Source organism: Cnephaeus nilssonii, assembly GCF_951640355.1.
Source record: "Cnephaeus nilssonii genome assembly, chromosome: 2".
Classification (NCBI taxonomy): Eukaryota; Metazoa; Chordata; class Mammalia; order Chiroptera; family Vespertilionidae; genus Cnephaeus; species Cnephaeus nilssonii.
The window spans coordinates 22,645,995-22,717,468 of NC_137073.1; the positions used below are offsets into that span (position 1 = coordinate 22,645,995).

The window sequence follows — 71,474 nt, forward strand, 5'->3', positions numbered from 1 at the left end:
TACCCTGCTGCCTCCTGCTTGCTGGTGACCTTCCCCCAACTCATTGTGCCCCCCATTCTACTCCCATTTTTGTAAGTAATATATTGTGTGACTTTACTTCCCCTTGGTTAGTGTATTGAAACTGCACTTTCTTTTAAAAAATTTTATTGATTGATTGATTTCAGAGAGAGGAAGGGAGAGGGAGAGCAAGATAGAAGCATCAATGCTGAGAGAGAATCACTGATCAGCTGCCTCCTACACACCCTCCACTGGGGATCAAGCCCCAAACCCAGGCATGTGCCCTGACCAGGAATTGAACCGTAACCTCCTGGTTCATGGGACAGTGCTCAACCACTAGGCCACACGGGCTGGGCTGCAGATTCATTTTTTTATCTTTTAAATTTTTAAAAATTTTTTTGAATCACAGTTGATGTGTACTCTATCAGTTCCAGGCGTACATCCTAGTGGTCAGATATTTATATAACTTACCCAGTGATCCCCCAATAAGTCTAGCGCCCACCTGACACCACACATAGAGCATATTCTTAATTTAACACACAACTACAGGCCCCCAGTACAGACGCCGTTTCACAACCAAAGCCGTTGAGGGGAGCTCAGCGCAGGCTGGGAGAGCTGGGCTGCGGGCGGAGCAGCGGGGTAAAGCAGCTAGGACGGGGCGGGGTCTTCTCACTGCAGAGGCAGCCCCGAAACAAGGCCCCGGAGTTTTATAGGCTCTGGGCTCCGGGGGGTTGAGGCAGGCAAAGCGCTGAGTCCTGAGTGGGAAGCAGTGTCTTAGAGGTTCCCCTTGTCCCCGCCCGCCATAGGAGGCCTCGGCAGAGGCACCTGGAGAGCTCTAGGGATGCAGGCCTGCGAAAGCCCAGCCGCAGGAGGGGGTGGGGAGTGTGAGCCCTGGACTGTAAGTCCCCTCAGACACCAGGCAGCTTTCGGGGGGGTGGGGGGGGCTGTGAAGTAGCACCTTGGCTTCGTAGGCCCAGGGGTCAGGCCTGAAAACCACACCTGGGTTTTCCCCTGGGAGCTGGACTCCTCAGGGGTCTCACCAGGGCCTGGACCAGACAGTTCATTGGCGTCACCTGGCCTGGAGGGAGCGTCCACACCTGGGGTCCGCCTAGGACAGTCACCACGCATGTCTGTTGTCTAGCGTGGCCCTAAGTAGCAGCCCTCTCATCCTCTGAAGTTTCTACCTGGATTAGCCACAACAACCTAAGATTTTAAATGAATACGGGGGGGGGGGGGGGGGTGAGAATACAAAAGAAAGCTAACAGTATTTTTACTGACAAATGGCACACAGCTCATCCTTTTTTTTTGAACAGTCGATATAATGTAGCTATTTTAGAACCATAAATTTAGAAAAAGGTCGCTGTCAACAGATGAATGGATAAACAAACCGTGGTCTATCCGTACAATGGAGAGACTATCTCCATAAAAACAAACCAACTACACCCTACGAGGCTGAACCTTGAAAACACTGTGCCGGGTGAAAAAAGCCAGACACGAAAAACCACATAATATATGATTCCATTTATATGAAATGTCCGGAACAGGCAAAGCCAGAGAGACAGAAAGTAGATTAGTGGCCGCCTGGGGCTGGAGGCGGAGGGGGGGAAGGGGGGGGGAGAGATGAGGGGATGACGGCTAATAGGGAAGGTGTTTCTTTTTGGGGGGGGCGTTGAAACTGTTGTAAAATTGTGCTGATAATTGCAAGATCCTGTGAATATCCTAAAAAACACTGAATTGTACGCTTGAAACAAGTGACTTGTCTGGTATGTGAATTTTATCTAAATAAAGCTATTACCAACAACAACAACAAGCAGTCCTTACCTTAAAGCCTTGTCAGTGGCTGTCTACAGAGGCGAGGCTGCAGTGGAGTCTGAATGCAGCTCCGGGTTCGGCTCGGAGGCCTGACCCTCCAGCACCTTCTCCCCCGCTTCTCAGCTACTCAGAGACCCAGCAGCCACCTCTCCCGCCCTCAGCCCTATAACCCACACCTGCTTCCACCCCACCTCCTCCACCGACATGCACCTGCCTGACATTCCACTCACACCAGCTGTGGGGGAGGCCGGGGAAGCTGCGCAACCACGCCAGGACACCCCCACCACACGGAGCGCCCTCCCGCGAGGCCTGGAACCCAGGCCCCAGCACTTCCCTGCTCCTGATTTCAGGGAGTGGAGCATTCTTCCTGACCCCGGGAAGAAACACCTCTGCCCGGGTTCGGGTCCGGGGCCCTGAATGGAGCAGTCGCTCCGTTGGTGGCATGCCCAGGCCAGGCAGAGGCGGGCGCACCCTGTGGCCCACTGTGAAGTGTGTGGGGACTTGCGAATGGCACTGGCTCCCAGGGGCCAAGCCTTCTCTTAAGAGGTTTCCCAGCCCTAACCGGTGTGGCTCAGTGGATAGAGCGTCGGCCTGCGGCCTGAAGGGCCCCGGTAGGGGGTGTGCAGGAGGCAGCTGACTGATGTTTCTCTTTCATCCGATGTATCTAACTCTCTATCCCTCTCCTTTCCTCTCTGTAAAAAAATCAATAAAATATATTTTTTTTAAAAAAAGAGGTTTTCCAGCTCATCCAGGAGCCTGGCCCTGAATGTTCCAGCGTGTTCTAGCATGTTTCAGAGCTTCCCCCTGCATCTGCCCATTTCCCAGCACAGACTTTTGGAGTTGGGAGGATCAGCCTGCCCCTTTCTAGAGAGGAGAGGAACTCAGCGCAGGATGTTTAAACGACCCGCCTCACCCGGCCGGTGGTTCAGTGGTTAGCGTCGACCTGTGAACCAGGAGGTCAGGGTTTGATTCCTGGTCAGGACACATGCCTGGTTTGGGGCTGCATCCCTAATAGGGGGCGCGTGCAGGAGGCAGCCACAAAAATCACTGGTGTTTCTATCTCTCTCTCCTTCCCTCTCTGAAATCAAGAAAGACAGATTAAAAATAAAAAATAAACGACCTGCCTCAGGCATTCTGCAGGCAGCAGGTGGCTCAGCTCCGTTCCTGATGGCACTGCCTTCAGGCCTTTCTCGTCTCAAACCCAGCAAGCAGGCCTGCACGTGCACTCGATCCCAGCACCGCACCGGTTCCTGCACGGCAGCACGGGGTCCCTCCCGCCCACAAGATCCACCCCTGCTCACAATGTCACCTGATTGCACGGTGCACCCTTATTACACTGGCCAAGGGTCACAGCCTCGTTCAGATACCCACTCAGCCTCCCACGGCCCCCACAGCTCACTCTGCCCCCACCTCGCTGTCACCGTAAATCACACAAATTGGCGCATGTTTTTATGGAGGTGAAACTCACCCAACATAAAGGAACCGTTTTAACGTAAACAGCTCGGTAGCATTGCGAACATTCACAGTGCTGCGTAACCGGCTTTGTCTAGATCCAAACCGTTCTCTCCCCAAAGGAGACTCTGTGCCCAGGAAGCAGTCACTCCCCGTTCTCTCCTCCCCCAGCCCTGGCCACCACCAATCTGCTCCGTCTCTTTGGGTGTCTCTAGTCTAGACATTTCCTCTAAATGGAATCTGGCCACATGTGGCCTGGGTCTGGCTTCTCTCACTGAGCACCGTGACTTCAAGGTTCATCCACGCTGTCCTAAGTATCAGCGCTTCGTTCCTGTCCGTGGAAATGAGCCAATGTTACGTTTTAACCACATGAGAAGTGTCTGCTTCGGCCCATGAGCTGAGCCCAGGGGTTCTCAAACGGGGAGCACGTTTAGCAATGTCTGAAGACATGTTTGGGTTGTCACAGCGGAGGTGTGTGTGTGGCACGTGGTGTGTAGAGGCCAAGAACGCTGCTCAGCAACGCACAGCCTCCCCCACCCCCCACCCCCCGCCCCAGGAGTGACTGGACCAGGTGCCAATTGTGTGAAGTCGGGGTTCGGCCTGGCCTGGCCATCAGCTCCTTCTCTCTGGCTGATCTGGTCCCAGGCTGCATGGAGCAGCATTTCTAGCCCTGCCTGCCCTTAGGAAGCACCAAACAAACAAAACCATGTTCCCGGCCCCTCCCAGGCCTCTGCATGGGATGCTCCAGGGGAGGTGCCCGAGTCTGTGTTTTAACTGGTCCACGGTGTGCGTTAGGACCAGAAGGCGTCCTCTGCTATGGGCTGCTCAGGAGGCCCCGGTACATCACGCTTATTTTGTGTCTGCGTTACTTCAGCTGCAAACCGGTGACGTTTTTCTTTTCCACCTGGAAACGTTCTTGGCAGGACTGGTGAAGACGGTATTCGAGGAAGCATTCGCATGCAAGATATAACCTTATCATAACGTGCAAGGCCATCCTAAAATGACGAAGTTCCTGTCTAAATTCCCCAGAGCCAGGGGCCTGTCTCTATCTGTTGCCGATGTGGTCGGATACAGTCACAACGGATCCGACCACATCGATAGAGCCTTTCAACGGAAAGCAAACCTCAGAGTCGACACCCCGGGGACGAGCCAGAGCCACGAGCTGACGTCCCTGGGCCCCTCCCTCCAGAAATATATTTTCAAAAGTGTGTTTTAACACTGTGTTGATAGCCCTGGCTGGTGTTGCTCAGGGTTAGAGGGTCAGCCCACACACCAGAGCGTCCTGGGTTTGATTCCTGGTCAAGGGCACATACCCTCCGTTTCAGACGTGAACGAGAAATGCAGACAATCCCTTAGAAAACTCTCCTGAAGGGCTGCGTGTGTTCCTGCCTCTGCTCCCTTCCTGCTCCTCTCAGCGGGGACTCCTGAGAACGAGGCAACAGAAACCCGCCCACCAAGCGCTGAAAGTGATAGTCAGGTGTTGCCCACTTTCCCTTTCTCCACAGTGTCCTTCCTGGGGGGGCAGGTCTGGCCAGGTGAGCCCAGGCTCAAGAGGGGGTGCCCATCTCGGGGCAGACACCTGGGAGAACTCAGGCCCTCTGGGCAGGGGGGGCAGTTCTACCGATCAGGGGCAGGGCAGCCACACCCACGGAATCCACCCGCTTACTGGAAGCCAGCCGGGCCCTTCCTGCTTACCAACAGGAAATCAGAAGACCTCGCGCTGGAGAACGATTCTGTTTCAAGGGCGGTCACTCTTCCAGAGAACACGGAAAGGCTCTGGTGATCCCGCCCAGAGAGGGAGCCGCTGCACATGAAATCACAGGGCGACACGGACCAGGGGAACCTGCCTCCGACAGCGGGCAGGCTCCGCGGCTCGGACTCCCACGTGCTGCCTCCTCGGCAGGAGAAAACAGCAGGATGATAATTTTAAAGGCTGAGGGACCCCTCCCCTCCCACCCCTCCACCTACCATCCCCACAATGGGCTGTTCTCCTGTACTTCTCCTCCCCGGTTTGCACCAGTTTGTAATGGTAGGCTTTCTGGTTTAATGTTCCCACCCCCCACCCCCCCCCCCACCAATTCCACAGGGAGGGGCAGCGTCCCCTCCTCGCTGCTGTAGGCAGCGCTGTGCGCACAAGTAAACAGGACCGACAGGACATCTGAGGACTCTGTTTTTGAGCTCACAGCACCTTCTCCGAAGAGGGTCCGCGCAGAGGGGCCGGACGCGGCCACCACCCCTGCTCGTTTTCCAGGCTCAGCGGGAGCCCCAGGAGGGTCGAGTCGGGTCCAGAGGAGCTGAGTGGAGGCAGGCCGCCCGAGGCGCAGGCCTTGCTCTGAATCCAGCTCTGTTGCCACTCGGGATAGAAGATGACAAAGTTCTCTGTACCAGGGCGGTTCCAAACGGGCAGCCGTGCCAGATGTGGCTGTGCAATAGGGAACATTTAAGACGTCACTGGGCAGTTCCTCAACAAGTTAAACCGGATTTCCAGGACTCGGCAATTCCACATCCAAGAGAATGAAAACATACGTCCACACAAAGACCTGGGAGCCCACGGTCACAGCAGCGTTACCTGTGCTGGCCCAAAGGTGGGCATGGCCAAATATTCATCAGTGGATGAGGCATCAACAAAATACGGTATAAACACAGTTATTCTTCCACTGAAAGGAACAGAAGCACACGCCTGGCGGGTGTGGCTCAGTGGGTGGAGCGACGTCCCGAGCACTGAAAGGCTGCCGGTTCTATTGCCGGTTCTCTCACGTGCCCGGGTTGCAGGCTTGATCCCGGATAGGGGATGTGCAGGAGGCAGCCGATCAACGTTCTGCTCTCACATCGATGTTTCTCTTTCTCTCTCTCCCTTCCTCCACCTCTAAAATCAATAAAAATATTAAAGGGGGGCGGGTGAGGGGGGAGTGGTGGAGGAACAAAGCAGTGACACCTGCTGTGTTGGATGAACCTTAAAAACATGATGCTAAGTGAAAGGAGCCAGACACAGCAGGGCACATATTATATGATTCCATTTATAGGAAATAGCTAGAGTAAGCAAATCCAAGGAACAAGAGGGTAAGTGGTGGCTGCCAGGTGCTGAGGGTTGGGAGGGATGAGGTGTGGAGTTTCAGGTGGGCTGGTGAAAATGTTTTGGTGATGGTTGTACACTGTGAATGTACTAAATGTCATTGAATCACACACGTTAATGTTAGGCGAATTTTAGTGGGGTTTTTTTAGCTTGTTTGTTTTAAAGAAGCCACCAGGAAAGTTGGCAGGGCAGTGCTGAGCCCACTGCTCACTCTCCCCAGGCGGGGCTGAGTTTGGTACCCGGGCCATCCAACACCTCGAATGCAGACAGTCAGTCAGCGAGAAACATGAGAACCACAGCTGTCTGAAGCACCAGATCAGAGGCTACCAGATGTTGCCCTGGGCGCTGCCTTCGCCCTGTGACCCCCCCACACACACAGCTATAGAACCACAGGTTTCAAAACTCTACCGTACGCTATGATGACACGTGGTATTGACACACTACGTTGATTTTGCCCATTTGGGAAACCCAGTACAAGATCACTTGAGACACTACAGTGTTAAGAACTTTAAAAGTACTTAAATGTGCCCTAGCCAGATTGCTCAGTGGTTAGAGCGTTGGCCCTCAGACTGAAGGGTCCCAGTTCAATTCCCATCAAGAGCACGTACCTTGGTCGCAGGCAACCGATCGATGTGTCTCTCTCACATCGATGTTCCTCTCTCTCTGTCTCTTCCCTCTCCCTTCTACTCTCTCCAAAAATCAATGGGAAAATATCCCTGGGTGAAGATGAACAACAACAACAACAAAAGTAATGAAATGTGTGGTTTACCCAGACAATGGAACGTTATTCAGCGCTAGAAAGAAAGGAACCGAGAAGACTTAAATGCATGAGTGAAAGCAGCCAGGATGAAAAGGATACAAACCCTGGTCCCACTGGATGACATTCGGGAAAAGGCAAAACTGTGGAGACAATAAACAGATCAGTGGTTGCCCGGGGTTGGGGGTTGGGAGGATGAACAGGTGGAAGAGAGGACTTTCAGAGCATTGGAGCTACTCTCTGTGACACTGTAATGACGGACACGTCCTTATACATTTGTCCAAACCCACTGCACATGCACCAGAGTGAGCTGCAATGCAAACTATGGACTTTGGGGGATGGTGTATCAATGTAGGTTGTCAGTTGTACCGGCTGGGCCAGTCAGGTGAGGATTTGTTAATGGGGGAATCTGGGCATGTGTGGGGTATATGGGAACTCTGTTCTTTCTTCTCAATTTGCCATAAACCTAAAATTGCTCTATGAAAAGTTTATTTTTAGGGGCAAAGGGTACTTAAACATGTGAACATTTTCCTAATACTACAGAGAACAGTCGCAAAACAGTTAAGTAAATGCACCAGACTCTATACTAGGCCATGAAGTGTTTTTGTGTTGTTGTTTTTTTAATCTTTCTGAGCCTCAGAATCATGTTTCTTTAAAATTCTAGGACTGAAAATCTCCTTTCTCTTTCATCACCCTTACTGGGTCTATTTTCAATTCCCTCATATGTCTCTGAAAAACAGATGACTCATTGTAAACATGTGAGTCATAAATGCAGGAGATAACTTTAAAAGGCTTCAAAATGCAAATGGGAACTTTGTAAGTCAAAGTACAAGCTCTATATATACTTACTCCTAACGGAGATCTTTGACCCCAGAAAGTCAGAAGGATTTTAGCATCCCAAACACAAGAGGCTGTCATGGGAAGAAAACCGAGGCCACATGGCGTATGACGCCACATCTAGAAATAGTTTAGTGCCTATTCAAAGTGTTCTCAATAGCCACTGGGAAGCCAGTTGTCCCAGAAAAAAACATTTTCATGGGCAGTGCTGTGATCTGCCAGGAATCGGTCATGTGCTTCAAGTTGGCTTAGCTAGATGCAATAACTGAATAGATTTTGTTAACAAGACACAAACCAACTCTTACATACAAGGTCACCTCACCTCGATGGACTAACGGTATAGACGAAACACAGCCATTTGGGGTTCAGAAATGGGTAAAATTCTTCGCTGAAGTCCAGATAGATACAAAGTACTTTTATTAATTGAATGTGACTCAGTCTTTGCAGCAAACGAACGCCAACATCCCTAACAAACAGCAGCAGAACAAAAGAGCCTTTAATTGGTACAAATACAGGAGTGAGCCTGTACATCGGACAATAAAATGGTATGTCCAATAAATGCCCCGGGGAGCCCAGGCTCAGGAGGGAGTCTCCAGGCCGCTGACATTAAAAGTCCCACCGGATAAGTTATGGCCCTTGATGCAGGGCTCTTGTTTTGAAGACTTTGCATATGTAATTAATAGCAGCTTGAAAACCCTTACTGTACCACCATCTGAACAAAACTGCTAAATATGCATGGCTCTCCATTTTGTCAAATGAAAAGAAAAACGCAGGACCCAAACTGAGTGAGGGGCACTTTTCCAAGACCCTAAGATGAGTTTAAATGACGACGTGTGCCACACCGAGAGGACATTCTTTTCCTGCATCTGCCAAAACGAAGCTGTGTCGCCAGGTAGGGAAGGGAGGATGACACTCCCATTCCCTGCGAGTGACAAAGCTCTCCTTTTAGCGTCCACAGCCACCCTGACCAGTGAACAAAGCATGTGTTGTTCGGAGAATGAATGGGGACAGCTCTCTTCTGTGCATTTTATTAAAACTTGAAAGCTGTGGCTGGCTGCCACCGATGATGCCTATTGAGTCCCAATAGCCTAACATTCAATTCGGACTCACCAGCAACCCACCCAACTCAACATCGGCATCTTGACATCGAGGGCTACGCAGTAGGTCTGAATTCTACTGCGATGGGGCAGATAAAGGTCCTTGGTCACGAGGGCTAGAAGCACGAGACCTTCCTTTGCACGGTTAAGAATCGATAAATAGTTCACCAAGTGAACCAAAGACTTTATTTTTTAAAAGCAGATATAAACACCAAAGTACAATGTAGTATCCATATTCGTTGAGCAAATAATTACTGAAACTTTCAAAACATCAAATGAATACGCTGAATCAATGATTATGACTAATTCTCAGCCGATACACAGATTTTCATTCAAGGATGAGGCTGGATTTCTAAATGGTATTATTCACATGCACTCCGTGGCCCTATTTATTATCAAAATGGGGACTCTGGGAAGTCTTGATTTCAGAGATGACACAGCAGCCACCCGAGAACCCTGGCTTGCTGCTTGAATCCTAGAAATCATGTCTCCCGAGGCTATACAACAAATTCTATTTCTGAAAACTAAAATCAGACTTTAGATTCCTTTGAAATCACTCAGGTCCCAAGCTTTTCAGCACCAAGGTACCCGACGTGCTCACACATGCTTTTCCTTGTCTTTCCAAACACACCCCCAGGAACCCAAAAGGGGCCCTGCTCTGAATTCCCTGATAGAGGTTCGTAAGGACCACACTAAAACCCAAGGAAAGGCCGGGGATGCAATTACCCATTACTTTTTCTATTAAGGAAAAAAAAAACATATATATATGAGAGTGCCCTGGCAAAAGGGAAAATGACACCAATTATATGGTCACAGAAAATGGTTCTATAAATCCCTTCTGTCAAAATTATGTTCCAAGGCGTTTAAGGCCAAAGGGTCATAAAAACTGTTAATACAAATAATTTCTCCACAAGAAAAAGCCCTTCATGAAAAGTGGCTGAAGGTCTGGCACCCAGAACGGAGGGAAGCCGACCAGTGACGAGAGCCAGCTCTGTATCCCTCGCACGCATCTATGGGTCTGGGGGCTGTGAGTGGTCCCTCCAGGTCGTTAAAAATGAAGTAAAAAATGAAAGTGAATTTTTGTGCTAGCAGAAAGCCTGCAGTTACAGAATCTGAGCGCCAAGGCCTTAAGGCAAGATTTCTGCCACCAGACGTGCGACCAGAGGGGTGCGATGGCAGCACTACAGGCTGGCTGAGTCCTATTCAGGCCAGAACGGCCTCAAAAAGAAGGCCCCCGGTGACTTCTCGGTCTGAGCCGCCACCGGAAAGGCCCACTGAGGTGAGAAAAGAAGCTGGCAAGGCAAATCACCAGAAGATATTCAGGCAGGGCAACGATCACAGTTAGATGGACGGCTTGGGTCGTGGGCGGCCGGAAACCCTTGACCCAGTCCTCAAGGTCAACGTCTTTGCATGTCCTGTGCACGACTCCAAGCAGCAGTTTCTGGGGCTGGGAAGTGGGTTGCTTTTGCGATCTTTCCCCCCCAAAAGAAGACACGAAGAGATGGAGAGACGAGACCACCGAGGTGGACCCTCCATCCGGGGTGGAGCGGGTGAGAGTCGGGAAGGACTTCCTGCCACGCACGGCTCCCTCCGGGTCTGGCCGAGTCCTACAGACGCTTGTAGGTGCCGAGGAGAGCTTTGCAGTTGGGACAGTAATGGTCCACGTCCTGCAGGGCGTCCACGCAGAAAGGGATGAAGCAGCAGCCGGCGATGCACCTGGGAGACAAACACAGCCCCCGTGGAGCAGGTTAGCGGCTGGAGCCGTTTGGACGGTGGAGGCCAAAGAGATACGTCAGGCAGCCCAGTCCCCCCGGAACCTGCGCATGGGACCGTATTTGGAGAAAGGGTCTTTGCAGATATGATTAATCTCAAGATGAAGTCACGACGGAGTGTTCAGGTGGCCCCCTAAACCCAGTGACTGGTATCCTCATAAGAACAGGACACACAGAGACACAGGGGGGCGAAGGCCACGTGAAGACAGTGGCAGTGATACAGCCACAAGCCAAGGACACGGGGCCTCCGGAAGCCGGAAGAGGCGGGAAGGACTCGCCCCTTAAGCCTCAGGGGGCGCGTGGCACCTTGATTTTGGACTTCAAGCCTCCAAAATTGAGAGAGAATAAATTCTTATTGTTCTGAACCAACGGGTTTGAGGTCATTGGTTACGGCAGCGCTAGGAAACAAATACGCCAACCACTGCCAAGGCTGCCCCCAACGACGACTGTGCCGAGTGTGTTTTCAAGTCCTGGGCTATCTGGGCACCTTCCAGAGCCTCAGACTGAGGTTGGCGGGCCTCTCTGGTACAGGGCCAGGGAGCACCTCTGTTATCCGCGCTGTCGTGTGAAAGCAGCCAGAGACGACCCGTAGACAGAGGGGATGTGTTCCAGCCCAACTCACAGCGGGCTGGAGTGTGCTGACCTCTGTCTCCGACTGATCCCCTTTCCACATGGAGAGGCTGCTTCTTACAGCAACCGCCACACAAAGTCCCCCCAATCCCGTCTCTAACCCACGTCACCAGCAAACCCAGGCAGGACCTTCACCAGGCCTGCAGCACAGGGAGAAATGGCCAGTCGTACAAGAGGCAGGGGCTCCTGAAAAGAAGCGCACGAACACCGCTTCCTCCGGGGAAGAAAACAGAGCCCCATGGTTTTCTGAGAGAGTCCACGGCCAGGAACCAGGAGGCTGCCTTTATCTGTTTGCGGTGGGGGGTGTTAAATTGTGTATCTTCAAGTTTCTCTCAGAACAGAAACTATTGTCTCTTTCAATAAAATGCCCTTGGTGCAGACATAAATATTTACACATCCCCTTGTGGAGGCAATGGGAAAAATACTTGGGCTCATAAAAGGATAAGGCATTTTAAAGAGATGACTATCAAGTATTTTAATGTGCAGATGTTTAAAGCTTCTCTCGGAGTGAGGCAAACATTATGATTTAGATCACGGAATCCTAGAAGAAAAAGAGATCCCTAAGGTATCACGCTATACAGATGCAAGTGGATGCTCTCCTGGTCACTACATATACTATATGTCCTATAGGGAGTGGTGTGAGCAGACGAGCAAGAGGAAATTATGGGCCTTGGCCGGTATAACTCAGGGGTTAGTTAGACCCCTCGCACCGAAGGGTCTCAGGTTCGATTCCCAATCAAGGGCACATACCTGGATAGCAGGTTCGATCCCCATCCCTGGTTGGGGTGCATGCAGGAGGCAACCAATTGATGTGTCTCTCTCCCTCCCTCTCTCTCTTTCCTTCTCTCTCTCTCTACCTCTCTCTCTCTCTCTCTCTCTCTCTCTCTCTCTCTCTCTCTCTCTTCCACTCTCTCTAAAAGTCAATGGGAAAATATCCTCGGGTGAGGATTAACAAACGAACAAGAAAGAAGAAATGATGGGACAGCAGCTCCCAAGCTTTGAGATGCTTAAGAGCAGTGGTTCTCAACGGGAGACGATTTCTATTTATTACGATTTGGGGAGGAGCTACTGGCACACAGTGGGTAGAGGCCAGGGATGCTGTGCAACATCCTACATGCGTAGGACGGCACTTCATGAGACAGAAGTAAGTGCTACAGCTGAGAAATCCTGCAAGAGAGGAATGAGGGAGAGCCCGGAGTGCCGAGTGGACTGACTTACCCGAGCAGGCACAGGCTCCCGCAGGAGAGCCAGGTGAGGGCACCGGCGTTGTAGGACAGCTGGGTCACGATCATCTTGTTGCAGGAAGGGCAACACATCTGGACCGGGCGGTCGAAAAAGGAGACTGGCTGCTGCACGTAGACTGTCTGCACGGTAACTGATGGAAGGGAAGAGGAGAGAGCCGATGAGTAAACGAGGAAACATCTGTTAGAAGACAAGGTGGAGGCAGGGTCTTTACAGTTATTTGCACACCCCTGTTCACAGCAGCACTATTTCAAGAGCCAAATGTCCTTCGAATGGTGAACAGATAAGCAAAATGTGGTCCATCCATACAATGGAGTATGACTCAGCCTCAACATATGCAACATGGATGGACCTTGAGGATGTTACGCTTGGTGAAATAAGCCAGACACAAAAAGACAAGTGCTGCCGGATCCCTCATCTAGGAGGCACCTAGAGCAGTCAAATTCATAGAGACAGAAAGTAGACGGTGGTTGTCAGGAGCTGAGGGAGGGGGCTGGGGAGTTAATGGAGACAGAGTTTCAGTTTTGCAAGATGGAAAAGTTCTGGAAATGGGTGGTGGTGGCACAACGATATGAATGTACTTAGTGCCACTGAACTTATACTTGGAAATGCTTAAGATGGTAGATTTTATGTTGTATACTAGAGGCCCGGTGCACAAAATTCGTGCACGGGGGGGGGGGGGGTATCCCTCAGCCCAGCCTGTACCCTCTCCAATCTGGGAACCCTCGGGGTATGTCCCACTGCCGGTTTAGGCCCCATCCTGGCCTGGTCCCCCCCCCCCCCCCCGCTAACTAGCCCCCTGCTGGCCTGGTCTTCCCCCTAACTGCCCCCCTGCCGGCCTGGTCGCCCCCTAACTGTCTGGAAGTCAGATGGCCAGAAGATGTCCGGTCGACCTGGTCTAATTAGCATATTACCTTTTTATTAGTATAGATTTTACCATAATTTAAAAAATGAGGTGGGGAGGCCCGAGGCTGCAGAAATTGGGCAGCCACCACCAGGAAGCCGCTGCCAGGGGCCAGAGCACCTTCACCGCGGATTCCTCTCTCGAGGTGGCACTGCACAACTAAAGCAGGTGCACTTTTATTTTTCACAAGCTCCCCCCCGCAAATGACCTGTAGTTGTATGTGCAGCACTTTGCTCTGACATGTGCTATTAAAAAACACACAAGTCTAATATTAAAAAAAACACAAATCTAATATTAAAAACATGGGGGGGGTGATAAAAAGAGATAAAGAGGAAAGTGGCAGATTTCCAGAAATATCCTTTGAGGGGCTCTCAGAACCCCACAGGCGAGCAGAGCAAGGCCTGTGCTCAGCGGGCCAGGCTTCCAAAGGCAACTGGCCATGGAGCCATGTGAGGAGTTGAGAATGCAGGTCCCCGGGCCCCGCCCCCAGCACAGCCTGATCCAGCCGGTCCGGGGCAGGTCCCCAAACTGTCTTAAGCTCCCTGAGTGGTTCTGCAATGGTGGTCTGCAGATGGTAATTTCAGAGACCGTGACATAGTGGGTTTTCGTCCCCATTTTCCTCACCCACAGGTTAGATGGCCAGGGGCTGGGGGAGGAGGCTGGGGAATGACCGCTAACGGGTATAGAGGGTACAGGATTTCTTTCTGGGTAATGGTACGTTCTGGAATTAGTGCTGCGAACAGACAGGAACCACTGAGTTGTACACTTAAAGAGGCCGAACCTTCTGGTCTGGGAATTATATTTGAACGAAGCTGTTATTTAAAAAATGGATGTAGCCCTAACCAGTTTGGCTCAGTGGATAGAGCATCGGCCTGTGGACTGAAGGGTCCCAGGTTCCATTCCGGTCAAGGGCATGTACCTTGGTTGCGGGCACATCCCCAGTAGGGGGTGTGCAGGAGGCAACTGATTGATGTTTCTCTCATCGATGTTTCTAACTCTCTATCCCTCTCCCTTCCTCTCTGTAAAAAAAATCAATAAAATATATGTTTTAAAAAATAAAATAAAATAAAAAATGGATGTAACAGAGTTGTTGTTGGGATTAAAGAAGATAATGCTAGTAAAGAAAGAACCTCTCACCGTGCCTGGGACAGAGGGGCTCCTCAATAAACAACTCGCTCTTTGCATAAAACAGGTCCCTTTACCAACTCAATGCCAGTGAAAGGGCCGGGTCACCGAGCAGGGACCCGGATCCAGTGCTTCAGGACAAGTCCGGGAACCATGTGAGCACATGCAGTGAGGATATGAGGTCATGCTAAAGAGAGGAAACTACGTGGCAAACGTGTACAGACATTCGCAATTGGGAGAGAATCTAGCCATGTCAGTCCCAAAGCTCTGAGAGTTTTACATGCTCTTTTTGGTATTTGGCAAAGGTGTTGAAGCTCATATTTCTGTCACAGGGACTTCCTCCTGGTCCTTCCTTGGGCTGTTGGAATGCCGCTGCCCTAAGAGGAAATGAACGGCCGCCCAGGGCTAAGTGAGCCTGACTCTCCTCCCAGAAGAGTGGCACTGAAGCCTGCTTTAGTACCCGTCTGTCAGTTTTAGTAAGACTTTGGGGGTGGGGGTGGGGGAGGTGCAAGAATGAGTTATTTATCGAGCAGAGAGCGATCTAAAATAATCAATAGTTATCTTGTCCCCTCCCTTCTTGAGGGGTCAAAGTTACTTGAGCACTTTTATGAAATGATTACTCATAAAACTTTATCTCATTTTAAGAACTCACTGATATAGGTACCCGATGAGCCCTTACTTACTTACAGATGGGGAAACTGAGGCCCAAGGGGGTGAGATGACCCGGGCAGACTCCGGGGACCACTCTCTGACCTGGCGATTTCCTCCTGAGCTGCTTGTGATTTTGAATCAGCTGTGTCCCTAGGCAGCAGGAAGTCCCCAAAGGCAAGGCCATGAAGCAATGATGTGATGTTGTAACCGGACAGACAATCAATGGGTCCGGGCTGCCTGTCACTACTTGAGCCAATTAAGCAGAGACAGGGTTGAGTCACATATGAGTGGTTATTCCAATACTGCCGACAGTATGGGAGAGCAGCAGGTCACCCACAAAAATCTGCTCTGCCCCCCACCATAAGCCAGCTGCTTATAGTGGGGAGAAGGACAAAGATTACATGGGGAAGTAGTCAACAGGTAATGGGGGCTGGAGATTTGCAACGGCCTGCAGGTATGCAAAGGCTGGAGGGTCTTCAAAGGGCTAGTAAGTAGGCAAAAGGTTATGCCAAATGGGCAGTTTACAGGTCTGGAGATTTGCAAAGGCCTGTGGGTATGCAAAAGCTGGGGGGTCTTCAAAGGGCTGGTAGCTCTGGTTTCTGCAACAAGGTTGTTAATCTTGCCATGATGATAGGCAGCCCCCTGATGGGGAGGATGGGCTGCATTTCTAGGTGAGCTCCCAGCAGGGTTAGCATGAGCCTTCGTTAATCAGAACAAAACCATCATGGTTAACAGAGCATGATTAGTATTTCTTACAATTAGAGTTGGCCCTCAGTATTCTATTTCTGCCCTTATCAATGTGATCGTGGGAGGGACTTGGGTTGCTGGTGTGGCTTTAAAGATGGAGGAAGGGGGCCATGAGCCAAGAAGTGGGACAGGCAAGGGAATGGCTTCTCTCCTAGAGCCTAGGAAGGAAGGCAGCCCGCCTAGACCTTTGCTCAGCCCGGGGAGGCCTGTCAGACTTCTGACCGGAATAACAGGCATGGAATAACCAAAGCAGAAAGAGTAAGAGAAGACAGGAAGAGAAGAAAGGAAAAAGATAGAAGAATGTCACATCTGTGGATGTTTTTGAAGTTATTAAATCATGATCAACAGGCCACCATATTGCTTGTTCCCAAGTCCCAAGTCCCTGTGACAGAAATGTGAGCTTCAACGCCTTTGCCAAGCATTTAACAGCAAAACTCGATCAAGTCTGGGAAGCTGGAGCCAATGCTGGAGGCAGAGCCGACCTCCCATCACCTCAGACTCCTTTTCCTTTATCTCTAGAAGGATGGGCACTTGGGGCCAAATCCAGCTCTTCCACGTGGGTCCTTCAGGGACCGATATCAAAATAAGTGCATGAAGAAACACTCTGGCTTCCGGGAGAAAGGGGTTTAAAACAGCGTGACAGTATGCAACCACAGGAACCTGCTCCAGCTAATTCCAGCAAAAAGAGCAGCTATTATTAGGAAATACAGGTGGGCTTAAACAAATGAAAAGGTGATACGCCTTCTTCGTGCTAAGGTGCATGACATTTAAAACTGTACTAAGATAACATTTTTTATTGACCAGGCTGGCAAAATTTCAAAAGTTGGACATTATCCTCTATTGGTACTGTAAAAGAGAATGGAGAAGTTGTCTATGGACTCATATGGATATTTTGTTAAGTGGGGGGGAAAAACAAGGTACAAAAGAATAGACATATACACACACAGCACGTGTATAGCACGCTACCATTTCTGTAAGAAAAGGAAGTGGCAAGACTATGTATTTGTATTCATTATGTCTGCAAAAAGAAATGCTGGAGGGGGACTTCAGTGTTGAGAGTGGTGACCTAAAAGTTGTGAGGGTCGATGGGGTGCAACGGGAAAGGGAGTGAGACTCTCCTTGCACGCTGATTGTGTGTGTCGTGTCCACACGGGTGTCTTCCCTGGGCTACACAAATGAATGCCGGTGCGCCAAGATCCTGACTGCCCGGAGTTCAGTCCTGCAGGTGCCAACAGGCAGAGCCCCACGCTTGCTCTCGGCAGCACCACGCGGCCTCAGCCACGAGGCCCTCTGTGCACAACACATGGTACACTTTTTTACATGCACTTTCTTCTCAGGTAGTTTGGGAGGCAATGATTAGAGAACAAGCTTCGAAAGAAGCCCCGCCCCCTTCTGACAGGTGTGAGGTGATACTTCATTGTGGCTTTGATTTGTGTCTCTCTGATGGTTAGTGACAAGGAGCCTAGTTTCCTGTCTGCTGGCCATCTGTGTGTCCCCTTGGGAGAAGTGTTATTTCAGGTTGTCTGCTCATTTCTTAACTGGGTTGTCTCCTTGGTGTTCAGCTGTATGCGTCCTTCATATATTTTGGATATTAAGCCTTGAGCGGATATAAAAATAAAGTTGTGCCGAAACCGGTTTGGCTCAGTGGATAGAGCGTCAGCCTGGGGACTGAAAGGTCCCAGGTTCGATTCCGGTCAAGGGCATGTACCTTGGTTGTGGGCACATCCCCAGTGGGGAGTGTGCAGGAGGCAGCTGATGGATGTTTCTCTCTCATCGATGTTTCTAACTCTCTATCTCTCTCCCTTCCTCTCTGTAAAAAATCATTAAAATATATTTTAAAAAATAAATAAATAAAATAAAGTTGCTGGGAGGCAGGGGAGTGCTGGTGGGCTGGTGGGCTGGGGCGGGTTTCAGCTCCCCCATTCCTCACGCGGGGCTGTTTCTCCTCCCACTCCTACTCCCGCCCTCAACTCAGGGCCCAGGGCTTCTATCAAACCTCAGGGGGAAGGGTGGGGTCTCTAAAAGCCAACTGTCATTGCCAAATTTCTCTGGCACAGTGTAAGTGCCAAAGGGGTGATTTATGGCAGACTTGAGAAAGCTCGTCAACGGGGCTTTATCATGGGAAAGCCATGCGCCTCACCGCTGCGGAACCTGAGAGACTGTATGTAACATTTCAGACGGATGAAAACTGGACTGACTTCGCTCGGACTCAGAGGCGCTGCGCTCTCCTGAGTCTCACGGAGCCCCCAAGGCCCGGGGGGAAGGGGGACCAGGGAGGCGGAGAGGTGGCACGTACTTGGATTGGTGTTGGGGACGGGCACTGGCTGGGTGTAGTATGCAGGAGGGCTCATGCCCTTCCCATCGGGGCCAGTCACGAGCCCCGTGGTTGGTCCAGGCACGGGTGCAGGAGGCGTGGGGAAGTAATTGTTAACGGCCACCGTCTCTTCATAGGTTGGGGGCGCGGAGGGGACCGAAGGCCCGGCGGCCGCCTGGTACAATCCCGGAGCAGACATTTCACCTAAGGCAAAACCAGAAGACACCACATAAGCAATTTAATTGACATCTCGCTCTCTCCTCTACCCTCTTCTTTAATTTTCTACCCGACAAAAAGAAAATCTGAAGAAATGACTCATGTCCAGCCGTGGCCAAAAGCCAGAAAGGGAGTTCACATCCTTTCAAGACCCAAGAATTATCACCTTAACCAGGATTCACTAAGTAAAGATAAAAGGTAAATAATGACAACCGAAAATCGCCCAGACCTAGAAAACCCCAAGGGCAAACATCCACGGAACGCGAGCAGAAGGTTCTTCACACTTCAAACCACCACCCAACAGCAACCTGTCCTTCACATCGAGTGGTTTCTTCGTTTCGAACCGCCGCGTTTTTTTACGAATAAAGTTTCCGATGCCAGAAAAGACCAAGGCATTCGAGACCAACCACAAGCTATGGCGAACAGAGTGCTGAGCAAAAGCCAGACGCCAGAAATGCACAGCCTGTGATGCCCTGGACACACAGTTCCGAAACGGGCGGGATGAGTCATGGGGCTAGAAGACAGGAAAGTGGTGACTCCGAGGAGGCGGGGAAGAGTCTGGAAGGGGTGGGAAGGAGGCCTTTTTGGGGGTGCTGGTCATGTTCTCTTTCCTCATCAGGGGGCTGGTTACATGGGCGCGTTAACTTTGAGAACATCTGAGTTGTACAATTATGCACTTCCTGTATATATGTTATAGTTTTTTAAAAAAGTAAACACACACACACGCACACGCACACACACACATGCACACGCACACGCACACGCACACACACACACACACACACACACAGTTCCTATTTTGAAAAATGAGTATCAGAGCAGCCAGGCCCACATTTCCTTTTGTGAGGGCAAAGAAAGGGTTTTTTTTTCTCGTGGAGCCGATGCCCGCCTAGAATTACATGGCCTGTACCCAGGGTGAGCTCCTGTCTGAAGGCCCCGCTCACAGCCCCAGGGCAGCCGCGGAGAGGACACAGTGCCGTCCTTTGTGTGGCTCTGTTTTCCGACGGGGCAGGGCCAAGGCTGCTGTTAGAAGATCCATTCAAACCTGTCCCAGGAGAAATGGGGTATGAGCTCCCAGGGCAGCGAGCCACGGTCCGGGGGCTCCGACGGGCCTGCGGCCCCTTCCCACTCGGCTGGGTCTTCTAGAACCCGTGGGAAGCAGGGGCAGCAATTCATTCTGCTGCGGGGAGAAGGGGAGAATCCTTCGAGAAAGCACTGCCGTCCAGCCGAGCATGAAGAAAGACTTCTCCGGGGGGAGAGAAGGGTGTGTATTTCAAAGTGGAAAGAGAGGCACGGGGAAGTGGACACGCGCAAGACCAAGTCAATACATCGAGCTCGGGTTGGGGCTGGGTTGTAGAAAATTGTGGAAGTCCTTTTGGGCTGTTTGGACTTGATAAGCCTGTGCTGTCCGATGGAACCTTCTGGGAGTGTGGAATGTTCTCTTTTTGGGTTAACAGGGTCGCCACCTGCCTCACAAGGCTGTTGACACTTTAAATACGGCCAGTGTGACGGAGGAACTCAATTCTCAAGTTGTTTTTAAGTTTAAGCAATCTAAATTTAAAACTGAACATGGAATTCATTGACTAGAAAACTTTTATGTAATTCTGGGACACCTCAGGTAGGTGCATCTATTTTTGCCAACAGCAAATTTAATAAATTCTGAATCAAGACCGAATGTTTTTTGCCCTAACCGGTTTGGCTCAGTGGGTAGGGCGTCGGCCTGCAGACTGAAGGGTCCCGGGTTCGATTCCGGTCAAGGGCATGTACCTTGGTTGTGGGCACATCCCCAGTAGAGAGTGTGTAGGAGGCATCTGAATCGATGTTTCTCTCTCATTGATGTTTCTTAACTCTCTATCCCTCTCCCTCTCCCTTCCTCTCTGTAAAAAATCAAAAATATATATATATATATATATATATATATATATATATATATATATAACACAAAAAAGACCGAATGTTTTTGATAAAATTTTAGCATCTAATCTGGGATACGTCGATGTAAAATACACCCTAGATTTCAAGTACTTTTAAAAACATGAATGTGAAATATCTTGTTTATAATTTTTAAATATCGGCTGTATGTCAAAGTGATACTATTTCGGACATATGGAGCTGAGTTACAGTATGTTGTTAAAATGCATTTCAGCTGTTCCTTTTAAATTTGAAAAAATGTGGCTACTAATCCATTTAAAACACCTGTGTGGCCCATTCCTGGTTCTACGGGAGAGCAACGCTAAGGAGCAATGGGAACCATGGGAGGCCGTGGAGAAGAGGAAGGTCCAACCCTAGAACATGTAGGTGACACAGAAGGTCCGTAAGGGAAGCAAGAAGAAAACCACAGACGGCCCACGTATGGGTGGCAGGACAGAAGGTCGGACACCCAAGTCCACAGCGGAGGGCGAAGCAGGAGGGCAGCCCAGCTTTGTGGAAACAGGCTCAGGGGTTACGAATGGGAGCGCCGTGCAAAGCGGCTGAGGGCTGTTGCCAGGTTCCTGACACACAGATACAGAAATGCAGAAGGACAAAGAGAGACCACAGAGACCAGCCCAGGACACTGCTCTATCAGGCTCACCCCCTACGTCAGCTGATGTCCCCTCAGGCTGCCCCAGGCACTTCCCCATGTGCTTCCGGCAGGGACTGGGCTCTGGGCTCCCGAGTCTTCAGCTGGGGGAACAGGCCGAGATGCTGTGCAGGAATTTCCATCCACATTCAACGTCAAGGACGTGCTGTCCCTGTCTCAGAAAAGGCAGACCCTGGCTGCTTACACAATTTATTATGAACACTGAGTCCTATGGAAAAACACCACGAGAGCAGAAAACGCCATGCACGCGGCAAGCCTAAAATAGCCCTGTTTGCTGTGGTTGCAATCGGAGTGCTTTTGGGGAGGGGAAGATCAGGTCTGGGGTACCCTAAATGGTGCAAATAGTTTGGGTCAAACCGCTGGAAATCAATGACTCAACTCAGAAGCGGAATTCCTTTACTTCAAAACCACCACCTCTCTCCTCCAAAAGAAACGCGGCCAGAACTGTAAAGAAAGAACATGCCCCTGTAAAGAACTCCTCGTTTTGGAAATTACGGCCCAGGATCCCCGTTCATTAACCAGGCATCGTCTTGCTTGTAGTCACATCCTATTTTCCGGAATTTCAGGGCACTGTCTCTTGGGAACACTGCTTTTGATCAAACAGCCACATAAGCATGCTTATAGCTTGGAAAAGAACAAGAGCAACAGACTAGAATAGTAAAAAATAAAAAGAAAGAAAAAAGCAACAACCCATAACCAGCTGGTTTGAAAGCTTTCTAAATAAATTCCACAGCATTCCTTCCCCAGGCCCCAGGCCAGGAAATGCCACTTCACTCAGTCCCACGTCCACCCCCTCCGCATTTCTTTTTCTTTGACTTCCCCCAGGGGCAGGAGGCCCAGCTAGCCACCCACCTACTCACCCTTCCAGAAGGAATGTGCTCAACCCGCCTCCTCTCCCTCCTCCTAACCCACAACATGACACTCTTAAGAGCAGCAGTCTCTCACCCCAACACACAGTCACAGACGCAGACGCCCCCACACACAACAGACGCACACTCCACTGTCACGGAGAACCCTCCCTCACGCTGATCGGGCTGCCTGGGTGCTGAGGTGCTAGCACCATTATAGCTAACACTTGTGTCCCTTTCTCGGGGACAAACTGGAAACCCTGGGAAAGCATCTCAGCACTTAACAAAACGCAAAGCCACAATTTTGCCCAGAAAAGCATAGCCTTGAGCATCCTGGGCCTTGAGGCATCGCGGCAGAGCCCTGGTTGCCATGGTTACCGGGGGCTTTTTGTGGGGGGAAATACAGGAATAAACAAGGGGGTTCCTCCCCCGCCCCCATTGTTTAACTTTGTTGTTAAACCCGAGAGTGACTTTTCTCGATTGTCCATTTGCGAGAACACATCGAAGGCCAGTCTCCATGACCTTACATGCACCGCCATAGAAATCAAGAAAATGCTAAGGAATGGGAAGTGAGACCAGGCAGGAACCTATGCAGTCAGTCCCACAGGGCGCTCCTCTCAGAAGGCCCCTCAAGGGCGGGAACTCCGGGCCACCACCTCACACTCTGGACACCTTCGGAAGGAGGGCCCCGCGTCTCCTGCTGCACAGGGCCCAGTGCTCTGTCTCTGAACGTCAGTGCTGGTTACAGAAAAGGGAAAGGAGGCCCTGGCCGGTTTGGCTCAGTGGATAGAGCGTGGGCCTGCAGACTGAAGGGTCCCAGGTTCCATTCCGGCCAAGGGCACATGGCCCAGTTGCAGGCGCGATCCCCAGCAGTGAGTGTACAGGAGGCAGCCGATCAATGATTCTCTCTCATCATTGATGTTTCTAACTCTCTCTCCCTCTCCCTTCCTCTCTGAAATAAATAAAAATATCCTATATAATAAAGAGCTAATATGCAAATGGTTGTCACACCCTCACGCCATCACACCATAACGGCTCAGACACTCAACACTGGAGAGAGAGGAATGGGGACCAGCAAGGCTGTGGCTTGGGAGAGGGCCAAGCCGCCTGCCCCACAGTCCCGGGCACCAGCGGCTATGCCTGAGCCTGCATCCTGGGAGAGGGACAAGCCACCCGCCCCATGGTCCCAGGTGCCTGCAGCTGCAGCCTGGGCGAAGCCGCCTGCCCATGGTTCCCTGTGACTACAGCTGGCCTGGGCGAAGCCGGCCCGGGTCCTGGGTGCCTGCGGCCAGCCAGAGGGAGGGAAGCCCGGGTCCTGGGTGCCTGTGACTGGCCGGAGGAGGGAATCCTGGGTCCCAGGTGCAGGACAAGGAGAGGCAGTTAGGGGCGATCAGGCTGGTAGGGGAGCAATTAGGGGTGGTCAGGCAGGCAGGCAGAGGTGGTTAGGGCGATCAGACAGGCAGGCAGGCGAGCAGTTAGGAGCCAGCGGTCCCAGATTGCAAGAGGCAGTTGGACATCTCCAGAGGGGTCCCAGATTGGAGAGGGTGCAGGCCGGACTGAGGGACCTCCCCCCACCCCGTGCACAAATTTCGCGCACCAGGCCTCTAGTGTGTGTTTGTGTGTGTTGCGTGTGTGTGTGTGTGTGTGTGTGTGTGTGTATGAAAGAAGGAAAAGGAGGCATTTCCAATCCATGGATCTGCATTTCTGACGCAAGAACTGGGTTTGGCCTTAGAAATATTGGCTCATGACCAGCCGCATAACCCTGGCCCCCACTTTCTTATCTGTAACTATGCCACTTGGAATATTGGGGTCCCTCGCAGAAAATTTCCCTTGTTCCAAGTTTCAACGATTTGCTTAGTGAAACATTCTCGTCAATGGGCAGTAAGGGTTATGTGGATATTACCCCTGAGCCTAGAGGAATGAGTCTGGGAGTCGCTCATTCATGGAACTAGTAGAGAACAGGATTTCTCAAGCTTGTTTTCATTACCGCTATCTCCCCCACTACCCTCCCACCCCCACTCCAGAGAGTAAAATTAAATTATATTTAAATTTAATTAATTAATTTAAATATAATTTAATTTCTGCCTAACAAGAGTAATGAAATACTAAGAAATAAGATTTTGTTGGGTAGGGTTGAATTTTGGAGGGCCACACACCACTGTAATATCTAAGGTATTTTTTCGCTTCTCCTGTCCCCAGCAAGAGGGTCCCTCCCCTGCTGATTTTCACTCCCTTGGGTCTCCCCTGAGAATCCACAGTGTGGGTCCAATGAATTTTCCAAAATTGCCAACATTTATTCATCTAGTGTTCCTAAAATGTGTCTCCTCTTTTGTTGCTGTCATCAATGCAACTGTCCAAACGCATTTTAACCTCCTACTGACCAAGTCCTAAGGTCCCTTTACATCTGTATATTCTTTTGCAGGCAAGCCCAGCCCTCTCACACCTCCATCTCATGAGTCACAGCTGAGGGGGAGGGCGGGATAGGGTGACACTCCTTTCTGCCTTGGAGCCAGGCAGGGCTGGGCCGACCAATTCCTCTTGTCACCAGTCACTCGTCTGGGTCTTGAATCTGCTGGGTTCTCACCCCAGAAAGAAGCTGAGGAGTACTAAGGCGAACCAGATAAGGAGGCTGTTAAACCTTATTTCGGCATCTTTGAGTCCAGAGGTCTGGCCTGAGCAAAATCTACTACTCTCCACCCCCACCCCAGATTCACAGCTGCATCTACATGAACCATAGGGGGCTCTTACTTTATTGTACTAGGCCCTGTAATGTATGCCCTTCCAGGTGCCATCCCATGTAGTTTTCAACCCACTAAGTCCGGAATTATTATCATCATCCCAACTGATAAATGAGAAAACTGGGCCCAGAGAGGTTAAGCTGCTTGTCCAAAGTCACACAGACAAAGTGGCAGGGCTGGGGTTTGAACCCAGGCCCATCAAACTCCGGAGTCCTTTAGAGTCCACCAAAGCTCCCCCCAGGCTCGGAGATCCAGGCCCAATCAGCAGCCTCATTTTGCACACCTTGCCCCCAAGTGAAACGAATAGAAAATAAATTCTCACATATGTAATGCTTTCAAAAATAAAGATTTTAAACATTAAAAAAATTTAAAGAAAACTTTTTAAAGAAATTCTCAGTGGAAGCAACACATCTGAACAGCTCTCAAGGTGTCACCTCTGCCTAAAAGGGTGAAAAGATGCATTTCAGACTTTCACACCACACAACCGAGACAAAGGGAAGACCTGGCCAGAATGGATTCTAAGTCATTTTGTCACTGGGGACTCTGCAATGCAAACACGATCTGCTCTAATAAGGGTAGGGCCGGGATCTCAATGATCAACCAAAGGCAGGTGTCCAGGAAGCTCTTCCTTCTCATCTGGGGAGACAAACAACGACGGGGGGAACCTCAGAATTTCTGAGGTGCACATTTTGTAAGTGACGGTGGGAGAGGATATCTCCACCACAGGCTGCGACCCCAAGGGAGAAAAAGGCAAAGCCCTCTAACCAGCTGAGTCCCAGAGCAGCTCAGGGCTGGCTTTCTAATACTGCCCTGATGAAAGCGAAGGCAGCCCAGCCCGTGTGGCTCAGTGAGCGTTGACCTCTCACCCAGGAGGTCACGGTTCGATTCCCAGTCAGGGCACATGCCTGGGTTGCAGGCTCAGTTCCCAGTGGGGTGTGTTCAGGAGGCAGCCGATCAGCGATTCTCTCTCATCACTGATGTTTCTATCTCTCTCTCTCCCTCTCCCTTCCTCTCTGAAATAAAAAAAATATCCTATCAAATAAAAGAGGGAATATGCTAATTGACTGCCCACCCTCAAAAATGACGGCGCCCACAGCCAATAAGAAGGGAATATGATAATTGATTGCCCCACCCTCAAAGATGATGGCACCCACAGCCACAAGATGGCGGTGCCCCGTCGCCTCAGGCCCGCCGGATTGGCAGGCGGGCCCGGCCGTGCCGTGTGTTTGCCTCTGGAGTCCCTCAGTCCCCTCAGCCCCACAGCCACCCAGGGCCGGCCCGAGGCACAGGCAAGCCTCACATGTTGGCTGCCCAGCCGCCCAGGGCCGCCCGAGGCTCAGGTAACCAGGGCTGGCCGAGGCTTGTGCTGCTGGCAGTGGCGGCAGCAGAGGTGTGATGGGGCATCGCCTTCCCCTGATCACCGGGTCGCCTCCCACCACTGAGGGTTCCCGGACTGTGAGAGGGGGCAGGCCGGGCTGAGGGACCCCCCTCCAGTGCATGAATTTTCATGCACCGGGCCTCTAGTATATTAAAAAAGAAAGAAAGAAGGGGAAAGCCCTGGAAATCCTAGAGAAAAACCCTGAGCTGCCTTAACCGATCCTGAAACCCCAGAACGTGGAATAAACTCACTTTCAGCAATGGATCTGCTCCTCAAAAGTTTGGCCTCAACAGCTTTAGAATCCCCGGAAACATGCCACGAGGGCTGCGGTTTCAGGCGCTCACCACGAGCTTGAGGGCCATCTCCCTCATCCTGTGCCTGCACCCACACTCGTTTGACATTTAGGAGCCAAGACTGGCAGCAGCTGCCTGGAACCCTAACTTCTAAGGGAAGAAGCTGACTCCCAGGAGCCTAGAGAGGGCTGGCCGAGCAGCTTTGTCACCGATAACTCAGCTCCAAGACACCCCCGGAGCCAGCCTTGAAAGCAGGATGCCACGTGAGAGAAACCAGACACAAAAGGCCACATCATGTGATTCCATCCATCTGAAATGTGCAGAGAAGGTGAACGCAGTGACAGGAAGCAAATCAGTGGTGGCCAGGGCCTGGAGGGAGGTTTGGGGGCGAAATAAGGAGCGACCGTTAATGGGTACGGTTTCTTTTTGGGGAGATGAAAACGCTCTGGAACTAGAGAGAGGTGATGGTTGCGCAACATCGTGAATGTACTACATGCCACTGAACTGTACACTTTAAGTGGAGGGTTTATGGTATGTGAACTTTACCTCAATAAAAAGAAAAAAGCAGGCATTGCTGGAAATCTCTGGTCTCCATGTCACAAGCCAAGGCCTACAAGCCGAGCCTCCAAATTCACCACCGTCTTGGTTCAGCCCATCCAGTGATGCCCATTTATTAACATCAAGACCATTGGGGTGTTTCTGACACCCACCCCCCCAATGTGTCCCACCAAGGTGATCAGATACCAGGTTGCCCAGGATGGAGGGGTTTCCCAGGATGCACTGGGCCCCTACTTCCCACCCCTCTCTCACTTTACCCCCCACCACCAGTGCAAATGCAGATCTTTTGTGCATCTGCAGCCTCGCTTAGATGTCTCCAACATGCCAGGCACCCTCCTTCTGTCTTATTTTCCTTCCTTCCCAAAGTGTCTACAAATTCTTCTCACCTATCATATCCTAGTAAGCACGTCACTCCCTCCAAGAAACAACCTGTGGCCTTCCCAGGGCAGAATTCCTCCCCAAACCTCTCCACCCAGTCCAGAATAAAGGGTGCAGGGTACGGAGCCAGATGGCCTGTGGTCACACCCAGGCTCTCCCATGTCCCACAGCACGACACTGGAGCCTTGGTTTTTCCATCTGTATAATGGGCACAATGGTAGTTTCTTAAGGTTCTTGGGAGGATAAAATGAATCCTTGTGAAAAGTACCAGAACAACGAAGGACACATAAGTCCTCAGATGTGTCAGCTGTTACTATAAGTGTTTCTCTGCTGTACGTGGCGCAGAGCATTTTATTTTATTTTTTACTATGTCTTCCTGACCAGTCTGTGGGCCCTATAAGAACAAGGAGTGGAAATTTATTAAAATCTGCATCTCCAGCTCCAAACATCATGGGTGCCTCACAGGGTGACGCGCCATCCGTTTGCCCAGGGGTGTCCTTGGGTACGGGACTTTTGGTGCTAAGGCTGGGAAAGTCCCAGGCAAACCAGGACACGTTGGTCACCCTGATGTTTCAACAGATGTCTGTGGAAAATACCTGGGTGCAAAAAGGACACCAAGACCCACCTTGGATGGCATCAGGACTGAAAGCTGATGTAAACGAGAGGGTCTTACCCTCAGAGCCTCAACTCAGAACCTGAGAAAAAAGTTTTTAAAGAAAGACATTCATGGGACGACAGGCCTCCATCATGGAGGGTCTCAAGGCAACATGAGGATTTGGCCAAAGCGTCTCCAAACATGCTCCAGAATTGGAATCACTTAATGGGTCTGGAATCCTTCGTTTCCTCCAGGATTCCTGGGGGGGGGGGGGGGGGGGGAGAGCGATGTTTCTCAAAAGGGCACCCTGGGATGTGCAGCAGGGAAGCAAGTCAAGACGTGGGTGGAAAGAACTTGAAAGGGGAAGTGTGGAGGCGTGCAAACACCAACAAGATAAAATCAGAAAGAAAAGAAAACCACAGTCTCCGAACCTCAAGATCCGTTCATTTTTATTCCTCGATGCTGGCTGGGGTTACGGAAGTGGCAGTTCCTGCGACTTTATCATCCGTTCAGGGTCTGACTCGTGATCACTGCCACCACTCCAAGCTCAGAAATGCCTGTCACTCCGTGTTCACGCCCTGGTCCTGGGTGTGGCTCTAAAGCCACTCGTTCAACATGGATGATGTGTCACCCACTCTCCAGCAATGACAACCTGTCTTTTTTCGTGAGAAAACTTAGAGGCTCTAAGTGGCTTGTACCCCGAGTCCCTACCATCAGGAACTCCTGCTGACTTGTGTGGACAGGAAGGAGTTACAGAGTTCACACCTCTCCATCCTCAGTGCTTGTCAATGCCTGGCAAGCACGGAGGGGCGGATAGTGGCGAATGAGGGACTTATGGAATCTTGGGTCACTTTTCCTTCCCACCCTCATCCCTTTCTGGTGAAATGACCCACAGGCAGGCAGGGCCCAAAAGCCAAGGAGGAAGAGGGCAGAGAGATAAGGCCCAGTACTGAGAATTCTCCTCAGACTATTGCTCAAGATACAAAGGGCTTCATGGCAAAATCCAATCGGAAAATGACCCGGTGGGGAAACCGAGGCCACTGAGCTCAGACAGGTCACAGGAGGGACCTCTCTGCCTGGTGCCCAGATGTGGCATTTTCGGAAACATCTGTCTGTGTTCCCCTGACACTGACAAGCGTGGACAGGTACCCCTCATGAACCGTGGCCTGGCCTACTGAACACCCAACAGTCACTCCGAGGAAAGAGAGGGCATGAAAAAAATGTGAGCAGGCAGGGCACGGGAAGGGGAATGAAAATTGCCGAAAGGAAACAGTATTACGACAATGGAATCTGAAGGCAGGTCGAGTGTTTAAGAGCAGAAACTCTGGCACCAGGCTCCCTCAGTTCAAATTCCAACCCTGCCACTTCCAGGCTGGTTGAACCTGGGTGGGCTGCTTGGTTTCTCTGTGGCCTCGGTTTCCTCATCTGGAAAATGGGCTGAAAAAAGTATCTACCCCTTGGAGGGCTGCTGTACTAGTGAAGTCGGTGGGTGTACTCAGAACACTGGGCATGTGGGTTGCTGTAAGCATACAGTTTAATTATTTGCAGGGAAGCTAAGCAAAGCCCAGGGAGGGGGCGGGGGGTCACCTGCCCACGGTGACGCAGAGGTTTCACCGCTAGGGGGCAGGAAGACCCAGGCACAGACCCCTTCACACTGCGTGCATCCCATTCTCGGCAGTGGTTCCAATCTTTCCTTGTGAAAATGTAAAAGCAGAACGCCCCTCTACCCTCAGCCTGGGCCTCAGCCCCTGGGGCTCCCTGCCCCTCTCCCACACCAACGGATTCACCCTCCATCTCCAGCCTCCTTCCCCCCTCCGCCTCCACCCCTCCAAGCCCACTCCATTTCCTGTTCTCTCCCGAAGTTGCCAGGCACCCGCTCTGGAAGGACCGCCTCATGTGGCCTGGCCCTGACCCTCTGTCTCCTGCAAGGGCTGCTCCTTCCCCATCAGTCCTTCTACAGCAGGTCCCTTGGGACTTGGGGATCTGCACACAGTTCCTGTGGTCCCCCTACTCCTGAACCCCACACCCATCGAGCTGACCACGACCATCTCTGGACAACTTCGTTTTCACGTACAAAAAGATCCTCATCTCTCTCCCAAGCAAGGAGGTGCAGTTCAAACACAGAAACAGATGGTCAGGCTTAACATCGGGGGTGAGAAGTCACGTGGACATCTCATACCTGCTAATAGGATGGGGTGAAAAGGGCTTTTCAGCTCTGTGGCCTTCCTCCCCCAAACCTCTGACCCCAAACCTCTGACCCCTCAGGCTCATCATGAGGATACATCAGACAAACCCCAGACCGGACAACTTTTTACAGGAAACCAGGCCAGAACTCCTCAAAACTGCCAAGGTCCGAGAAACCGGAGGAGGAGGAGATGTGACAACTACATACAATGTAGGACCCTGGAACAGAATCCAGTGGAAAACAACTGGTGACCTTCAAATAAAATCTGGAGTTTGGTTAATAGTAAGGTGCCGATGTCAGTTTCTTAGTTGTGACAAACACCTGGTGATGTAAGATGCTAACAATGGGGGAAGCTAGATGGAGTATATGGGACTTCTGCACTAACTCTGCAACTTTTCTGTAAATCTGAAACTACCTTACCTAATAATAGACAAACATGTAAACTGACCATACCTCCGCTACGCCCACAGCCAATCAGTGTGAGTATGCAAATTAACCCAACAAAGATGGCGGTTAATTTGCATATGTACCTGGGTCCCAGGAACATCCTCGGCCCCCAGGTCACTCCGAGCCGGCCATTGGAGGGGCAGGGGTCCCCTGCCCAAGCCTAAAGCCTGGGCGGCCCGAGCCTGCGATTGGAGGGAAGGGGAAAAAATTAACGGAAACATATCCTCAGGTGAGGATAAAAAAAGATAAAGAAAGAAATGTCATATCTTATGAAAGACACATCTTGAAAATGCTTAAAGTCGTCATTTTTCATCGTGAAGGGACTGGAGTCCCTGTTGATGAAAATACCTTGGCAGCTGCGGTGACTGGCAGTGTCTGCAGCAGAGGAGTGATGGGGCTGGCACCTTCCCCTGATCAGCCCAGTCGCCTCCTGCAAAGGGAGGCCAGACTGCGGCTTAGGCCCGCTCCCAACAGGAAGCAGGCCTAAGCCATCAGTAGGACATCCCCTGAGGGCTCCCAGTATGTGAGAGGGGGTAGCCTGGGCTAAAGGACCCCTCCCCAGTGCACGAATTTCGTGCACCGGGCCCCTAGTCCTATATAATAAAGCTGTAATATGCAAATTAACAGTCACACCATCACAAGATGGCTGCATCCGCAGTGGAGGCAGGGTTCCCATAACGAGCAATCAGCAGGGACCTGAGGCTTCATGGAGCCGGGCAGGGTGGGAGACCTGAGGCTGCGCCGCCCGGCCAGCGGGGCTTGACTGGGGACCTCAGGCCGCGCCCCCTGCCCAGCGTGGCTTGACGGGAGACCTCAAGGCGCGCCCCCCCCATCCCGGTGCCAGGCCGGGGGACCTCAGGCCGTGCCCTTCGCCCCGGGCCGGGGAACCTGAGGCCGTGCCCCACGCCCGGCGGGACTTGACTGGGCTGGGGGACCTGAGGCTGTGCCCTCTACCCAGCGTCAGGCCATGGGACCTGAGGCTGCGCTCCCCCCGCACCCGGCGGGGCTTGACAGGGGTGGGGCTGGCCAGATCTGGATCTCACCCAATGGGGGTGAGGCCAGCCAGGTCTGAGGGCGCACATGGGTGGGCGGGGACTTGACTCTGGGTCCCGCGGCGTGCCCCAGGCTCTGACAGGAGGAAGATTTTCATATACATTTTACTAATTTTCTTTTATCTCTGACACTTCTATTATAGAGAAAGGGCAAATAGCAATATTAAAATATTTCCTCTAATTAATTCCCTTTTAATGTGCACGGATTTCGTGCACCGGGCCACTAGTTCTAAAATAAAAGGTTTGTGTTTTTAAAAACTCACAACTGATTACAGGATATTTTTCACCCATCATTAGATCTGCACTTTCACCCTGGCAAAGGGCAAAGCATTTGATTCCACATGGAGCTGCCTGGTTGTGGATGTCACACAGGCCTGGTGGAAAGGTAAACTGAGGCTCACGAAATGGAAGCATCTGCCAAAATTTTAACATGCACGAGTCCTTTGACTCAGCACTTCCCCCTCGAGGAATCTGCATGAGAGATAACCCCATGCATGGGCAAAGTGACAGAACTTTGAGCACACGGGGTATTCACTGCAGTGTTGCTAGAAACCACCTAATTGTCCATCAGCAGGGAGCTGGGTAGATCAGTGATGGCCCATCCTCCCAAGGCAATGGTATCAACCATTAAAACAGAACAAGGAAGTTTTATGTGCAGAAATGCAATAATCCCTAAAACATATCATTGTATGAATAGCTTGGACAGCAATTATAGCAAGTCAGCATGCTCTACAGGCAGTCCTTGGATTACGTCGGAGACCCGTTCCTACGGCGTGACGTAACTCGATTTTCGCCGTAAGTCGGAACCCACCTACATAAGCACCTATGTCACTCACGTGGAGCACATACACAGCAGTAATGAAGTGAAACAGTAAAAAAAAGTTTAAAGAAAGATAACAATTCCTGACCTTTACTTGTGGTAAATAAATAATAAAAAACATAAAGCACATATGTACATATGTCGAAATAACGGAACATATTTTTTTTTTATAAATACTGTAAATGGGAGATGGTGACATAACCACGAAATGACGTAAGTCAAGTCTGATGTAACCCAAGGACTGCCTGTATAATAAAAGGCTAATAGGCAAATCGACCAAATGGCGGAACAACCAGTCGCTATGATGTGCACTGACCACCAGGGGGCAGATGCTCAATGCAGGACTGCCCCATGGCGATCAGTGCGCTCCCACAGGGGAAGCACCACTCAGCCAGAAGCCCTGAGCCCAGCTCACTGCTGGCGAGCACAGCGGCGGTGGCGGTAGCCTCTCCCGCCTCCACGGCAGCGCTAAGGATGTCCAACTGATGGCTTAGGCCTGCTCCCGCGCGGAGCGGGCCTAAGCCGTCAGTTGAACATCCCCTAAGGGCTCCCGGACTGTGAGAGGGCGCAGGCGGGTCTGAGGGACCCGCCCCCCCCCAAGTGCACAAATCTCGTGCACCGGCCTCTAGTTTGTGTATAAGAAGGATATACATATTTCCTTATATAAGATGAATAAAATATCTCTAAAAGGATACACAAGAAACTGGTAACGGTGGCTGGCTGTAAGCAGGAAGGTGAACTGGGGATGCAATGGGACAAACACTTTTCCTATTTATACCCTTGCCGATCTTTTGTATATTGAACCAGAGCAATATTATATAACCAAAATCACATTAAGAAAAATAATTAAATTATATATTTTTTATAACACAATGAATTTAGAATTTATTGATTGTAACAATATATATTTATAATTAAAATAAATTCAATCTTTTAATGGGGGAAAAAGCCTCCTTTGCCAACCCTTATCTGCCTTCCCCAGGCTGGCCTCCTCTGTCCTCCCGCCTCAGGGTGAACTGACATCACACAGCCCTTTGTCCCGTGAACTGGCACTGTATCCCTGCCCCGCACCAGGCCTAGGGCCTCTCCCTGAGTGTTTGCACAGTGATTAAGCTGATCATTTCTATTTGGTGAGATGTGTACTCGACCATTCCTGCTATAGAATTCCCAAATCTGTACCGACCACATCCTATTCACCAAAATAAAGTTCTTCTCTTTGCATTTTGTGCTATGATCCATTTTTCATGGGGGGGGGGGGGGGTTCTGAAGGCTGGTGGTGGACGAGGGGTTGAGGAGACATGCTCTCTCCCTCGATGGCCCTAAGGAGCCCATATAGGAAGATATGGAGGCAGACACAAAGGGGAAACTGAGTCCAGATTCTAAGGCAAGCAAAGGATCTGGGCACCAGGCTGGACCTTCTGAGGAGGGACCTCACACAGGGGTTCTGTTTCACTAACCCTAAGCCCAAGAGCAACTTCAAAACCCCCCAAAAGTATTCAACTCCTGCCAAGGGGAGTTCAGATTCCAAAAATAAGTCTCAAAACCTAGCATATTGGGAGAAGCCAACCACAGCAGAAGCCACCACCAACTCCCCCGTCCGTGTAAACACACATCACAGGCCCCACAGCCCACGGCCAAGGGGGTCCTCCCCCCAGATTACGTCTAAACACAACGAAAATGCCACTCCCATAATTTCTGGTGTGGCTTCATTCTGACTGACAGTCTCTTTCAACATCGCTCCCCAGAAAGTATCTTAACCAAGTTCTCAAATCGATCCCACACGTCTCTTGGCCTTCTTAAAATGAGCAAAAAATAAATAAATAAGAACATGTTTGTGTCGGCCATGCTAGCCCAGGCGGCCCCAGGTCCAACCTGGGCTGATGCTAGCCCCAGTCCGCCTCTCCTCCTGCCGATTCACAGCTCCCTCCCGAAGTCCCACCGCTGGGAAACCAGGCCCGGGGCATAAGGGCTCCAGGTAAAGTAAGAGTTACTAGTGAACTTGGGCGCCTCCTATGAGAAAGGTAAACAACCTGGACATCTGGCTTAATGATAACATCTACACTCCCGGGAGTCCTATATTTGCTTATTTCCTCAATTTTGGCTCTATTCCAGATGACTGCAGGTACTGTAATTGTCATGTCGTTGAAAACTATGGAAAACAATAGTCTCCCCTTTAGCAAGACTTAGGAATAAAGTGAGACTGGGTATTAAACATTACGCTTTCTGCTCTTTTCATTCCCCCGGACCTAACCCACCCCCCTCCAGCCCTTGTGACATATGCCTTCCTCATGCGTCCTAATTACTTCCTGTCTGCAAGTTAGATTTTGTTGCCCAAATGGACCACGTTACAGCCCTCCAGGCCAAGCCAGGGCTGTTCTGTTTCTCTGGATTCCCCACAGGGCTTTGGGAAAGCGGAACACAGCCTACCTCTGTGTAGAGCTGAGATTTCATGCACATATCTGACCTATATCACCTCAGACAACAGGCTGAGGGATTGGGGAGACATGGACCCTCCCTCCATGGCATATTTATAATGCCAGCTCTTTTGAAGTGTATATTTCTTTTTTAATTTAAATTATTTATTGTTGAAAGTATTACATGTCTCCTTTTCCCCCACTGACCTCTCCCTGGCCACTCTCCCCCCACCTCCCAGCACATGTCCCGCCCCCCTACTGTCTGAGTCCTTTGGTTATGCTTATATGCATGCGTATAAGTCCTTTGGTTGATCTCTCACCACCCCCACCCCCACCCACTCTCCCCTGCCTTCCCTCTGAGGCTCGATGGCCTATTCGATGATTCCATGTCTCTGGATCTATTTTAGTTCAGAGAGGAAGGGAGAGGGAGAGAGAGATAGAAACATCAATGATGAGAATCATTGACCAGCTGCCTCCCACACGCTCCCTACTAGAGATCAAGCCCGCAACCTGGGCATGTGATCTCCTGGTTCATAGGTTGATGCTCAACCACTGAGCCACACCTGCCGGGTGGAAGGGTGTATTTTTTAAATGAAGAAGACAAGTCTTCCTTACAGCATTCCAAGTGATAAGCATCGACAACCTCCCCTCTAGGAGGTGGAGCCTCATCTCTTCCTTCCAACTCCTGGGTGGGAGCTGGATTTAGCGTCTTGTCCTATATAATAAAGAGGTAATATGCAAATTGACCATCACTCCAACACACAAGATGGCCGCCCCTATGTGGTCAAAGATGGCCGCCTCCATGTGGACACAAGATGGCCGCCACAAGATGGCCAGCAGGGGAGGGCAGTTGTGGGCGACCAGGCCGGCAGGGGAGGACAGTTGGGAGAGACCAGGTCTGCAGGGGAGGGCAGTTGGGGGCGACCAGCCCAGCAGGGGAGAGCAGTTAGGGGTGACCAGGCTGGCAGGGGAGGGCAGTTGTAGGGGACCAGGCCTGCAGGGGAGGGCAGTTGGGAGGGACAAGGCCTGTAGGAGAGAGCAGTTGCGGGGGGACCAGGCCTGTAGGAGAGGGAAGTTGGGGGGGACCAGGCCTGCAGGGGAGGGCAGTTGGGGGGACCAGGCCTGCAGGGAGGGCAATTGGGGGGAACCAGGCCAGCAGGGGAGGGCAGTTGGGGGCGACCAGGCTGGCAGGGGAGGGCAGTTGGGGGTGACCAGGCCAGCAGGGGAGAGCAGTTAGAAGCAACCAGGCTGGCAGGGGAGGGCAGTTGGGGGCGACCCAGCCTGCAGAGGAGGGCAGCTAGGGATGACCAGGCCAGCAGGGGAGGGCAGTTAGGGGCAATCGGGCTGGCAGGGGAGGGCATTTAGGGGGGGACCAGCTTGCCAAGGGAAGGAAGTTAGGGGTGACCAGGCCAGCAGGGGAGGGCAGTTGGGGGCGACCAGGCCTGTAGGGGAGGGCAGTTTGGGGTAACCAGGCCTGCAGGGGAGGGCAGTTAGGGTAAGGTGACCAGATTTTAACATTGGTAAAGCGGGACACCATTGACCGGGGGGGAGGGAGGAGCAGTTCTTGATTAAAAATTTGGTCTATATGGAGCAACAAAAATTTTCATAGAACGCAAAAATAGTATTGTAATATGTTTTTTTAAATTTCAACATAAGTATAATTTACAAATATAATAAATAAAAAATTATGTATAGTATTATTTTATTATTTGGCATATTTCTCATTTGAGTGAATTTTTTTAGTAGATTGCTGTCGTTGTTTAAAAGGTCATGAATTTGCCGTAACGTAAGTCGTAAGTGTCACTTTCAAGGCCGGCGCTAGACTTTTTGCCGCCACTATAAAATATAAATAATATGAGTACTGTCTGCTAAATTCAAGAAAATTTATGTATTTATGAAATAAATAAATTACTTACCTAAATTATCTGAATAGCTGATTTGTAATGACATCACTTGTTTAACTAGCTTACTAGCATGCAGTATGATGTGTATCGTCTGAGAGACAGTTACAAAATGTTTTCGTCGTTGCCAATCCCAAATAATGCCATTGTTCATTAAGTCCAAACAATGGTGGTCAAATTCTAACAACTTATCAACAATGCGAACTTTGATAAGCAGTTCTCGATAATCAGTTCTCAACAATCATTTGTTATTATTAAAGTTTAACATTATAATATTAACAAAAATAATATAAAACTCATATCCTGGCTAAATAGCCACATGGCCGCCGAAAACCGTATATTCCCTTCCCGTTCTCCCGCTGTTCCCTAGTTTGTCGTGCATTCTTTCCAAAAATCAGGACTTTTTTAAAACGCCACGGGATGCAGGACAAATTGTTAAAAATCGGGACTGTCCCGCCAAAAGCAGGACGTCTGGTCACCTTAAGTTAGGGGCCACCAGACCTGCAGGGGAGGGCAGTTAGGGGTGACCATGCCGGCAGGGGAGGGCAGTTATGGGCAATCGAGTCAGCAGGAGGGCAGTTAGGCGTCGATCAGGCTGGCAGGGGAGTGGTTAGGGGGTGAACAGGCTGGCAGGCAGAAGCAGTTAGGGGCAATCAGGTAGGCAGGCAGGTGAGCGGTTGGGAGCCAGCAGTCCTGGATTGTGAGAGGGATGTCCCAGATTGGAGAGGGTGCAAACTGGGCTGAGGGACACACCCCCATGCATGAATTTCATGCACCGGGCCTCTAGTCCTAGATAATCTATATATATAAAAGGCTAATATACAAAGTGTCCCCTAGGGAATTCAACCAGGAGACCAGGAGCTTGATCACTTGCTATGACGTGCGCTGACCACCAAAGGGCAGCGTGGAAAGAAGGAAGACCCCAGCCAGCAGCCGGAAGGCCCCAATCGGCCCTGATCACCGGCCAGGCCTAGGGACCCTACCCATGCACAAATTTTGTGCACCGGGCCTCTAGTAAGATAATAAAAGGCTAATATGCAAATTGACTGAACAGTGGAACAATCAGTCGCTATGACGTGCACTGACCACCAGGGGGCAGACGCTCAATGCAGGAGCTGCCCCCTGGTGGTCAGTGTGCTCCTACAGGGGGAGCGCTGCTCAGCCAGAAGCCGGGCTCCGTGGCGGTGGTGGGAGCCTCTCCCACCTCTGCAGCAGTGGTAAGAATGTCTGACTACTGGCTTAGGCCCACTAAGCTGGCAGTCGGGCATCCCCCGAGGGCTCCCGGACTGCGAGAGGGTGCAGCCCCAGGTGATGTGATGTAACGGGAAGGGCACTTCACCTCTGTGGCATTCTTCCACAAACCCATAACCCCTGTGTAATCATGACAAAAGCATCAGACAAACCCAACTTGAGGAAAATTCTACAAAATCTCTGCCTGGTACTCCTCAAACACAGTCCTGAAAAACAAGAAAAGTTGAGAAACTAGCCGATGAGAACACTGGGAGACGGGGGATTAAAAGCAATGTGGTACCTTGGATGGGACCTTGGGACAGAAAAATGGACATCAGTGGAAACACTGGAGTTTGGTTAACAGTGAGGTACCAGTGTCAGTTTCTTAGTGTGACAAATGTGCCACAGTGACGATGTAAGATGTTGACAACAGGGGAACTGGGTGAGAGTACATGGGGACCCCTGTATTAACTGCAATTTTCCTGCAAATCTAAAATTAAACTGTAAGGTGAACTGGGGCAGGTAGGCCTCGTCCAAAGTCGTTCAAGTTCAATTATGCACGTGCATGTGTGTGTGTGTGTGTGTGTGTGTGTGTGTGTGTTAAAAAAAGAAAGTATGTTTTTAATTGTATTTGGTTAAATGCAAAAGATTAAGTGGAGGCGGGGTTTCTAATATTTCTAATTGGGGAAGTTAAACAAATTAGGGTTTCTAATATTTCTAGTTGGGGAGGTTTAAGAAAGAAAGAAAAATATACCCCCAAATTTAATTGAATGATCAGGCCTTAAGATTTAAGGAATCTCCCCAACTCCTACCAGCTGAATATACATTAATACCCCACACATCTGTACCCCCTCCCTGAAGGTGTAGACTTTAAAAGACGCACAAAGTGGTCGTAACCACATGTTGGTAATAAACTCTTCTAAAAATACATCTTCATGATGTGTACAGGACTGTTTTCTAGACTTAGGTATCAGACCAACACACAAAAGGACAAGGCCTTCAGAGAGAAGATAAAGCAGTGTTTTCACCACCAACTTAATCCTCTAACATCAGTTCTTTCAGGAGGAAAAAAAGGAAGATTATTCAATTCCATTCCCCGCCTCCACTCTCCAGCCCCAGAAAAGAAACCCAGGAGACATCCCGGAATATGTGCCTAACAGAAGTGACCCCAGGAGACCCCAAGGAAGAAAGGATTCCTTCAGCAAAAGAAGGGCACGCATGCAAATTGTCAGGTCTCCAAAGAAAATGGCTCCGTTTGTACACAAGGTGGAGGGCCTGCTGGGGAAGGCCCCAAATATCTGGTCTTTTCCTGTCTCTGGAGAAAAGGGTTCTTTACAACAATGTGAGCATAAGTGAAACCTGACTACAAACGCCCGAAGGAACTCCTTCACTTGTGCATTTATTAAATGGAGCGTCGCTCAAAATTCTTAAAGTAAGGGCCACTGGCTAGCCATCTTTAAAATACAAAGACTCCGAAAGGCTGTTTTTGTTGTAATGGAATTTAACCTGCAAATGGCTCCAGAAAATGTCCAACATACATGATGTTTCTTAAACTCTTAAGTTAATAAGGAGGAAGAATTTAGACAAAAGAGGAAATTGGGATCTCCAGCCATCTTCGGGGAAGGAAGTGAGAAATTGTACCATGGTGTTAGGCCCGTGGTCGGCAAACTGCGGCTCGCGAGCCACATGGGGCTCTTTGGCCCCTTGAGAGTGGCTCTTCCACAAAATACCACGGCCTGGGCGAGTCTATTCTGAAGAAGTGGCGTTAGAAGAAGTTTAAGTTTAAAAAAACTGGCTCTCAAAAGAAATTTCAATCGTACTGTTGATATTTGGCTCTGTTGACTAATGAGTTTGCCGACCACAGTGTTAGGCTATTCAAATTCAGTATACTTCCATAAAAATACAGAAGCTCATAGTGAAATTTTCAGAGAAATGCTTTCAAATTCCATCTTCTGAATTCAATCTGTTTCTGCAGGGCGGTATATTCCACAAGTCAAAGATAAATTTACCACAACCTGAAAGCCAGGTTCAAACAGAGCGTGAGTACAAAGTACAGTGAATTGTGGAATGGAAAATGCTTCGATTGGGGAGAACCAGAGAGGGCAATTTCCCTCTGGATTCCTGGTGAAACCACATCCCCAGTTTCCACATGAATGATGGTTTTTGGTGAAACTGTGCAATGAGAACATGAATGGGACTGCATCAAGAGACCAAAGTGTGTGTACCCTGATTGCAACTTCATTAAAAAAACAGGCACCATGACAAAAGACCAGGCCGCTGAATTAACAAACAAACGTGCTAGCCGTTTCGTTCACACGGTGAGAGTGGCCTCATTTTTTCCTATCTCCCACACTTTCTGTAATATTGTTATTGTCTATATCAATGTAAAAAATATCAATGCATTATCTATGAGTAACCTTTCTGGACTCAAGGTTCAGGCAAGACCGTGCTAAGCTCTTAAATTTACCCCAGGAACACGGTCAATGCTAAAGCTCCCTGAGCTAAATAGTTTCAATTCTCCATCAGTTAACACCAATAAGAAAGCAATACAGAAGAAAAAGTGCCTCAGGCATTCAGGATCCAGGTGAATTAACTTCCTACCTACTAGGAGGTGAGCAGAAAATCACTACAGGCACCCTCGATTCTGTCCATGCCTTACACCCTATGGAATTACACACAGTTCTTCTACTGAAATAAGTAAGTTGAAGGGACTTCATTAGGTACGGAAGTGTTACCACAGCTGCCCAGAGCGCCAACGCAGATTCAAACAACAGGATGAAATGTTGAGGATTCAGGAAAGTACCCCTTTAGGCTCAAATAACAATTTTTACTGTAAGTAAACACCAATTAAGTGCAGAACAGGCCACGGGCAGCCCAATGAGCACCAAAGACATCCCAGACACGTCTGTACTAAAGAGACAGAGTTAAGGAGGTCTGTTTGCCTGAAGAGGTGGATCCCCTCACCCACAGGGCTGTTTTCACAGCAGCAAAAGCAGCACAGAGGACGAGTCCCATACCAAGACTCTGGGACGTCCTCGTGTGGATCCACAGCTGTGGGGAGATTCACTTTGGGCAGGAGAATTTTAAGTCCCTGATGCGCACCAGCCTATCCTCAGACCTCTGGCCATCCACACCTCTGGCCAGCATGGGTGGTCGATGGCCGCAATGCATGTTTATGTCCTTGAAAATTAACTTGGTCTGGAAATGCCTTCTGGCTCCTTCCCGCTCAGTGGTCCCCCTCTTAGTGCCCTCAGCCCTGGGTATGTCTGTGCCTCCTCCAAAGCTCTGTTCAGATGCTTCTGCAAACGTGGAATGCTGCCCACCATGTCCACATGTCCCTCTGCCCAAGGTGCTCAGGCCTCAGCTTTGCTACTAAACTTTTCTTGGTTAACAAGCTCGTAGCACCCTCCCTCCCATGCCTCCCAACCCCCTTCCAGGCATTAGTGAGCACTGGCTCTTGCACAACTGTGTGTTTCCACTTTCCACCCACAGCGTCAACCCCTCAGGACCAGGAACCCTTTCTCCCGTGTCCTTTCCAGGGCAAAGGTAGCCCTTGATTTCCCCCACAGCCAGCCCACAAAACGGACTGAAGGAACAAAGGGAAATTCACTCACCAAAGAGAGGGCATTACTTCAGTCTAGTCTTTTAGAGATTTTTACCCAATTGATCCTCCGGCTCAGATCCATCACCAAGTCACGTAATCCATGGAAACATTACATCAAGGATACTTTTCCAAATGTGAATAAAAGCATCTATTATTAATGCCTTAAAGTAACAGGAAAGAGGGAAGATAGCCCTCTCCCATTGTAGAGCGACGGTAAGTGTTTCTTAGAGAGTCTGGTGCACATTAGGATCCAAAGCCAGGGCTGGCTGTGGGGAAGGCCAAGTGCAGCAGGGGTGTTATTCTAGCCAGAGAGAGCGAGTCACCTGCTCTCTGGATCCTGATCCAGCTGTGATAAAGCCAGACGGTGGTAGAATCCCAGACACAATCTCTCTTTACAGGCATCCAGGTGAGTCTCCATTTAAAAGAGCCACCCTGAGAAGGCCCAGGGGGCGGGGGGTAGGAAAGTAAGTGAGGCACACATTCATGCAAACCATGGTTTTTCCTTAAAAGGTCCCCAGGAGGACGGAGGGGCCAACTTTCCTTCCAGGCAGCCCCTGAACCAAGGCCCAGGGGAAAGATTTATCCCCCGGTCCGCCCTCCTCCCCCGCACTAACCTGGATCAGGAGCTCCTGGCGTAACACCCAACCCACTGCCCAGATGCACACTGACCTGGAAAGCTGAGGGGAGGGCACCTGCCCCGCGTGGCGGGAGGGGCCATGTCCGCCTCGGCCACGGGTTCCCGTGCCTGTGCCACCAGCACTCATCCTGACGGGAAACGGGCAGACTCTGCGCTCCCAGGGCGCCCATCTCAGGGCGGGGGCGCCTGGCCCGCCAAGCCTCCCATGGCGTTGTGGCCCGGATTTTCACTTCCTGAAGCTCCCCGGGCCCCCAGGTGTCCACACAGGCACCCACTGAGGGCGGCCCGGGACCCGGCGAGGATCCCCGGAGGAAAGGACAAAAGCGCCGATGTCGTGGCCCCTAGAAGCCGAATTTCTGAGACCTGCGTCCGGAAACTGGTGGGGTTTTGTCTGGTTTGGTTTCTAAGTCCCCGCGGGGGGGGGATGATTCTGGAAATCTCAACTTTAAGATCGCAGGCGCCAGAGCGAACCCCGGCTTTCCGGAGAGGACTCGGGGCGTCCTTTCCGCGGAGGGCGCACCGCGCACCCGCAGGGGCGCGACCCCACCGCACGCGATCGGCGGACGACCGGCCCACTCGGGGAGCAAGAGCGGAACCCCGCCTGTCCCACGGCCAAGACGGCGCTGGGAGGCTGGAGACCCGCCCGCGCCGGCCCCGCGACCAAGTGCTAGCCGGAGCCCTGCGCGCCCCGCCCGGTCTCGCACCCCGGGACCCGCCTGGTTCCTGGGCCGCCGCAACAGGCACGAAGCCTCGGGACTCCCGGCCTCAGCTGCCCCGCATCCCGGGCAGGTGCTCCCAGCCCGGGAGCCCCTCGGCTCCCGCTCCCGCCCCGCCGCCGCGCCCCCATCGGCGTCCAGCCGCTCGCCGCACTCACCGCCGCTCGCGCCGCCAGTCGAGCCGGGAGGTCTGAGCCCGCAGCGCAGGCGGCGCGCGGCTGGACTCGCTGGGGCGGAGCTGCTGCCCGGGCTTCCGGATCCTCCCCGCCTCCGCGCGCTGCCGGGACCCGCGCCCCGTGCCTTGGACACCCCTGATCCACCCTCCCGATTTCGGCCCCCCTTGCCCTCCGCACTCCTCTAGTCCCCCATTTCTGGCATTCCTTCTCCTCCCCCACCCTCAGACACCCGGACCACCAACCTCGAATCCCAGATCCCGCGTTGAGGAATCCCCCGCTCCCTATCCTTGTGAGGGGGGCCTGGATATCCCCGTAAGTCAAATCTGGACATTCAGGCGCATCCAGACAGCCCAAGATACTCCTGGTGCCTTTGGGCAAGTCAGTTTCTCTGGGCCTCAGTTTCCTGTCTGCAAAATGGGCACAACCGTACCTATCTCATAAGATCTAGTGAAAATTAACTGAGATAATGCAGGCAAAGGGTTTAGCACAGGTTGTGTTAAAGAAAACCTAGCTGCTATTTTTCTACCTTGTATGTCGCAGAATGGCCTGTGGCCCCTAAGTACGGTCTCACTTTATCGCTAAAAAGCTCTGGAAATCAGCAACTCCTGTTTCAACAGCCACTCAACCCTCTGTCCCTAAATGGGTGCTTCCTGCCTATTTGATAAGAGCCCATCTGCCTGCTACAGTAATAGCAGCAGTCCTAACCCAGCAAGGTTCCCTGGTGAGTCTTTAAATGAGCTTGTGCTTGGCTTTGAGAATATAGAACTCTGGAGGTAGACGGGACCCTAACGTGGCGGTCTGGAGACATGCCACTTGGGCTGACAGTTTATGAACCCTGTCATGAGTGGATTCATAGACCTGGGGCCTAGAACTCCTCTGGTGGTGGAATCTCCGGCCTTTACACCGAGACAGGGAGACAATGAGACCCACACAGGGAGAGTGACTTGCCCAAGGTCCCACAGCAAACTGTCCTCTCCATCCCTGTCCAAAGCACTCACCACCTTTCACTATGTCAACCCCGCTACCATCAACCATGCATGTGTTACCCAATCAGAGGAGGAGATTTCAAAGTCCTCCAAGCATGGGGAGTTGTGAGGTACATGTTATTAGGAAGGCCAATCTTTTAGTGAACCTAAAACTGCTTTTTAAAATTGTCTTGCCCGTCTGGTGTGGCTCAGTGTTTGAGTGTTGACCTATAAACCAGGAGGTCACAGTTGGATTCCCGGTCAGGGCATATGCCTGGGTTGCAGGCTCAATCCCCAGTAGGGAACGTGCAGGAGGCAGCTGATCAATGATTCTATCTCTTCATTGGTGTTTCTCTCTCTGTAACCTCCCCCTTCCTTTTTGGAATCAACAAAAATATATATTTTAAAAGAAATATAAACAGAAATTTTAAAATTGTCTTTTTTTTTTAAAGAAAATAGTTCTGGAGATAAATGGTATTGATAGTTGCACAACATTGTGAATGCGCTTAATGCCAGTGAGATGTACACTTAAAAAAAGTTAAAATGGTAAATTTTACGTTATGTATGTTTTTACCACAAAACAATAAAATTAAGTTAAATTAAAAATGGGCAAAGGACTTGAATAGACATTTCTAAAAGGAGATATACCAATGGCCAACAAGCACATGAAAAAATGCTCAATATTGTTAGTCATCAGGGAAATACAAATGAAAACCACAATGAGATACCACCCCATTGCCCCTGTAGCGGTCATAAAATTTTTTTCAATGGAAGTAAGTGTTGGGAAGGATGTGAAGAAATTGAACCCCTCATATGTTGCTGGTAGGAATATAAAATGGTGCAGTTATGCCCTAGCTGGTTTGGCTCAGTGGATAAAGCTTTGGACTGCGGACTGAAGGATCCCAGGTTTGATTCCAGTCAAGGGCACATGCCTGGGTTGCAGGCTCAATCCCTAGTAGGGGGCGTGCAGGAGGCAGCCGATCAATGATTCTCTCTCATCATTGATGTTTCTATCTCTCCCTCTCCCTTTCTCTCTGAAATCAATAAAAATATATATATTAAAAAATAATAAAAATAAAATGGTGCAGTTACTCCTTCACCATAGGTATTCAAACGAAAATTAATACAGGAATATACACAGCAGCAATATTCACAATAGTCAAAAGGTGGGGAAAAACAAATATCCATCAACTGATTAATGGAATACCCATATGATGGAATATTATTTGGTCATAAAGAGGAAGGAAGTACTGATACATGTTACAATGTGGATAAAACTTGAAAACAATGTGCTAAGTGAACGAAGCCAGTCACCAAAGGTCACATGTCGTATGGTTCCATCTACGTGAAATTCTGAGAATACGCAGCTCCATAGAGACAGAAAGCTGATGAGTGGTCGCCAGGGGCTGGGAGGAACAGGAAGTGACCGCTAATGGCTATGGGGTTTCTTTCTGGGATGCCAAACGCGTTCTGGAAGTTGACAACAGTGGCATGTACCGTCGGTGTGCACAATATTTGGAATGTGCTAAATGCCACTGAACTGTAGAGTTTAAAATGTTAAACTGTATGTTACGTGAATATTACCTCAATTTTAATAAAAGTAAACCAGGCATCTCATGTATGCCCTGTTTGGACACAGAAGGAGGGGGCACACACAGCGTTACATGACATCTGACTGTTTTCTCTTTCCACTGAAGACTTCACAGCTGTGCCCTAACCCAAAAGGGTCCAGAACTAGATCTGGGAAGCAGACACCCACGCCAACACCGTGGAATCGCAGGAACTGGGCAGAAAAGGAGAGACTTCCTCGGGGTGAGAGTTCCTCGTTCTACTTTTAAAATGACAGCAGCCTGAGGACAAGGCAGGTTGCCTAAAAAAATACAAAATATGATACATTTTTGTTTAAAAGAAAAATACACATACACACACACATACACACACACACACACACCTGGAAAGAAGTCGTCATGCTTTTTCAAGGATACAGCACACTATAAAAAGTTGTCTCTGAGTGATATAAATTAGGATTTTTTTTTCTCCTTTTGCTACTCTCCATTATCTCACATTTCAAGAACAAATACAAATTGCTTTAAAAAAGAAAACTAATTTTCAAGAAAGGAATTCGGTTTCCAGAAATAGCCTCCACGGACTGGTCTGTGTTATTCATAATAATGAATTCTGGTAACTAATGTTTCCATAACACCTCTTCCATTTCCAAAACACATTTCCCACGCACATCACACAATTCATCCTCTCGAAAGCAGACCTTCAGACTGCTGAGTTATGCAGATGGGGATACTGAGGCCAGGGGGAGGAGAGACTTGACTAGGTAGCACCCCGACCCTGTGTCTGATCCTGGCTCTCTGTCCTTGCTGGGGTTGGGGCTCTGGACACTCAGAGGCAGAGAGGGGCCTTGGTAGAATTGCCAGATATAGCAAATAAAAACACAAGATGCCTGCCCAGCCGGCGTGGCTCAGTGGTTGAGTGTCGACCTGTGAACCAGGAAATCACAGTTCGATTCCCACTCAGCGTACTTGCCCAGGTTACGGCTCGATCTCCAGTGGGGGGCAGTGATGTGTCTATCTCTCTCCCCTCCTCCCTTCCTCTCTGAAATCAATAAAAATATATATGCTTTAATAACCACACACACACAAAAAAAACAACCATAAGATGCCCAGTTAAATTTGAATTTCAGATAAACAGCAAGTGATTGTTTAGTATAAGGATGTCCCAAACGTTGCAGACCTGTAATACATGCCCAGTCTTTCACAGGACATACTGAAACTAAACACAAACAAAGAAAAAGCCCACACCACTCATTGCCTAACATTTATATTCGACTGGGTATTCTCTGTTCTGCCTGGCAATGTCACCTGTCTGTCTGCTTCTGGCCAGGGCAGGAGGTCCAAGCCAGTCCCTGGTCTCTGTCTTTGGCGACGGCACCTGCAACCATTGCCCAATTGGAGGCCATGGTAAGCTTCATGGGGCCCATATACCTGGACAGCTCCTTCTCCCCGCCCCCCCCCCCCCGGCCCCCCGCCCTCCGGGTGTAGGAGATCATCCAGGCCTCTGTCTTCACCAGGCCCACCGAGCAGCAGGTGGGGCCTTTTCTGGCTGCCTAGAGGGAGGACCTGGTTACCTGCTTCGGGCACACCACCAACAACAGGGAAAATGTGACCTCAGGATGAGAGAGGCCTGACGCCCTTAATAACAACACCCAGATGCCACGCTGAGTGCCTGTGCCTATGTTTCTACCTAACAAAACACGCGGCAGCCACAGCACTCAGCAAGAGACCCAAAATGAGCGCCCACTGCAGACTGATGCTGACGACAATGACAACGATGATAGTGATGGGCAACACTCGCCGGGCCCCCACTGGGTGCTGGGCCCTGACCAAGGCGCTTTTTCATTCATGATCTCATTTTTGTTCTCCCATAACCCCTCCTGTTTTACAGATGAGGAAACTGAGGCCCAGAAAGGATAAGTAACAAGCTCTACATCACACAGCAGGAAGGTGACTGACGATGGAATTGCACTGGGTCCGGCTGACCCCCGAGGCTACCATACAGCCTCTTCATTCCCTCAGCGGATATGTCCTGGGTGCCATGACTGTTCCTGGGGCCAGGACCAGGGTCATAAAGGGCAAGGTCCTGACTCCCCTGGAGTTTATGTTCTGATTGGCAGCAGGGGAGATAAATAATAAATCAATCATAAGTGAGTGCCCTGTGACTTTGCAATCATCGCTGGCTCCTCCTCGTAGCCTCCAGGAAACACATTTTAGTGTCCCGGAAGAGCTTCCTTCTCTGCGATCCATTCTGTAGCCCTGGGGGCGGGGGGGGGGGGGGGGGGGGGCGGGGCGAGGAGAGATGGTGGGTGGAGCATACATCCCAGAATCCTGTTTATCTATAATAATAAAAGGGTAATATGCTAATTAGACTGGGAGACCTTCCAGACGTTCTTCTGGACAAAGCCATGGTGGCAGGGACGAGATAGAGGCGGTTAGGGGCCAAGCGGGGAGGGAAGTTGTGGGTGATTAGGCCAGGATGGGATGGCAGTTGTGGGGGATCAGGCTGGCAGAGGGTGGGGCAGTTGGGGGTGAGCAGGCCAGCAGGCAAAGTGGTTAGGGGCCATCAGGCAGGCAGGCAGGTGAGTGGTTAGGAGCCAGCAGTCCCGGATTGCGAGAGGGATGTTGGACTTCAGGTGGGATCAGGCCTAAACTGGCAATCAGACATCCCTGGAGGGGTCCCAGATTGGAGAGGTTGCAGGCCGGGCTGAGGCACACACACACACCGCCCCCGTGCACAAATTTCGTGCACTGGGCCACTAGTTTTACTATAAGTCCCATGGTGCACTAGGAACTGGCCTCCCAACAACTCTATGAGGAAGTATTATATCTTCACTTTGCAGATGCAGCAACTGAAGCCCAGAGAGGTTAAGAAAGTTGCCAAAGGTCACACAGCTAGTAATGGTAGCCACGGCATTTGAACCCAGGCTGCCTGGCTCCAAGTCTGTGTTTAGTCACCAGGTCATGGAGAGCTTCTTGGAGCTTAGAGCCTTCTAGATCACCCATATCCATGTCTTTCAGGCCGCTGAACCCCAGAGCCTTCCCCTTCAGTGCAGTCTCCGCAGAGCCCCAACTCACAAAACAGAAACAAGCAGTTCCATGTGGGCTGAGACAAGACCCAGTCTGAAAGGAAGCCATCTGCCAACTTCCCCAGCCGAACCAGGTCTCCAAGCAGATCCCTCCCCTCGTTGAGGGCACCCACAGAGGCCCTCTGTCCCTTGCACCATTGTCTCTCTAGGTGCCCGGGACACGGGTGCCAGCTTCCCATCAGCTTTCAAAGGGACTTCCTCATCTGGGGCTTTCTCCCAGGCACACCATTGCTGGACTGCTTCTGTGTTTCCTGGAGTTTGAACCTGAACACCAGTGTTTGTCCATCAGTCCTAGGTTGCCTAGCACTAGCTGCTGAACTTGGTTCAAGGTCGGTTTCTCTTCCAGCCAGAGGGAGAAGTGCAGGCCGGGGGCTGTGCATGTCGGTCCGGGGAAGCCTGGAATTGCCCAGCGTCCAGAGGGTCTGGCCAGGGCTTGGGGGTGGGGGGTGGGCAGTCAGGCCCCTTCCGTTTGGGGAAGTGGTCAGAGCAGTGGGGAGGCCCTCGGGTTTGGCATGAGGCCTCGACCACGTCAGCTTCTTGGCTCCTTCCTGGTGGCAGGACCTCAGCCAACCTCTCTTGCCAGACTCCCCCGTTTTCTCAGCTGCCCTGCCATCCCCAGTGTGGCCATGACAGTGAGATGAACTCCTGAAGGGAAGCCGCATGGCCCCAGGCCTGGCACATCCGTGGCTATTATCTCGTTGTATTGCTGTTGTTTTTAAGCTCCCCTCCCACCAAAAACAAAAATCCACAGGCCTATGGACGTGCCCCGTGTGTTTCTGGAATCTCAGTTTTGATCTGCTAGCAGCAGCCAAGCTCCCTGAGACGAAAATGGTCTTACCCAGGCAAATGTACTCATGGCACAAACCCAGCACAGCCTGAGCTCCTGACTCCGTTTCCTCACTGTCTAGAGAGGTGTCAGGACCCTCCCGAAGGCCTCCAGAGCCCTATATGACCTAAGCCCCATTCATTCTCTGCCTTCATCTCCGAACACCCTGGCCCTTGCTCACCTGCTTCAGCCGTGCACACCTCCCTGCTGTCTATTACAGTCCTGCCTCAGGACCTTTGCACTGGCTGTCCCCCTGCCAGGACCACTGGCACCCCGTGTATCTACATCGCTTGCTCCCTTATTTAAGCCTTTGCTTAAATGTCACCTTCACAACGAGGCCCACATGGCTCACCCTATCTGAAACCGCAGCCTCCTCCCCCGCCCTCCTGACACCTCGCCCACTCTTCTACACCACATTCTAGTCATCAGCATTACGTTTGTTATTCCGCGTCTGTCTCCCCAGCTAGACTGTCGGCTCTGGGAGGACAGGGATCACTGTGTGTTGCTGTCCATGTGTCCCAGATGCCCAGCACAGGTCTGGCAAATGAACAAAGAGAAGGCAGCGTGGAGGGAAGGGAGAGAACCCTGACGCCCTCCACACACTTCCCTCCCCCTTCCTGCGTCCTGCTCCCAGCACAGGTGGCCCTGAGGCCCCGCCCGGCCCGGGAGCATCATCAGGAGGCCTTGTTATCCTGAGTTTCCACACAAAAAAGGTGAATTGTGCTACTTCCCCTTCCACCTACCTACCTTTCTGAGATGCCAAATCCCGTTAACTCATTTCACCCTATGAGGTAGACACCCTTACCCATCGCCCTGCCCCCCTCAGACACACCTGTCTGGGGCCACTGAAGTGAGACACTGAGAAGTAGAAGAAACCTGCTGGGGAAGGGACCTCTAAGACCGTTTCTCCCTCCTTGGCTAGACAGTTAGGATTAAATGCCCATTACTAGACCTCCCGCCTTCTGAACCAAGAATATGCTCTTTCTAAAACCATAATTTAAAAAGAATGTAATTGTTTATTACATGCCAAATCCTATTAACTCATTTCACCCTATGAGGTAGACACAGCTATTCTCCCCATTTTACACGAGGAAACTGAGACACAGAGAAATGAAGCATCTTGCCCAAGGTCACACAGCTAGTCAGTGTGAAGCCAGGATCAGAATCCAAACAGGCTCTTTCTAAAGTCTGTGTGCTTGCCCCAGCCGGTTTTGCTCAGTGGATAGAGCATTGGCCTTCAGACTGAAGGATCCCGGGTTCGATTCTGGTCAAGGGCACACACCCAGATTGTGGGCTCGATCCCCAGAAGGGGGCCTGCAGGAGGCAGCCAATCAATGATTCTCTTTCATCATTGATGTTTCTATCTCTCCCTCCCTCTCCCTTCCTCTCTGAAGTCAATTAAAAAAAATTTTTTTTAAATAAGTCTGTGTGCTTACCCATCATCCTACCCTTTTTGCCTAAGGATTATAATCCCCGTTTTATAAATGACGAAGAGACTGAGACCCAAGGTTTTGCCGCTGTGTCAGCAGCAGCATTTGAACCTAAGACAGGACTGCAACTAAAGGGCCCATTCTAACTCACTGCCGCCGCGGGCCCCTTCCAGCTGTGTGCATATACACCTGAGCCAGCTCTTACCACCACGCCAGAGAAAACAAAGGCCGGAGCCTAGGGACAGAAAAGCCAGCGGCGTGGACAAGCTTGGGAATCAGGGTTGAAGAGGGTCCCCTCCCCGACGCCCTGGAGTGACAAAAGGGGAAGCTGAGGAGGAGAAAGGAGAAGTGAAGAGGGCCGACTCATTTCTAAAACGCACATAGGTATTTCCCAGCATCGTAAGCAGGTTGAGAAACCAGGCAGACACAAGTCTTGTGTGGTCATTGGATGCAGGGGAGCAAAGGGTTCTTCTACCCCCAGAAGCGCTCTTGATGAACCCCTGCCTGAGACATTCCCAGCAGCGATCGAGACGTTTGAGAGGTGCTGGCGTCGCCGCTCAGATGTCCTTGTGCCTGTGCGTGGATGGGAGATCCCCCGAACCTTGCTGGTGACAGCCCAAACTGGACAAAACAAATAGCTATTAAGAAGAATCTGACGGCCCTAGCCGGTGTGGCTCAATGGGTTGGGTGTCAACCCACGCACCGATAGGTTGCTGGTTTGATTCCTGGTCCAGACACATGCCGGGGTTGGGGGCTCACTTCTCTGGTGTGTGTGTGTGGAGGGGGTGGGGGGAGGGGGGAGGGAGGAGGGGGGAGGGGGAGCATGCAGGAGGCAGCCATCGGTGTTTTGCTCCACATTGGTGTTTCTCTTCTCTCTCCCTCTCCCTTCCTCTCTCTAAAAATCAATACAAATATTTTTTTAAAAAAAAGAAGAAGAAGCTGACAAATACATCATGAAAAAACACTCAGTAATTTCCTCTGTTGCTTAAGGAGGAAGAAATAGCCCTGCATGTCCACTTAGGGAAAGCAGGCTCTGAAATCCTCCAGGGCAAAGAGATTAAGAAGTACTAATTGCCAGTTATAAAAACAGCCCTGGGATCTAAAGCGTGGCCTAGGCCAGTGGTCGGCAAACTCATTAGTCAACAGAGCCAAATATCAGCAGTGCAACGATTGAAATTTCTTTTGAGAGCCACATTTTTTAAACTTAAACTTCTCCTAACGCCACTTCTTCAAAATAGACTCGCCCAGGCCGTGGTATTTTGTGGAAGAGCCACACTCAAGGGGCCAAAGAGCCGCATGTGGCTCGCGAGCCGCGGTTTGCCGACCACTGGCCTAGGGAATGCAGTCGATAATACCGTAATAACGATGTGTGGTGCTAGGTGGGTACTAGCCTTACGGGGGTGATCCCTTCCTAAGTCAAGTAAGTGTCGAATCACTATGTTTGTGCACTTAAACCTAACATACTGTTCTATGTCAACCGTCATTTAAAAATAAAAATTTCTTTAAAAGCAGTGACGAGCAATCAGCATCGTGCGCTAACATCTACAGCAGTTGTTTCACGGATGGTCATGCCACGCCAGTTATTACCAGCACCTATGGAATGGAATGGAATGGAATGGAATGGAATGGAATGGAATGGAATGGAATGGAATGGAATGGAATGGAATGGAACAGAACTGAACGGAACAAATTGAATACAACCCCATCCTTACAATAGTACCACTGCATAAAACTTACGTTTTAAGAATATGCTAGTGCCTGTGTTCTGGATTGCAACGCAAAATCTATTTTTTTCACTGTGGCTTGGAGCTAAAAAGTGGTTTGAAAACCCTTGATATGGAAAATATCTCAACGAAAGAAAGGACCCAAACAGACCGGGAGGCTCCCTCTGAAGAGAAGGGAGTGGGAGCCTTATTTTATACAACTCGGTACTATTTGGGGTTTTCTTTTAAACAATGAGCATGTATTGCTTTTGCAATAAAATAAAGACCGTTTTAAACCTTTTAGAGAAAATAAACACGCCTGCCTCAGTCTCCAGGAGAGCGGCGGCGCGGGGCGAGCTGTCGGCAGGTTTCCGATGTGAGAAAGACCATGTCCTGGCCCTGCGGGCTCTGCCTCCCAGGGGCTTGCAGGGCCGCCCTGGGTGGTTTCCAGGTGGCCGTCCCTCCCCGCCAGAAAGCCACAGGGTCCTCCAGAAAGGAAACGCGCCTGATGATGTCAGTCTTCATTTTCGAAAATGGGTTGTAGCGTGGGGTTGGCGGCAGAGCCTTGGGGATGCGGCTGCCAGCTGGGAAGGGGGGCTGGGAACCCCCCTCCCCCCTCCCCCCCCCCCCCCCCCCCCCGCTACGCCGCCCGTAGGCTGGTTTCCTCGCACTCGGAGCAATAGGACAACATCCCAGGCTGTTAGGAGAGCCTCTGGACCCCCAGCCCAGCCAGACCATCTCCGCATGTGGGTATCGTGCGTTCAGCTTAGCATGATATCGTAGTTTCCATGTTGGTAACAAATTCTCCTAACTCCTTATTATAAAAACTTTCAGACTCCCCCGCGCAGTCACAACATACCTGTCGCACCCGACGATCTCCTATTATAGATGTCAGGAGACAACCGAGGGGAGGGGCGGTTGGCCTCCCTTCTCTGTCTTTTAGGATCAGTTCCTCCGGGCAAATTCCCAGAAGTGTGATCGCTGGAAAGGAAAGTGGAGACCTCTCCAGGCCCTGCAAGGCTCTGCCGAACTGCTTTGGGAAAGGGCAGGGGCCAGCTGGAGTGATTAAGGCACCACCACCACCTCCTTCCTGGGACCTGAACCACCTGGGACCCAAGAGCCCCCCTTTCCTGCGGGACCCATGCAGGAGAGCGGCTTCCTCTGTGACGCCAGGAACCAGCCAGGGCCCTCGAGCCGGCAGAGCGGACTTAGCCTGAGGGCTCGCGGGGCAGCGAGGGCACCTTCCTCTCCTCCCGCCTCGGAAACCTGGAAGCCAGGTCCTCGGCGTCCCGAAGCCAGGGCGGGGAGGAGGGCATTTTTTCTGAATTATGCACATAGACTTGGTCAGTCGGCTGTGACCACGAAGAATGTGGGTGTCTCAGTCCATTCAGGCTGCTCTACCAGAAAATGACAGACTGCGTGGCTGATAAACAACAGACACTTATGTCTCACCGTTCTGGAGGCTGGAAGCCCAAGGTCAAGGCACCAGCAGATTCGGTGTCCGGTGAGGACCCACTTCCTGGTGCGTAGATAGATGGACGTCTTCTCGGTGTCCTCCCAGGGTAGAAGGGCGGAGGGAGCTCTGTGGGTCTCTTTTCTAAGGGCACTAATCCCATTCACGGGGGCGCCACCCTTACGACCTACTCACCTCCCAAAGGCCCACCTCCTAGTGCCACCATATTGGGGGTAAGTCTCAGTAAGTGATGTGGGGAGGGGGACACAAACATAACTCTGGGCACATGCTGAGCAGAGAAGGCAGGGCCATTGTCCAAACAGGGCAGATGGATGGGTAGGGACCCAGCTCAGTGCCAGCTCTACCTTCAGGGACCCCCCCCCCCCATGGGCCCCCACGAGACCTTGGGTCCCTCATGTCTGAAAAGCTGCCGCTTCCTGCTTCCAAACAAGACCCCCATGCCTTGGAGGGTTGGCAAGCGCTTTCCCTGGGCTGCCCGCCTCCCAGGGTGGCCCCTTCCCAGCCTCGTCCCTGCAGCTCAGAGCCAGGCAGGAGGAGAGCACCAGAGGGAGAGAGCAAGAGCATGGGCGGCAAAGAAAGAAGAGGGGAGAGAGGAAGGAAAGGAAAGGGAATTGCAATGAAACACGGGGTGAGAAAGAAGAGAGAGACTGAGGGGGAAATAAGGGGAAAGGGCCGGTAATGGTGAGTCCGCGTGTTCTGAGCGGTTCACACACAACCACACCCAAGACCGGCACCACCATCCCTGCTGCAACCCGGCCACTGACCACCCACTTAGAACGGAGACACGGCCCACCGAAGCCTTCCTCTTCCACTCTCGGGTCCCCATTTTCTCCTTAGAGGATCACGCACGCGGGGCGTATAATCCTCCATTGAGTTAAGGGATCGCTTTTTTGTTAAACTCATCATGGACCATTACCAACACCTTCCACATCATCTGATGTCACCTCCAGCCCCCACACCCCCCTCCACCGCGGGGTTTATTTTTTAATAAACTCTTTTTTGGGGGACGGCATTATGTTGGAGCAAATCCCTGCCATCACATCATTTCATCTGTAAACACTTCAGTTTGAGTCTCTAAAAGACGAGGACTGTTTTTAAAAATATAACCACAAAGTTACGACGTCCCAGAAAAGAAATGAAAGATTATTGGATTTCATCCATGTCGTCCAGCCCGGGTTTACATTTCCCTGACCGTCTCACAAACATGTGAAAAAGAATCTGGTTTGTTCGAAACAGGATCCTGTTCACTGGGTCCCCATCACCTGGCAATCAGCTTGTTTGGCAAATAGTAGGTACTTCATAAATACTTGCTGACCGAACAGATACGGATAGGGAATGGTTTAAACAAAAAACAGCTCCCACGTTCAGAGTACTTCGTAAGCTGGACACCATGGGCATTCTTGTTTCATCCTGACGGCCATGTTGAGAGGTAACACCTTTTGTTGTCCCTTTTTGAGGAGGACACAACTGAGGCACAGAGAGGGGAAGTGACTTGCCCAAGGCCACACAGCGAGGCAGTGACTCCTGCAGGAACAGGTGAAGAGAGTGTGGGGAACTAGCTCACTGGCCAGGTGCTACACTTGACAACAGCCCTCAACTGCAGGTGAGGAAACACACACACACCAGCAGGCTGTGCTGGGCCAGCCTCCCCCGCCCCCGCCTGTTCCCCAGCATCGTGAGGACAGACTGGCATGTGGCACAGTTTCCGGGGCTGGGGGTTACTCCTCACTCTACCAACACCCACGTGGGCACCCTTGGCCTCATCGGTGCCCTGCAGAGGAATTCCTGACCTGCTTTCCCTCCTCCCAGAGGACTCCAAGACTGTCTTCCCCTGGGCCCCAGAGGGAGGACCCAAGGCCTCTCACTGTCCTCATCAGGCCACACAACAAGTATGTGTTGACTATTATTAGATGCCAGCCGTGGGGGCAGGTCATGGAGAACCAGTAGAGGCCAAGACCAAGTTTGAGTCCAGCGGGGAGACAGGCCTTAATTGAGACCATCAGATGCATTTATAACTGTCAATGGGAAAAGGTCACTTGGGAAGGACAGAGAGGCACTGAGAGCACCTGGGTCAGGTGGTCAGGGAGGGCTTCCAGGAGGAAGTGAGGCCAAGGCTGAGGAATGTAAACTTCTGAAGCTAGTGGTTGAGTCCTCTTATTTATTTTGAACAATTCTAATTAAAACGACGTACTATCAAAATAACACAAACAATAATGACAATGGCTAACAATTACTAGATTATGTTGTTTTGTTTTGCTTTTTTCACATATAGCATATCCTTTCATCTTTACAATAATCCAATGAGACCATTACAAACCCCTCTTTAGAGATGAGGGAACTGAGGCTCAGAAAGGTGAAATAATTTAGCAAAGTCACAGAATTTGGTAGGTGGTGAAGCTGGGATTTGAACTCAGGCCAGCCAGAACGCAGAATGCAGTCTGATTATGGCCTCTCCTTTCTGTTAAGAAGCCCTGCCACGCTGATAGACCTCGGCCTGGGGCCTCATGGCATCATTCAAGGTCATCTCCCTTCTCTAGCCTTGGACCCCAGGTCTGACACATGGAGTTAGGAATATGACCAGCCTTCAGAGCCACAGGCCCTGCGTAAACAGCGCTCAGAGCCCAGCTGTGGGCCTGCATGGGCCTGCAGTCGGGAGAACCTGAGTTCGACAATGGCTCTGAGGCTCAGAGGCTGTGTGACCCGAGGCAAGCTCTGCAACCTCTCTGAGCTGCTGCCTCAACCCCTGAAAAGTGGGGATGACAATGGGACTGCCCTTGTGAGGCATTCCAGGCAGAAGGAACAGCAAGAGCAAGGAGGTGGGAGCCTGCGGTACATGTTTGGGAGACTAGATAGCAGTGTCCCTAGGACATAGAGCATGGGGCTGGGGAGGCCAAAGGTCAAGTCGGAGAAGTTTATATCAGGTAGCTTATTGGGTACTTACTAGGTATAAGGCCTAAAGACACCGAGGCCCAGGAGTAGGGATTTTTGTCCATTTTGTTCACTGCTATATCCCCATTGCCCAGAACATTGGCTGGCCACAGTAGGCCCCCAATAGTTGATTGATGAATGAATGAATGAATGCAGAATCAATCAATAAGTGAATGAGTGACTGGGTGAATTAAAGAATGAGTGTATGAATCAATGAGTGATTAATACCCATTCTGACAGCAGTCTTAGTGGAATAGCTGGGGAGGAGCTGTATACAAAGAAACCATCGTTCCCTAGGGGGTAGGAAATCCAATAAAGGCTTTATACAGGAGCTGGTGCTCAGGTCAAGTCTTAATATCTGGGCGAAGCAGATAGGGAGGGAGAGCATTCCAGGCAGAGGGCGCTGCGTGGGCAAAGGCCTGGCAGGTTGACAGTATGCTGGAGTTTGGAATTACTGGGGCATAAAATAGAAGTGGGTGTAGAAAAAAAAGATTTGTGGTTAAGTCAGGAGTGGGCCCCAGGGGTCTGGGATAAAGCGTTTGAATGCTGCCCTTATGTAATGAGGAATCAGAGAAGGTTTTAGGCAGGAACACAGCAGGAGCAGATCTGACCACTTCTGGCTACAGGATGTCCCGCAGCCAAAAATCTTCACACACCCCCCCCTGCCGTCCAGATCAGGACTGGATCCCAAACACACACATCCCACCCCAAGGTACATACTATCTCATTGAATTCCCCCCACAGCGCTGCGAGGTACGCAGAATTCCTGCCCTATTTTATGGCTAAAGAAAGTGAGCTCACAGAGGTTTAGACTAGAGACTGGCCCAAGGTCACTCAGCTACTGGGGAGTAAATCCAGGCCTTGGCCCCAGGCAGGCTGGCTTCGGCACCCCCATTCCTGTCGCTGTTCTGAAAGTCATGGGCCCTGTGTTCTGCCGTTAGTTGGGAACACAAACCACCACACTCGCAGGAGCTGGAAGAAGGTCTGCCTTTGTCTAGCGGCTCTCAGCCTTACATCACAGGCTGCTCTGGAGCTGTGACACTCCCTGTTGTGTTCCCTGTAGGGCTATTGTTGAGGACAGAGCTGTCGCCTCCAGCACTTCTCCACGGCCCCTGTTGAAGGGCCTGTTAGAGAAAAGCCTTCCGTTGCCAGGCCCAGGAAAGCCACACTTCCCTCTTCATTTGTTTCCAACTTAGAAAGGTGAGAATCTTCAAACGCATGGTTTCCCTTTTTGCTCTAGCCACTAGGAACCTCAGACCAAAGGCACAGCCGAGCTCTGGAGGCAGTACTGTGCTTTAGCATAGGTGCTGTTTTATTTCCCTTCCCTCTTATTAAATTTTTTTTTTACCATAGTTTCCTCATTAAAAAAAAAAATCCAATTATTTTGTTAATATCTTTGATAGTTACTTCTGATCCATTCTGGCAAGAGCCAAGGTTACAAATAAATATGTACATGTGAAAAATGAGTGAGTAACAAGGATATCATTGGATCAGGGCTTCTCAACCTTGGCACTGTTGATATTTGAAACTGGATCATTCCTTGTTGCTAGGGGCTGCCCTGTGCGTTGCAGGGTGTTTAGCGGCATACCTGGCCTCTACCCACCAGATACAGTAACACCTACTTCCATCGTGACTGTCAGAGATGCCTGTTGCCAAATGTCCCCGGGCGGCAAACCCATCCCCCGGTAAGAACCTCTGCTCAAGCCTGAGCTTCTTAAAGGCAGGATGAGAGTGGTTGGACAACGGCCAGGGACTAACTTGAGGTGGAACTTGGCAGGGCTAGCTGATAAAAGATGAGCAAATGCCCGCCCACTACCACATCACCCCTCCCCGGGCTTCCAGCCCCAGATCTCTCTCTCTCTCTTTTTTTTTTTAAATATATTTTATTGATTTTTTTACAGAGAGGAAGGGAGAGAAATAGAGAGTTAGAAACATCGATGAGAGAGAAACATCGATCAGCTGCCTCCTGCACACCCCCTACTGGGGATGTGCCCGCAACCAAGGTACATGCCCTTGACCGGAATCGAACCTGGGACCCTTGAGTCCACAGGCCGACGCTCTATCCACTGAGCCAAACCAGTTTTGGTAAGCCCCAGATCTCTTGCCATCTCAATCCTCACAGCAGCTCCATGAGGTCAGAATTAGATCTTCACTTCAGACACAAAGGCACTGGGGTCCAGAGAGGCTAAGCGAGTGGCCCAAGATCACACAGCAAAGGCCGTAAGCAAAGGATGCAGGGCAGAGCGAACTCCCTGTCTCTTGCCGTGGCTGAGAGGACAGGGAGCGGTCACTGTTGAGTAAAGGCTGGAAGCTGGAACCTGAGGAGTGAATTGGATTTGTCTGGGCAGGGGGTCCCGGGCAGGGAAGTCCCAGAGTGGGAAGGCCTATAGGTAGGTATTTGAATGGTTTGCTTAAGACCAGGAGACTCCTGAGAGGAGTACAAATGCGCACACAAACATTCCTAACAGTATTATTCACAATAATAATAAAAAGGTGGGAACAACTCAAATGTCCATCAACTGATGAACGGACGAACAAAATGTGGTCTCTTCGTACAATGGAATATTATTCAGTCATAAGGGGAATGAAGTTTGATACATGACACATGCTACGACGTGGATGAGCCTCGATGCCAAGTGAAAGAAGCCAGACACAGAGGTCACACAGTGCAGGGTTCCATTTATACGAAATACTCTGAGTAGGCGAATCCCCTAGAGACAGAAAGTAGGTAAGTGGTTGCTTAGGGCTGGGGGTGCAGGGGGCTTGGAGGTGAGAGCTAAAGGGCACTGGTTTCTTTGCAAGGTGATAAAAATGTTCTAAAACTGACTGTGGTGATGTTTGCACAACTCTCCTGTACTAAAACCCACTGATGGAACTGTACATTTTAAATGGACGCATTGTATGGTATGCAAATGACAGCACAATAAAGCTGTTTTTAAAAAAAAAAAGAAAGAGAAGAAGGGGAAGGGGTACTCCCAAGGCAGAGGATTCAGGCTGCTGTGCTGACTGGGTGACCATGGGCAGGTCACCTCACAGAACCTCAGTTTCCTCATCTGTAAACGGGTGCATCACTGCTCCCCCGTCTGCTAGGGTTGCAGAGAAAGTAAGGAGAGGAAGCGTGCAGCCTGGAGCCTGCCATGCGAGGGCTTAGACTCTGCATGTGTCTCCTTCCTACCCACTTCTTCCTCACACTCCAGAAGCCTCGAGAATGCCCGTTCCAGGAATGGGGCAATTCCTTGAAATCTGAAAAGACTGCAGGCTTTCCTGGTCTGAGGAGGAAACAAAATCCTTGACTGTGGTCCAAGCTCCAGGTCCTAGCACACTGCCCTGCCGGCATCTTTCCCCAGGCCCAGGGGTCCAGCCGGTCATGTGCAGCTTAAGACACCAAATGACCCCAGTGACTGGCAAAGGGGTCTTTGCGGCCACCACCACCACCACCTGGGGCCCTCGAATCCGTTGACCCCACTGTTCCTGGTGGCGATGGGGACCCCCAACAAGGCAATGAGAAGCTGGCACTGACCCTGCAAAATCAGGCAGTCCGGGTAGGATGGGGTGGCGGGGAGACCCCACAAAGGAGTGAGTGTGTGAGGACCTCGGCGTACAATGGCCCCTCAGAAACCTGTCCCCGGGGAAAACAGAGGATCTCTATTGACATGGCCTAAGAAAGAAACGCCTGTATGCTGTTAGGGCCTGCCCCCGCAGGCTCCAGGCCAAGAATGTGCAGGGCAGCAACTATTACGTTTCTAAAATTATGCCTAGTTGGCGGGGAGGGGAGGGGGGGTTTGGCCAGGGTGAGGAGCAGGAGAGGATGTAGCGGCCGGGCGGGCAGGAAGCCTTTAATCCTGCTCCCCGTGCCCCCGCCTGCACGCTGGGCAGTGGGAAGGGCGTGCCCCCCCCAGCAGATGTCAGGCCCGCCCCAGGAATCAAAAGCCCTTTTGTGCACAGCCTGGGCACTCAACTGTTTTACACGGCGCCGTGGGGCCTTCCGAATTGCTCGAATTTTCCTCGGATCTAGGGAGTTGGGGGAATGGGATGGCGTCCGTGGGCGGCCCAGTTTGCGGAGTAAATGAGAGAAAGAAAAGTCCTGGGAGTCAAAACCCAGATGTGCCGGCGCACTGCACAACAGCAGAGGGTGCTCTTCTCAATTACGGAGTCACGCTGTCAGCCCGACCACCAACCGTTCCAGGTGGCCTGTGACGTACCAGGAGGACCAGCTGGCCACGTGGCCAGGGCCTCACTTGTGGTGGGAGCTGGGGGGAATGTGAACGAGTAGCCAGTTTGTATGTGGGGGACCGCCAGACCTCATCACAAATGTCAATCCTGATTGAAATATTTAGACACCCCACTCCACAAATAACTACATCTACGAGGGAGGGGAAAGAAGGAAACGTCAAGGGCGTAAGGGCCTCAAAATCTGTGGGCTGTCCTACCACACTGGTGTGGCTGCCAGAAAAAATAGAGACCGCCCCATTAAATTTGAATGTCAGATAAACAATGAATAATATTTAGCATAAGCATGTCCCAAATACGGCATGGGATAATACTTACCCTAGAAATTATCTCTTGGTTATCTGGCATTCAAATTTAACTAGGCTTTCTCTGCTTTCATTTGCTAAATCTATCAACCCTACCCCCAGAGCTCATGCCTATGAAAACTCTTTCCCACCCACCATTGCCTGGAAATAGCTATTACACCAGCAGCAAATTGGGAGCATGTCCCCCAAGTCTTTTGGCTGCAGTGCAGTAGGCAGGAGAGGAGGCTGCGGGGCTGTCTATCTGAATGTGGGAGCCCAGCAGGGCCACGTGGCCCTGGGGGAGGGTGGAAGCAGAGTCATTGAGCCTCAGGATCGCAGGGCACTGCCCACGCCCCTGAAACTAGAGATTCTTGCGCAAGGCCTGCTCTCTTGGCCCAGATTTACAATCAGCTGGCCCATGTGAGGTCAGGCCTCTCCAGGAAGTTAGAGCAGGTGGTTTCCCGAGACAGTGACATGGCGACCCTGGGAGCCTTGGTGGCCTTGGGCTCCAGTGTCCTCTCATTCATCTGAGATGGGAGGGGGGGAATAGGGGTAGTCTGGAAGGGTGGTGCAATGACCCCTCCCAGGCTGTCCCAAGCTTTCTGGGAGGCAGATAGAGAATGAGGAAGTACCTTAGGCAACTCCCAGGTGGTTTCCATGAGAACAGCTGGCTGACGTTTTGTGGGGCCACCTGCAGCCAGAGCAAACTGCAGGTGGCCAGTGGGACCTGTAGCCAACCCAGCTGGCGGGACACCCACATGCACAGGGAACCTGGACAGGAAGTTACCCAGGGGCCAGGCAGGCCAGGCCTAGATCCTGAGCCCCTGGGAGAGCCCTGCTCCCCACTCCCCCACCTCAGCTCAGACCTGGCCACCGACTCCCCCACGTCCCTGTCTTCTGTGCCCCTGGCAAGGGCAGGTGGCCAGGCGAGGAGGGACTGAAATGACATGCTTAAGGGAGGAGCCAGCCCTTTAGGCACAATTCCACTCTGCTCGACCAGTGGCGATTGGGCTCCTGAACACTGTGGGTCCCTCCCCGTCACGGGAACAGATTCCTGTTCCCTGGAGAGGCACGGGGGCACTTGGTCACTGCAAAAGCTGCCCCAGGTGGGACATAACTGGAGGCCGGAGGTGCCCTCTTCTCACCAGAGGGCCAGCCAACTGAGTGAATGACCTACTTCTCATCCCTGTGCTATGGGGAGAGGGAAGGACACCCACGTGGACAAAGAGACCAGAACTCCTGCACCACTTGGGGGAACCTGAAACAGCCAGACGTCGGGTCCCCAGTCTGCTTTCTCCTCATTATCGGGGTAATTCGGTGACAACAGGGTTTCAAGTATCAGACCCTGCTGTTCTGCCGCTTCAGACAGACCGGCCCCCGCTAGGAGCGTAAGTGATTCACATTCTCCCCTCTGACTGCCAACTCCGGGAAGGCAGCACCCTGCTGATTCAGGCGAGGCTTCTGGGAAAGCCTCAGAGAGGGGGCAGTCAGGGAAGACTTCCAGGAAGAAGCAGCTCTGGTGGAAGCCAGCATTTGTTGTGGGAGGCGTGGTAAGGGCGTTGTCACAGGGGGACAGTAAGGTTGAAGGTGGGGCGCATGTGCAGACTCAGCAAGCAGGTAACCCTTAAGCAGTTCAGGCTGGTGGACTTGAGAACAGGGCCGGGGGTGGAGGGGGGTGGGCAGAGAAAAGGCTGAACAGAATGGGCATCCTGGAAACCAAGATCTGAACTCACCCTGCCACATGCTGCATGATGACGGATAACTCCGGGCAGAGCCACTTTACTCACTGAACCTCAGTTTCCCCATCTCTAAGATGGGAGCAATGATAGAGATGAGCATCACTGCTCTGTGGGGTCCTTGCCAGGCCCTGCATTTGCACATGTACCCAATCACCTGCACATCTCATGCATTCCCACAGCACCTCCCACAGCACCACTAGTAAGCAGGTGGCACTGTTATCCCATTGTACAGATGGGGCAGTAGAGGCCCATGCAGGTTCAGAAAGACAGCCCGGGTCTCAAGGTGAGCAAGCTTTGAGCCCAGGTCCAGCAACGCAAGGCCTAGGTTCTAACTGCTCCACAGATGGGTGTGGGGGATAGTACCCCTTTGGGATGTGGGTGCAGTTGTCTTTCACTCTCTTTTTCCTTCCTGGGGTGGCCATATCAAATTACCACACGTCAGGTGGCTCGAATGGCTTGAAACAACAGAAATGTATTTTCTCTCAATTCTGGAGACCGGAAGTTCGAAATCAAGGTACCTTCCAGAGGTTCTGAGGAAGAATCTGGCCCATGCCTTTCTCCCAGCTTCTTCCAGCTTCTGGGGTTCAGGACATGGTACCCCCAAATAAAGCACCTGGACATATTGAATACCTCCAGCTGAAGGAGTTTGAGAAAACGGCAGAAGCAGAAAGGTCACTGTGACCTTGGCCGCTTGCCCGTCTTCCCTCAAACAGATGAATCAAACCTCCATATGACAGGTACCCTCCCTGCACCAGGAGGAAATGAGACCTTCCCATCACCAGGATGGGGACCTGGGGCTGAGAACCCTGAACAACAAGCCTCGGCAAACTCAGCCTTATCTTCCTGGTTATTTCTTCACCACTTACTCCCCCAGGTCCCCTTGTCTTGTCATTCTTCACAAACGTATTGCTTCTTTGTCTCAAAGGTTCAAAAGCTCCCTGCTCTGGTCACTCTTGGGGTCTTCATTCTCCTGTGACGGCTCCCGTGAACATGTAAAATTCCATCAGATGTGTGTCCTGCCCTCCAGCTGACCTGTCTTGGGAAGGTCAAGGAAAACTCTCCTTCCCCCACAGGCCAACCCTGGGAGTTCCTTGGCTGGTGTCTAATCCTGATCTCTGCCTCCATCAACACATGGCCTTCTCCGTCGGTGCCCTCTCCTCTTCCTATAAGGACACCTGCTGGATTCAGGGCTCACCTACATCATCCAAGATGATCTCACGCTGAGATTCTTAACTTAGTCACACCTGCAACGATCCTTTTTCCAAGGAGGGTCGCATGCCCAGGTTCTGGGTAGACACATCTTTGGCAGGGGGTGGGGGGGCTCCATTCAACCCACTGCACTCATCTCTGGGAGGGAGGGCTCGTCAGAGGGGACAAGACCCCAGACAGGTTATAAACAAATCAACACCAGGGAGTTCGATAAGGGAGGGGCTTCCCAGGAAAAGGGTTACTTCCCGGCGGCTCCTCTGAAGAAACCAGAAGCCCTCTCCTCCTCCTAGTGCCGAGCTGTCCGGTGCGGGAGTTGCCAACCACACGGGCTGCCGAGAACCTGAATGTGGCTGGTCAGAGTGCGACCGCGGTGTCCGTGTCCAACAACACATACAATTTCAAAGACGTAGCCCAGAAAAAAGAAGGTAAAAGCCCTCGTTCCTAACGTCTCGTATCAATTGCATGCCGAAACGACAACATTTTGGATAGATCGGGTTAAAAAAGGTTGTTCAAATGAAGTTCACCCATTTACTTTCATGTTTTTAATTGTAGTAAAATTCACATACATAAAATGAACTACTGCCCTAACCGGTTTGGCTCAGTGGATAGAGCGTCGGCCTGTGGACTGGAGGGTCCCAAGTTCGATTCTGATCAAAGGCATGTACCTTGGTTGCGGGCACATCCCCAGTAGAGGGTGTGCAGGAGGCAGCTGATCAATGTTTCTCTCTCATCGATGTTTCTGAACTCTCTATCCCTCTCCCTTCCTCTCTGTAAAAATACAATAAAAAGATATATTTTAAAAAATAAACTACTTTAAAGTGAACAATGTGGTGGCATTTAGTACACTCACAAGGTTGTGCCTCCATCACCCTGATCGCGTTCCCAGACATTCCCATCGCCCCAGATGGAAACCCGCCCACGAGCAGTCACTCCCCTCTCTCCACAGCCCCGGCCACCACTAGCTGCCTTCCTTCTCTACGGATTTATTTACTCCGGATATTTCATATAAGTAGAATCACACAATATTTGTCCCTTTGTGTCTGGCTTATTTTCCTTAGCTGAAGGCTCATCCATGTTGTAGCATGTATTAGAAATGCATCCTTTGTTAAGGCTTAATAATATTCCACTGTATGAGTAGACCACTTTTTGTTTATCCATTCAGATACATTGATGGACATTTGGTTATTGTATTTTCTTACTTTTTAAAATGTGCCTATTAGAAAAGTTTAGGTTGCCTATGCGGCACGTGTTACATTTCAGTTGGATCAGCTCTATCCTAGACAGACTGCAAGGAGTTCAGCGGCCCCTTGGGAAAACCTGGCTTCCAGGACCGCGTGGAGTGGTGCTAGACAGGCCAGCCGCAAACCCACCTGAACAACTTCTGTGTGCCTCACGCAAAGCTGTTCCTCCAGCACCCAGCACAGCACCCAGCACAGAGTGGATGCTCCCAAAACATGCGCAATGGGAGAAGGAAGGACTCAAAGGAGGGAGGGAGAGAGGGAGGAAAAGAGGAAAGGAGGAAGGCTTACACTGTGACTCTGAGGAAATCAAGGCAGGAAAGTCCATGGGGATGGGGATGCTGGGGAAGGAGAGAAGGGGGTTCTAGAAAGAGAAGTGACTCTCGGAGCCCTTCTGCCCTTTGGTCCGAATGGCCTAGGTGGCAACTCAGGGGAAAAGTAAAGATGCGGGTGAATAAAAATATATATTTGCTCTTTTCCGGGTTCCTAGCACACAGCCCTAAAACCTTTGGAATTTCCTGATGAGTGTGTTTTATTTTTTTATTGAAAATATTACATATATATATATATATATATATCTCCCCTTTTTCCCCCATCAACCCCCCTTCAGCCCATCCCCACCTCCAGCCCCAGGCCCTCACCACCCCACTGTCTGCATCCATGGGTTATGCATATATACATACAAGGTCTTTGGTTGATTACCTCCCACCCACCCACCCTCCCCTGCCTTCCCTCTGAGAACCCGCACTCTGTTCCATGCTTCCATGTCTCTGGATCCCCTCTGTTCATCAATTTATAGTGTTACTTAGATTCCACATATGAGTGTGATCATGTGATATGTGTCTCTCTCTGACAGACTTATTTCATTTAGCATGATCTCCAGGTCCCTCAATGCTGTCTCAAAGGGTAAGATATTCTCCTTTTTTACTGCTGCATAGTATTCCATGGTATAAATGTACCACAGTTTTTATATCTGAGTGGTTTTTCTTAAATGTTTTTATTGATTTTAGAGAGAGAGGAAGGGAGCGGGAGAGACTGAAACATCAATGAGAGAGAAACATCAATCAGCTGCCTCCTACTGGGGATGGAGCCTGAAACCCAGGCATGTGCCCTGATGGGGAATCGAACCAGTGACCTCTTGGTGTATGGGACAACGCTCAACCACTGAGCCACACTAGCCAGGCAAGAGTGTCTTTTGTATGGTGAGATGACTCAAGGGGGCTGGTCACCAGAAAAACTAACCAAGTGATTAGGGTAGGAACTTTCAGCCCCGTCCCCTGACCTCCAGGGAAGGGAGAGGGGCCCGAGCTCAAGCACTAAGGGCCGATGATTTAATCAATTGTGCCTGTGCAATGAAACTTCAATAAAAACCCCTAAATGACGGAGTTCGGGGACAGCCAGGTTGGTGGAAACATCCACGTGCCAGAGGGTGGCCCACTCCAACTGCACCGGGGCAGACCCCTGTGCTCAGGGCCTTCCAGACCTTGCCCTGGGTCGCTCTTCACTTGTATCTTTTCTGATAAACTGTAATGGTAAGGACGGCACTTTCTCCAGTTTTAGCAAATTTTTGAACCTGTGCTTGGCCAAGCAGAAGTGCGGGTAGCCTGGGGACACCATTCATGGCTGGCGTCTGAAGGGGGCCTGCGCTAACCCCGGTTAGTGTCAGCTTTGGGTAGTAGGACAGCCAGAGGGTGTCGGAGAATCAGAGAGCGTGTCTGACGGGCTCCTGTGGGCTTCTGTTGTGTGGGATGGGCTAACGGCAAGACGGTTTTCTTTCTGGTAATGAACTCGGGTGATGCCCTTGCTTCCTGGTGGGTGGAGTATTTCAGGGGGTGCACAGGCCTGTCTTGGGGATGGATGGGAAGATGGGGGCTGAGAGGAAGACACTCCACAGTGGGCTCAAAGGCAGTCACACCCTGTGGTATTATTGCATAAAGCTGGCGTCCCCAGGGCCCTAAATGTCATGTGAACATTGGGGCACTTCACTCTGTGGGTGAGAGGCTGCCAACTCAGTCCCCTTCGGGGGCCAGGCCAGCGACAGAAATAGGAGAAGTGAGCAGGGTGTGATTGTAACCAGAGGACATTCTTAGCTAATATTTCATTTGCCTATTTTTGAAGATGATGTGGGCAAAGGATGTTTCTATTCTGTAAGAAAATCATCAGTACCAGAATGATGATGGGAAGAACTAATCCTCAGCCTCCCCCTCCAGGGAGGCGTACAATAGGGAGCGGTAGGGACTGTGGCAAACTGGAGAGCAAGGCCCCATAGGCACTGTCATGGTCCTGCCCACATGCTTTGGCAGCTGCCATTCGAGTACATGTCAACAGTGCGAGTGGTCACTCCCCATCTGTGACGTTCTACCTGAGGCTTTTCTCTTGGACACACTGGCAGTGCCAGGGAATTCAAACCCCAGACGTAGCCCACCACCAATGACAGACAGGAGTTGGCGGGAAATACCCATTTCCCTCGCCCCTCAGGCAGTGGACTCTGAGGCACAGTCAATGCAGTCTCCCATGTCCCCAGCGGGACTGAGCGCCAGCTGCCCACAGCAGTAACCGCTCGCTGACGCTCAGTAGTGTGTTGGCCCCTTCCCTTCCCCGCCCCGGTGCTTCCTGGGACCCCCTCCCTAATAAACTGCTTGCATTCTGGTCTCGGAATCTGCTTCTGAGGCGACCAAAACTAAGATAAGGGACCAACTTACTGCTCCTTAGCTACAGCCAGTTTTTGCCGGATGGGAAGGCAGGTCCAGTAGTGCAAGGTCTGCCAATTTTTTCAAAGAAACCAGAATCCAGAGTTTCCTATGAAACCGTCTGAGTTTTCATGGCCAGCTCAAATTAAACAATACGGAACAAAATAATACAGAAACAAAACAAAACCAAACAAAACGTGTCCATGGGCCCACGCGGTCCTTCACAGACCTGCCAGTTCAGAGCTGGGGGGTGGGGGTGGGGGGAGGGCACAGAAAGCTGCAGGCCGCGGACCGTGGTCAGAGGGGTGCTTTCAACTCACCTAGTGGCCTGAGTGGGGACAGGCCGAGGAGGCCCGTGGCAGGCCAGGCTGCATGGAGTGTTTGTGGGATCCCAGCTGGAAGCATCTGGAGGGCCTGGCGTGGTCCCCCCCGAGCCAGCAACAGCCCCAGAGTAAACAATCAGCCTGCGTGCTTTTCAAACACGCAGACCCTGAGCCGCCGGCTGCCTCCCCGGGCTCGCAGGGTGGGGAGAAATCCCAGGACCCCTCCACCGCCTGACATCCAAACTCAGGCCCAGGAAAAACAAACTCGAGGGGGCCAGAGCGCCGAGGAGGAGGCGGTCGTGAGAGCCGCTTCCAGACCCCACACTGCTGCACTTCTTTTTAATTCTGTGCAGATGGAGGAGGCTGTCTGTACAGATTTCCGTCTCCCTGCACTGCCCCTTCTCTCCTCTGGCAGAGAAAACAAAAGGGTGTCTCCTGAGATTCTTTTTGCACCATTTCACACGGTTATTTAAAGCCTCCCTTTTCAGCTGCCTCTTCGGAATTTAAATTAAGAATACAGGTGTCAAGAGCACAAGCCGTCCCCGGGTCCAGGTGAGGCCGCGCCCCTGGGTCCAGGTGAGGCTGGGTCCCAGTCCGGGCGAGGCCGCGCCCCTGGGTCCGGGTGAGGCTGGGTCCCGGTCCGGGCGAGGCCGCGCGCTCCTGGGTCCGGGTGAGGCCACGCGCCCCGGGGCCCGGGTGATGCTGGGTCCCAGGTCCGGGTGAGGCCGCGCACCCCTGAGTCCGGGTGAAGCCACGCCCCTGGGTCCGGGCGAGACCAAACCAGAGGGAGTCGGACCTGCATTACCACCAATTGTCCACCATCCAGAGCTGAAAAGTCAGTGCCAACATGTACACATAAGGAACTGGTGGACATTGAAATTGGGTCCCAAAAGAACTGTTGGTCCAGAAAGAAACTTACTACAGACTGATTCATTTGCCTGTCAGCATAACTATTATTGCTCGTCTCACATTCGGTTCTTATAAGTATATTTCTAGTAATAAAGGATCTCACTCATCTAGGGGAAATGATGAACAACATAGACTGATGAACAAGAACAGACCCAGAAACAAGGAGGCATCGATCAGACTGTCGGGCCTCAGAGGGAGGGTAGGGGAGGGTGGGGGTAGGGGGGAGAGATCAACCAAAGGACTTGTGTGCATGCATACAAGCCTAACCAATGGTTAAGGACAACAGGGGGGTGGGGTGGGGGAAGGGAATGGGGGGATGAGGACAAATATGTGACACCTTAATCAATAAAGGAAAAAAAAAAAGAGCACAAGCGGGTGATGTAAAATGTTGGTTCTGTTTGTTGTCCTACAGCCAGCCAAACCCATCCATGCCTGTTCTAAATTGTTTCATGAATTTATTTTATTTTATTTTATTTTTTAAATATATTTTTATTGATTTTTTTCAGAGAAGAAGGGAAAGGGATAGAGTGTTAGAAACATCGATGAGAGAGAAACATTGATTAGCTGCCTCCTGCACGCCCCCCACTGGGGATGTGCCCGCAACCAAGGTACATGCCCTTGACCGGAATTGAACCTGGGACCCCTCAGTCCGCAGGCCGACGCTCTATCCACTGAGCCAAACTGGTCAGGGCTGTTTCATGAATTTAGTAGATTTTAAGTTGGAACTGTATTCACTGGGGGAGGGGAGGGAGAAGAGAAATTCCTGAGAGTTGGCCTTTAATGGGCCACCGATGGGCCACATAGTTCATATATTGTTAGCGCATTTAATTCTCCTCGAGACTCAAATAGCTGCATAGGACTGTATTCATAAGGTATCTTTTGGTTGCAAGGGACAGAAACCTGCAGCAAAGGGACTTTATTGGCTTGCATCATTGGACAGTCCATGGTACGGACTCAGGCAGGATGAATCCAAGAGCCTGAACGATATCATGAGGAATCTCCGTCTTCATCTCTTGACTCTGCTCTCCTCTGCAACTGTTTCATTCTCAGGCAGGCCCCTTTCTTATGCTTGTAAAGATGGCCCCCAGCAGGTCCAGGCTTCCAATCAGCCTAGCAACCCCAGTAGAAAAAGAGCACCTCTTTCCTGAAATTGTTGGCCAAAGTCCCGTGACTGAATCTCATTGGTGCAGCTTGGGTCATGTGCCCATCCTTTGACCAATGACTATGGTTAGGGTGACAGGTTCCTGACCACATGTTCACCCCTGGAGTTTGAGAGGGTCAGCCCCACTGAAATACAGGTGGGGATGAGGAGTTACAGTACGAGAATTTGGGCTGGACACTGGGCATTCAAAAATAACAGGTGCCTACCACAGGGAGGCATATGGACAGAATGGATGAATCCCAGGGCACCTGCAGGGATGCCGTGACCATTGCACAGGTTGTGCATTGCACGTTTTGAAGGAACTCCATTTACATGCACTGTCACTGTGTCTTAGGACTGAAAAAAAAATTATTGAAAAACATGGCCACAGTATTTTGTAACTCTTACCATCAAGAATCTATGTCCTCACCCTGTAAGTCTGGGCTGGCCTTGTGACTTGCTCTGACCAACAGAATGGAGTGAAAGTGACACTGTAAATTACAAGGCTGGGCCTTAGGAGGCCAGGTTTCCACACTCACCCTCTTGAAATGCTG

General features: G+C 51.1%; 1 protein-coding gene across 1 annotated transcript; it reads right to left on the reverse strand.

The window, feature by feature from the left end:
• Window positions 1–9,188: 9,188 nt before the first annotated feature.
• Window positions 9,189–43,273, reverse strand: LITAF (lipopolysaccharide induced TNF factor). The gene is made up of 4 exons (XM_079785294.1): window positions 43,160–43,273; window positions 18,393–18,614; window positions 12,646–12,802; window positions 9,189–10,741 (listed from the first exon to the last, which is right to left on the reverse strand). The coding sequence occupies exons 2-4, from the start codon at window positions 18,607–18,609 to the stop codon at window positions 10,633–10,635; spliced, it is 483 nt and encodes a 160-aa protein (XP_079641420.1). The 5' UTR covers window positions 18,610–18,614; window positions 43,160–43,273; the 3' UTR covers window positions 9,189–10,632.
• Window positions 43,274–71,474: the final 28,201 nt, after the last annotated feature.

Coding starts and splice junctions, on each gene's coding strand:
- LITAF (XM_079785294.1), bottom strand. CDS start 18,609: ATGTCTGCTCCGGGATTGTACCAGGCGGCCGCCGGGCCTTCGGTCCCC. Junction 12,803..18,392: donor CGTCCCCAACACCAATCCAA/GTACGTGCCACC, acceptor CCCTTCCATCAG/TTACCGTGCAGACAGTCTAC. Junction 10,742..12,645: donor GGGAGCCTGTGCCTGCTCGG/GTAAGTCAGTCC, acceptor TTTGTCTCCCAG/GTGCATCGCCGGCTGCTGCT.